Raw genomic sequence first — 62,853 nt, 5'->3', positions numbered from 1 at the left:
CTAGTTTTCGATATTTCGTTTCGTTTTCATTAACTATAATAACCTTGTTCCCTAGCCCCTTACCCTAAGGTAACCATGGTAACCCTAACATAAACCTGATTATAACCTTAACCCTATAACAAAGTCTGAAATCTCAAAAAAGCCTTTAAAGAAGTGAGGACCGGCCGAAATGTCCTCACTTTGCAAAAATGTCCTCACTCTGTTGGTAAAAAAAACGTGTTTCGGTCCTCACTATGTAGGAAGTACAAGAACACACACACACACACACACACACACACACACACACACACACACACATCCTCCATAGCAGCTACATACACACACACTGTTAGACAAACACAGACACATGCTTAATGTTCTCAGTAACTCACTGTAAAAATGACTCACAGCCCTGTATGGCCAACCTGCTACACTTCACCCTCTGATCCCTCTTGTGGTGAGTAATAGCACTGCAGCATCCACATGGTGAAATCATCTTTAGTGTGGGTGGGGTGGGTGGGGGGCTGTTATGGAACATGTGAGGGGAGGTTCATGATTAAATAAACAGAGAAAGAGGCATTTGAAGAAGAGGAAGTCAGTTCTTCTGCAGTGATTCTTCATGACTGTCTGTGTTCACGCCTCAGTCCCACTGTTTGTTAAATAACTGGCCTTCAAATAATACTGAGGAAGTTTCAGGGCACGTGCCATTTGCTGTGGGTATGTCTGTGGATGTGGGGTTTTTTTTTACTGCTGTTCCACAGTCTTACCATGAAACCCGGACACAGTGGCTTAGGTGGGGCTGGTGCCTCCCGTTTATGTTCAGTGAGGCTGAGCATGAGCGGACTGAAAGCGGCAACCTTCAGGTCTGAAAAGGAAGCCGATGCACAATTGCACAAAAACTGCAATTCCTCAACTGGCCACTTGAGGCTGTTAAAAAAGGGAACCAATCGTCATTTCAAATTAAAATGGCAAACTTTAGAGCAGAATAAACATGTTAATATGGAGATAAATTTTGGGCAAAATGTTCAATCTAGGCGGCAACCTCCGGGTCTGAGCAGGGAGGCAAACCAGGAAGTGCCTTAAGCCTGCAATATACCAAAAATTCCAGCAGGGGGCGCTAAGTTTGGCTCCAAAAACATTTATGTCCATTAATTTCTATGCAAAATGAGAAAACTTCTCACTTGATTTATTCCCTCAGAATTTTTTTTAGGACCACACTATGGTCTCAATCACTAATAAAAAATCTTCAGCAAGACAATTTTGTGTTAATTTTTGGAAATAATGGCCCCATTTAGAAGAAAATAGAAGATATAGCATCCTATGATTTGGGACGTGGCTACATTTGATTGACAGGTCACTAACAAGGCGAGCCGTCATCAGGAGAGAAGCAGAACCATACGTATCCACGGCAACGTGTCAATCAAGTTATATATAACGTTATCTTATGAAAATTATCTAAGAAATTCATTGGTAAAAAGCATGCCAGGATATCATATTGGGAAGTTGATATAATACGGTGCAAAGGGAGCCTATTTAAAAAATGGCTGCCACGGCAACCAGGGTCTGAGTTTGTGTCCTATGGCCCAATATCCAGTTTTATAACCAATATATTTATCAACACATCTGTCAAATTTGGTGCTTTTATCACAAAATGAACAATTGGTATGATATATTAAGCTATGTCGCCCCACTATAGATCATTTCTCTGTATGTGGGTGAATTTATGAATAATTCACCTGTTTGATTTCTATTCAGGCTTACAGTTCTACATAATTAAGGGCGTGGCCTCTTTGATTGACAGATGCCCTAACAGGCGGCTTGACATTGGTTTTGTTCCACCTTCCGCCTCTTTATCCCTTTTTTAGATTAGCCAGGAGTTAGGTTGAGACATTCAAAAATTGATCCTGAATTGTCCCATTTCCTCCTAGACAGGTATGTAATATTGATGTACTCTAATGATAATATGCTTTTTTATGTCAGTGGCAATGTTCAGTTGCACTATCACCACATTTAAATACCATCAGTAATATAAAGTGATTTGTTTTCTTCTTTTTTTACAGAGGGGTTTTAGTTAGATAATTCGATTCTACACATATTTCCTTGATACTTTCCAGATTTCCTAAATTCAAAAACATGTGTCGGCACAGGGGATGCATGCACACATTTGTGCAAAAAAAAAAAAAAAATACACAAATGTGTTTGATTATTATGTTTATTTGCAAGCAATACAAATAAATACCATACTTTACAAACCGGCATCATATTGTGTAACAAATAAGAAAAACATAACATCACACTGCATTTAATAAGAAATAATCATCATCAACAATCGTTTCCAGTTGACAAAATAAACATTTTCTGTCATTTGATAATAATCTTTTAATTAAATTAAACCAGCTAAAGAAAACAGAAACAACTCTGAGTAATCCACATGACAAAGACTGATGACACAAGAGATGTTGGTAATACTGTACTGACATTGTGTAATAATGTGACTTTAATTTAATTTAAAACAAGATCAGAGAGCAAAGATTGATCTGCAGGAGAATTTCTATCTTTGTGAGAGCCAATTAAATATTTACCCTCTTTCTGAATGAGGATATTTTTGAACAATGAGGTCATTTTGTCCATTCTTCACTCCCTAAATAGTCCATTTTCAGTCACATGAATCAATTTAGTTAATGACTTTCTGCTAAGTTCTAATTAAGCAAATGTGTGTGTCTGTTCAGTGTGAGAGTTATGGCCGATGATGACGCAAGTTGGAAGAATTCATTAATAAACGAAACGAACTAATTTTACCAATGCTGCTGTAATTTACTCATTGTGTCAGACACTGTCACAAAGTAAAATTAACACAAAAAATAGACAAAGATCAACAACATGAAAAAGAAAAACAAAGAAGTAAAACGAGAATGCCCAAAAATGGAATAGCATCTTGTCTATAAAAACAATCAACAGCAATGGTTTAAAGTGATTGTGTGCCACTGTGGAATTTGCTAAAGGTGAAAATAGCAAGAAAGGTGTTTTTTAAAATGTAGTTATAATTAACTGTCATGTCCCTTTGTCTTTCTAACCCTGCTGCTTGATAGTCAGACTTTTTTTTTTAGTTTAGAAGCTCAAAATGAAGAAAAAAACAATCCTACATGCAATGGATGAAGCATAATGTTTGAGTGAATTTGTGTCTAAAATGATTTTGGGGGTATTTGCATGGTTAGTGGCTTCAAGACTTCAAAGATCAAGTCTGTCTGTTCACACATGCATTTAACATTGTTCACAAATTATGTATACAGTCATGGAAAAATGATTAGACCACCCTTGTTTTCTTCAATTTCTTGTTAATGATAATCCCTGGTACAACTAAAGGTTCATTTGTTTGGATGAATATAATGATAACAACATAAATAGCTCATAAGAGTTTGATTTAAGAGCTGATGTCTAGACATTTTCCATGGTTTTCTTGATAATAACCAAAATCATTATGATGAAAACCATGGAAAATGTCTAGATATCAGCTCTTAAATCAAACTATTATCAGATATTTATGTTGTTATCATTATATTTGTCCAAACATATGTATCCTTAGTTGTACCAGGCATTAAAATGAACAAGAAATTGAAGAAAACAATGGTGGCCTAATCATTTTTTCCATGTTGTAATGTCACTCTAGCTATCACCAGCTTTTGGCTAACATTTTATCAAAATTTCCCGTTAACTACAAATATAAATGATTATGTTATGTTTCTAATTCATTAAGTGGTGTGAAACTAGAGTCTAACTTGTTATCTTTCAAACTGTATGTTGTTTTAATCGTGTACGTTGGCCTTGGGTTTACCAGAGGCGGCTAAAGGAAGCTAACGCCTGTGAATTAGCCTAGCGCTAGCTTTGTCACAAGTCATACTTTTCCATCTCCTCGCTGTAAAACAATGGGTGCTGCTGTTTTTTTCCGAGGGAATTCAATGTTTCTGGGTAAGCCAAATAAATATCACCATTATCAACACACCCGGACCCTACTTCTGTCCTTCACAATAAAATACAGTACAGTGAAAATAAAGACACTTTTAAAAGCTAAAAGATGTGTCGCTTAAGCGTTCTTGCAGCTTTCTCTCATCAATGTTACATTTGTATTGTAGTTAAACATGTCAATCTCCATGTACATGAATTACATTTCATAGATTGTTAAATATGTATAAATCAATTCTACACACACTGGTGGTGGTGATCTTTGAGAAATGGCCGCAAAACACAGAAGAGTTTGTCATTGTCCGTATAGGTTCAAAAGTACCGTATGTACCAGAGTCCGGCTGGTGGAATAATTACTATATTTGCTGCTAAAAGTCAGGAGAGATGGGTTAGAGTGCTGAATTTCTGAATTGAAGTGAGCAATATGCAAGTATCAGAGCTGTTTCTGATACAAAAAAGCTTGGTATGGGTCTCCTGAAAAGACAATTTGGGCAAGGAAAATGACTGAAATCACTTTACTGTTGGGTAAATTATGCATGCTCAGTGTCAGGGTGTTTTCAGGCATCGAATCACTTCAGAATTCAGTGGTTTTTTTGCACAGGGACAAACATTTTGGGTGAAAAGTTCCCAGGTTAGCAGTCAGCAACATTCGTGCTCAGTGTGATTTGATGCATCCGCTCTAGTATCCAATGTGTACTGCTGAAGCTGGGCCTATCCGATGGGTGTGTGCTCCAACAGAGCCTCATCAGGTTATAAAGTACCGTATGGAGTCCGATTGGTGAAATAGTTACTGTATATGTGCTGCTAAATGTCAGGAGAGATGGGTTAGAGTCCTGTATTCTTGAATTTGAATTGAACTGAGCAATATGCAAGTATCAGAGCTGTTTCTGATACAAAAAAGTTTGGTATGGGTCTCCTGAAAAGACAATTTGGGCAAGGAAAACGGCTGAAATCACTTTACTGTTTGGGTAATCTATGCATGCTCAGTGCCAGGGTGTTTTCAGGCATCGAATCACTTCAGAATTCAGTGGGGTTTTTTGCACAGGGACATACATTTTGGGTGAAAAGTTCCCAGGTTAGCAGTCAGCAACATTCGTGCTGAGTGCGCTTTGATGCATCCGCTCTAGTATCCAATGTATACTACTGAAGCTGGGCCGATCTGATGGGTGTGTGCTCCAACAGAGCCTCATCAGGTTATAAAGTACCGTATGGAGTCCGACTGGTGAAGTAGTTACTGTGTATGTGCTGCTAAATGTCAGGAGAGATAGGTTAGAGTCTTGTATTCTTGAAATGAATTGAACTGAGCAATATGCAAGTATCAGAGCTGTTTCTGATACAAAAAAGTTTGGTATGGGTCTCCTGAAAAGACAATTTGGGCAAGGAAAATGACTGAAATCACTTTACTGTTTGGGTAATCTATGCATGCTCAGTGTCAGGGTGTTTTCAGGCATCAAATCACTTCAGAATTCAGTGTTTTTGGGTGAAAAGTTCCCAGGTTAGCAGTCAGCCTCAGGCTCAGCCTCAACATTCGTGCTCAGTGCGCTTTGATGCATCCGCTCTAGTATCCGATGTATACTACTGAAGCTGGGCCTATCTGATGGGTGTGTGCTCCAACAGAGCCTCATCAGGTTGTACAGCTCCAGAGGACAGTTCTCAGGACATGAGAGGATGTGACCGTCCCTCACATAGTAAATAACCTCCTCATGACCCATACCGTAGTACGGCTGCATCCCATTGGAGAAAATCTCCCACAACACCACGCCATAAGCCCAAACGTCTGATTCAGTGGTGTAGCGGTTATAGAAGATAGACTCGGGGGGCATCCAGCGAATGGGGATGGCGTCGTTCTCGTTGGCTTTGTAGTAATCAGCTGAGTAGATGTTTCTGGAGAGGCCGAAGTCTGCGATCTTCACCACCATTTCCTCGCCAACCAGGCAGTTTCGGGTCGCGAGGTCACGATGGACGAACTTTCGCTCGGACAGGTACGCCATCCCGGCCGCGATCTGCTTGGAGATTGACAGCTGCTCGGCGCAGGAGAGAAGTCCCGCCTCCAGCTCGGAGGAAAAACTGCGACCTGATAGGCTGGCTCGGCTGAGGGTCCGCACCGATTGGGAAGGGGAGCGGCGGCGCAGGAACTCGTTGAGGTCACCATGGGCCATGTACTCGAACATCAGACACATGGGTTTACCCACCGCACACACACCTGGGAGAGAAAGCAGACAGGAGATTTCATTTCATGATCTATGACAGGGGTCGCTGGAGGCAGTATCAAAATGACAGAAAAAAGACACAAAATTAAAAAAAAAAAAAGACACGAAATGACCAAAAAGACACAAAATTACTAAAAAAAAAAGAAACAAAATGACAGAAAAAAACTAAATTACTTTAAAAAGTCACAGAATTACCAAAAAAAGACAAAAAATACACAGAATTACCAAAAAAAAAACACAAAATTATTTTAAAAAGATACAAATTGACCAAAAAAACCCACAAAATGATAGAAAAAAAATAAATTACTTAAAACAGAAACAAAATGACCAAAAAAGTCACAAAATTATTTAAAAAAGACACAAAATTATTTTTAAAAAACCCACAAAATTACCAAAAAGGACACAGAAATACCAAAAAAGACACAAAATTATAAAAAAAAAGACACAAAATTATTTTAAAAAACCCCCACAAAAATGACCAAAAAAAGACACAAAATTACCAAAAAAAGTAATTAAAGGGACCTTCCACACACAACACGGTAAAGTGCCATTCACATAAAACTCACATTAAACTTTCATATCAATGTGGGCGACACAAAATATCATCACGAGGGCCACAATTGGCCCGCGGGCCACGAGTTTGAGACCCCTGATCTATGACATACAGATTTAATAAGGAGGCTTGTGAGTTTTTTTCCCACCACAGAGGTTTTGAGAGTTCAAACACAAATACTGGACCACATAAAACTGTGACATCATTAAACCACGCTGTTTTTCTTCTACAGTATCTTACAAGAGTTGATTCACTGTAAAAGGTAAACAAATATTCCTTCTAGACATAAACACAGACGCACACAAATAGACTCGCACGCATAGAGGATGTACAGTCTTACATTATAGCCCAGTCATGTAAACACAGTGTGTCTCTAAATTAACCTTGTGTTCTTCTGAGCCTGTCTGTGCTTTGGGGAAATACGGCCAGTTAAAAAGAACTTCTAAAATTGGGAGTGGTTTGATTGTGGCTGTACTTGTGAAGCTAAAATGTGATTAAGATACAAATAACTTAATTTAGGTTTCTGTAAACTTGGAATGGTGTGTGTATTTGGCAATGAGGGCTTCCACAACTGAACTTGTTTTCATTCCTGATGTGGAAAGAAAGTGTTTGGATGGATCATTCCTGAGCAAATGGATTTCCATCAAATATGGAGGGCATACAATCCATCTTAGCTATCACAATGAGAATTGATTGATTGATTGAGAATTTATTTGAACACAAAATAAAAGATGCACAATTAAAAACAAACGAACAACAATAAATTCAAGACAACAACACAAAATGTGTTTATTTGTGTATATTTAGACTTATTTGTGTTCAGAAGCCAAAGCTTATTAAATCCCAAACCTTCTCCCTATGTTAATTTACTATATTCAGTTATATAACATCAATAATTTGTATATATATGTATGTATAACACATAGTAATGAATCACTAAACAATAACTTGAACTGACAGCTCCTAAAGGTGCTTTTGCATGATCAAGAAATCAATTTAACTTGGGCCTATAAAGATCTGAAAGTTGTCTTTTTGTTCTCAGAGGTTGTAGCAAACAGGTTTTAATGTGAAAAAATGAGGTGAAGATATTGGGATCATAAAACACTAGATCAGGGGTCTCAAACTCAAATTACCTGGTGGCCACTGGAGGCAGTATCAAAACGACCAAAAAAAGACACAAAATTACTAAAAAAGACACAAAATGACAGAAAAAAATAAATTACTAAAAAAAGACACAAAATTACTTAAAAAAAGACACAAAATTACTAAAAAAGACACAAAATGACAGAAAAAAAACTAACTTACTTAAAAAAGACACAAAATTACCAAAAAAGACACAAAATTATTAAAAAAAGACACAAAATTATTTAAAAAAGACACAAAATGACAGAAAAAAATGGAATTACTTAAAAAAGACACAACATTACAAAAAAAAAGACACAAAATGACAGAAAAAAACTAAATGACCTAAAAAAGACACAAAATTACCGATTATTTCAACAGTGTGACGAAATGTGTTACAAATGATAATCACCCCAAAATTGCTGCAACAACTTATGACACAAAGTGCACTACGAGAATGACCATCATATACTCCCATGATAATGTTCTAAGACCTTTTACTGCAGTCTCAAATGTATCTTTCAGACATGTATACCACTTCTATGTGGCGTTTCTGTTGACCTTTTATCCCCCCCTAAATACCCCCGGTCCCCCACCCCTACCACTCTAAAAAAAAAAAAAAGGGGGACCCATTGGCAAGGGGTTAAAATAGTATAAAGGACAGAAATGCAGTCTTAAGTTGTAGTAGCTCACTGGAGAATATAGCAGGGGTTTGCCTCACAAAATCCATTCAACTTTTTTTTACTACTTATTTACTCTACCTCTATAAAAGAGTGGCTGTCTGCTGGTTTATTTATGCATTCCTGTAAATGCGTTTTGCTTCGAGCACACAGAGTTAAGACTGTGCAGAGTCCCAACAGCCCTGCAGGAGTTGTAGATGTGCCATTCATGTGACCTGGCACTCACAACACTGACTCCAGATTTCGAGTGCTTAATTCCTCGGCGGCAAAAAGTCATAACAAGCCACCAGGTTTGGCAACAAGAAAAGAAAAAATACCCCCCTGGAATCAGACAGGAGTTTCAGTTTCTCTTCCCATACCCAGTTTTAGTTTGAGGCCTTGCAGATCCAGTCTGTGTTCTTTCCAGTCTGGCCTGTGATTAGTGCACTTTATGTGGTGAGTGCACTGAGTCATATTGGCCACAATCATAATTTTGATTTAAAGCACTTCACTGCTTCTGTTTCTGTGTGAAACATGAATTGAACCTCGCTGACTCATTTAAAACTCTTTCAAGCTTTCACAGAACCAAACAAAGTTCTTTGTAAATTTAATAATGACATGTTAAATAATTTAAGGTAACACTTTACAATAACCAACTAACTTATGTTTATAGATGGTTAATAAATCAATTATTAACCATTTACAAAATGACCAAAAAAGACACAAAATGACAAAAAAAAAGACACAAAATGACCAAAACAGACACAAAATGACAAAAAAGACAAAATGACAAAAAAAGACACAAAATGAGAAGACAGAATAACAAAAAACCCCCACAAAAGACACAAAATGATAAAAAAGACACTAAAAAGACACAAATGACCAAAAAAGACAAAGACACTAAAAAGACATGAAAAGGATTCAGAAATGGACAAAATAGCCCAGACTCCATAGAGTTAATAAACCATCTATTTGTCATTTATAAATGATTCAGTTAGTTAAATATTAATAAATGATGTATTTACCGTTCTAAATGGCCTATATACGGTTTATAAATGACGATTAAACATTAATAAACTGTAAATCTGTTTACCATTTATAGATGATGGTTATTGTAAAGTGTTACCTAATTAAATAAAGCTTAAGTTTTTCAAATTACATTAAAAAAATCAAACAAAAGACAAAAAACATGTGGAAGTTTTGGCATAGAAGAGCAGCAGACTTGGAGGTCATGCTCAGTTAGTTCATGTCCTGTGGGTCACCGAGTGGGACAGTTCCCCAGAGAATGAGCTCTGATTACTGCTCCCTAGAGAGTGTGTGTGTGTGTGTGTGTGTGTTCTTGTACTTCCTACATAGTGAGTACCACAACACATTTTTAACCAACAGAGTGAGGACATTTTTGCAAAGTGAGGACATTTCAGCCGCTCCTCACTTCTTTAAAGGCTTTTTTGAGATTTCAGACTTTGTTTTAAGGGTTAAAGGTTACATGATAATGATAATTAACTGAAACTGTATCGTGTGGTTACAAAACTAACTAAATCATAGTGAAAATGTCCTTCATTTCCGTCTTTGTCAACTTTTTTCATGCATAATGAAGATGGATAAGACAAAGGAAATAAAGGCAAAATTTACTGTGACCTCTTTTAATCTCCCACCCAACAAATACCCCATTACAAAAAACTACAATTCACTCTAAAAACTCATTAAAACTAACTGAATCTGAAAACAAAAATTCACAACAAAATTAAAACTAAAACTAATGAAAAATCCAAAACTATTATAACCTTGCAAGGGAATTCACTGTTCCAATGAGGGTCCTCACAAAGATAGAAGTACAAGAATGTGTATGTGTGTGTGTGTGTGTGTGTGTGTGTGTGTGTGTGTGTGTGTGTGTGTGTGTGTGTGGACTGTCACTTCAACAGTAGCAGTCTCAGCTGAAGGTCAGTAGCTGGATCAAAATGTTTCACTCCATCGCTAAATATACAGAACACAGAGGCCCCGTCCCACACACACACACACACACACACACACACACACACACACACACACACACACTTGACAGAATAATAACATGCAGACATATGGCATCTCTAATCCTGACACATGCATGTCATGGATGATGCATGTATTTTTGCACATGATTTGCAGTGTATTATTAGTCCAGCGGGTAATTAGAGGTTAACTAAATAATTAAATCAACTCTGGTTTCATGTGCACCGGAGACTTCAGCGTTAGTGTGTCACTCTCCAGATGAGTCATGCCAAATGAATGTCACTCAAAATTAAACAGAAAACATATGATACAGTTTGATATAATCTCTTTCTTTCTGCAGTGGTGAATGTTGATTTAAAACTATTCCACAACCACCGGAGCTGTAAAACGGACCAAAGTAAACAAACTTCCTCCAGCTCAGCCAATGACCGATGGGCCTGTTTACTCACTGACAGTGCCAAATAGAGTGTATTGTATCACTAAACGTCTTCCTGGAAGTATATTTGGATGCGAGCAGTTTGTATTAGATTAGATATTAGAGTAGATAAACTTTAATAGAGGACATTTGTTTTACTCAGGCCAACAAAGGCACATTAGTTGTCAAGCAGCACTTGTTTACTTGCAGACAGTCTCATTCGTGTCTCCAGAGGGTTTAATAGCACTGCAAAGAGTTCATTCAGAAGAAAACAGTGTGTGAGCAAAAAAAGGGCCTGAACTTAAAAAAACAGGGCTTTTAACCCTTTGATGCACAATATATTGACCCCCTTCTAATGCACAACATGGGTCAAAAATGACCCGCATTCATTCCCCATGTTATTTAATGCTGCTGAGTGTTTCTGTGCTCTATCTTTTGATATGAACTTATTTTAGGATTGAATACTCCAAGTATTCTTTAAATATGTTGTTTTTGATAACAACAGATCATTATTTCCATTTCCCCTCTCATACTTTATGAAGAAAAAACGTTTTTGTGTTATTACATAGCTAACTTCTTGGCTAAGTAGCAAGAAACTTAGCCAAGAAGTTAGCTAAGTAGTTAGCTTAGCAAGCTTCTTAGCTAAATACTTAGCCAAGAAGTTAGCTAAGTATTTAGCTTAGCAAGCTACTTAGCTAAATACGTAGCCAAGAAGTTAGCTAAGTAGTTAGCTTAGCAAGCTACTTAGCTAAATACTTAGCCAAGAAGTTAGCTAAGTAGTTAGCTTAGCAAACTACTTAGCCAAGAAGTTAGCAAGTAGCTTGCTTAGCTAACTACTAGCTTAGCAAGCTACTTAGCTAAAAATGGATATTGGTCATTTTTGACCCACGTTGTGCATTAGAAGACTAGTGACACAAAAAGGGATTTTTATTTAAAATAATAATAATAAAGGAAAACATAAAATTAGGATGTATGATGATCAAAAACAAACTAATTGAGGAAAACCTGGAATGCTGAATGATGAAAATAATTTATTGCAAAGATATAGAACATAAAAACTCTGTCAGGTCACTTTAGACCCATGTTGTGCATCAAAGGGTTAAGTATAATATTGATGATGTTTGACTTTGGTCAAATGTTTTTGATATAGACTGATTCATTGTCCTTTTCCTTGGCTGTTGATTTGTTTAGAGCTGCTGTGCAGCGAAGGAGCCAATCACAGTGCAGGTTTAAAGTGGATCACATGATGGTGCAGAGAACAGCAGCAACACAGGTGTCACAGATGACGGCTTGATTACTGAATGATGCAATTATCCAATAGGAAGCCTTGAACATGTTGCCTGGAAATGTATAAAGCTGGTTGGAAACAGCTGCTTCTGTTTGGCTCCTGATGAAGATGTGAGCCAGAACATTGGGTTTTCATTCAGTAAAATGTTGTTTGGGGGAAGAAGATTGCAAAAAAAGTAACTCATTTAAAACCACATGGGTTTTAGTTGCCTAACCTTCACTATACCTTAAATGGTGATGGCCAGATGAAGCCTTGAAGCTTTCCATGCAGTTGGTTGAAAAAAAGATTAATTTCTCGAGGCTTCATGTGCACAGAATAAAAACCCTGCTGGTCAAAACCTTTTTTGTCATTTCAACTATTTGTGATGGCCTATTGGCAACAGTGTCAGCATGAAAATAATCACTGCCAAGAACAATTTTATTTGATTTTGTGTGATTCATTCATTCATTTAATCTGTTTTTGATTAATGTGTGAGAAATGCATTCTGATCAACAACCCCTCTATGCAGCATATATGTTAGCAAGAGGGTCAAAGTTGAAGACACAACAATATGTAAGTAGCATGTCCAAAAGATATGCATACTGCATGCAACAGTACATACTTTAAAGGGCAGCTGCAAAAAGTAAAGTAAAAATAAAAAGCAGGGTTTGGAATGCAGCAATCAAACTTTTTTCTTCTTTGTTGAAATCTGGTACTTAGATTACACACAATGCACAATGACATCAGTTGAGGCAGTTTTTCATATTTTGTGCAGCTCCTTCTGGAGCCACAAAAGGCTTTATGCAACTATTTTCACATATGCTGCTGTACTCCCAAGACCTAAAAACAGACTTTAACTTGTTTAATATAAGGAGTTCTTCTTTAACCCTTTGATGCACAACATGGGTCTAAAGTGACCAGACTAAGTTGTTATATTCTATATCTTTGCAATAATTAAATTTCATCATTCAGTAGTCCAGCTTTTCCTTGATTAACTTGTTTTTGATCATCATACATCCTAATTTTTTGCTTTCATGTCCTACTTTCTGAATAAAAACCCTTTTTTAATCACTACGCTTCTAATGCAAAAGGTCATTTTTGACCCATGTTGTGCATTAGAAGGTGTTTATATGTTGTCATCAATTTACAAAGAAGAACTATCCTATTTTGTTAAATTGGTGTTTTTCCAATGGAAATTATTATTTGGTGGCTCTAATAAGTCTCAAATGTAAAAAATATGTGATTTTCCGTGTAAACTTGATGTAATAATACAAAAACTATTTTTCTTCATAAAGTATGAAAGGAAAAATGGATATAATTATCTGTTGTAATGAAAAAAACACAGCCAGCATGAAATAACATGGGAAATGAATGCGGGTCATTTTGGACCCATGTTGTGCATTAGAAGGTGCTTATATGTTGTGCATCAAAGGGTTAACCAAATGCATCTATAGCGTTCTGGTCAAAGCCCTGGAATTGAACATGATGGATGCTTTTGTGTGTTTCTGGTTGATTTAATGTGCAGAAGAGGCGATGTCCATTGCACATTACCTCTGTCTGTGTTTCTATATATGTTTTTCCACTCTCCTTATCTATAAAGTACCGATCCAGCAATGGACAATGTAAAATCCAGCTGTGGGTGCAGCCTCTGGCCTTTGGGAATCTGGTTTTGGCCTTCACACACACACACACACACACACACACACACACATACAAACAGACTAACCTAAGAGGCGTACGATGTTGGGATGGTCGAACTGAGCCATTAGTGCTGCTTCTCTCTGGAAGTCGTTCTGCATGTCAGCTGAGGCTTCCTCCTTCAGCATCTTCACAGCCACCATGGTGAACGACTCCATCGGCAGCAGGCTTGGTGCTCTGCAACAACACAAATACAGATTTCAACTTCATTTGATTTTTAATGTCCAGCTTGGTGCTGATCCACAGCTTCTGCTTCTCGGTTTACCTCATATTAAAGGGACTCATCAAAAAAGGCTGCTCAGTATTCTCACATTTGCTGCTCAAAAGAATATATATTGCTCCGATGGATTGATAATGCACCTCCAACAATTGGGGGCTTACACAAAGTGATATTTGACTTATTACCAATGGAATATCTAACACACAGAGTTAAATGTAAGATGGATGATTGTTTTTAAAGATCTGGGCACCCTTCTTTAAATAAATAAATAAAAAACTGCTTTCAATTTCTCTTTGCTGCATCTACAGGAACATCTGGAACATCTTACAACATTCACTCAAACTCAACACAGACATACATTACACATTATAACTATGGGCCAGTTTAAAACTATGATAACCAATAACGCTGCATTTCACTGTAACTGTTTTTAATGTTTTTGCATGTGTTCTGTCTGTGCTGTTTTGTGTTTTCTCTGTACTCTTGACATTGTAAATGAGGGGTCGCCCTCAATGATTCCTCGAGTAAATTAATAAAGGATGAATGAAAAAATGAAAATGAAAAAGACTCACAACTATTATATTAAAAGGGATGATAGATGGCAAAGAGGGAAACTAACTGATGTTTTTTAATTTTCCTTTAAAGAAACAGCATTTTCTCTCAAAATGGAAATTGAGATTATTGTAAAAATCGTTGTTTTTTTTACTACTCTTCTTTCTTCCCAGATGTGTATTTGCTAATGGAACGGAGCATTTTCATTGTATTGTCTGTGTTACATAATAAGTAGTTGGATATTTGTTTCTTTGTGGTCACAGTGTGTTGTTGTTTGCTGTTTTTGTCTATTTTGGAAAATGCAATAAAAATATTATATTATATAAGTACAGATTCATGTAACTATGCATTTGAATATGTGGACAGAATATGCAGACAGAGTGCCTATATTAGTGCAGAACTTAAAATGTCACTTGGAGGAAACATGCATTCAACACACAGACACACACTTCCTGTGTTGGCTAACTAGAGGGGCAAACCAAAGTCAACATGTTGTTTCTCAGTGTAGATTTATATATAGTTTGCACACACACACACACACACACACACACACTCACTCACTAACACACAGACACTCACACATACATTGGGAAACGACAGATTGAAGCCCATCTGTCAGTTTATTAACTCCTCAAGTCTATTTAGGTCCCTGTGTCTTTTGCTTGCATGTGTGTGCATGCATGTCAGTGTGTGTATGTGTTTTGTGTGTGTGTGTGTGTGTGTGTGTGTGTGTGTGTGTGTTCTGGTACGTCCTACATAGTGAGGACCATTTTGCAAAGTGAAGACATTTCGGCCGGTCCTCACTTCTTTAAAGGCTTTTTTGAGATTTCAGGCTTTGTTTTAAGGGTTAAAGGTTACATGATAATGATAACTAACTGAAACTGTATTGTGTGGTTACAAAACTAACTAAAATTATAGTGAAAATGTCCTTTCTTCTCATCTTTGTCAACTTTTTTCATCCATAATGAAGATGGATAAGACAAAGGAAATAAAGGCAAAATTTACTGTGACCTCTTTTAATCTCCCACCCAACAAATACCCCATTACAAAAAACTACAACTAATAAAAACTAAACTAAAACTAAAGTATTTCAAAAAAATAAATACTAAACTAAAACAAGCAAACTCACTCTAAAAACTCATTAAAAGTAACTGAATTTGAGAACAAAAAATCACAACAAAATTAAAACTAAAACTAATGACAAATCCAAAACTATTATAACCTTGCAAGGGAATTCACTGTTCCAATGAGGGCCCTCACAAAGATAGAAGTACAAGTGTGTGTGTGTGTGTGTGTGTGTGTGTGTGTGCGTGTGTGATGACCCAATGCATGCTCCGCCTGCGCAGTTTTTAGAGTTTATTTATTAGTCTTCACCTCCTGCAGGAGATGTAAAAAGGCTTAGTTTTAGGTTAAATTGGGTTTGTAGGTTAAGGTTGAGTATCTCGTTAAGGTTACAGATGTTGACTAAGGAATACATTACACCAATGTTCTCACATGTATAGTTATACAAATGTGTGTATGAGAGAGTAGTGTGTTCTCAGGGGTGTCCGTATACTGCACCATTCCAGTTTTCATTAAACTGGGATTACCAGCTAGCCTGAAGGACGTCTCCCAGATCTGCACAGCTACATGCAGCGCTACTGTGAAACGTCACCAACTACTAGAACACTGTAATGTTCTATAAAGCTCTAAGTCACAATTCTTAACCGCAGCTAGCGGCATGATGGACCATAATGAAGTGTGGTCTGTCTGCACTGTGTTTCAGCAGTCTAGTATTAAATTCTGAAGGGTCTCTTTATCATCACATAAAGCTTTAACAATAACATTTTCATTCTACTTTTCATGTTAACAAGTGCACTGGGGAAACTGCACTGGTGTATTTTATCCCTTTTTATTCTGCTACCTTTTATTGACAATTGAGGGTTGTGGGTAGTAGAAGTCATAGAAGTGGTGTGCAACGTATTCAAATCTTATGACATATGTTATGAGATATTTAGAGCTGGAAAAAATCTGATTCTTACTGAAAAGTCAGGAAACAAAGTTTTATAGAATCTGGCAAACCATTCATTGATTTTAACCAGAACACACAGTCTGAGGGCAAGTTATAGAAGTGCTCTTAATAGATGGAAATAACTTTTTTTTTGTTTATTATTATTATTTCTTTAATTCCTGTCTGTTTTTTTTTTTTTACTTTTGAAGAGTGTATACACTTAAATTACCTTTTTTATGTAAATGTGTACTTGTAAATGTGTATGCTGTCTGTAGTATCTGAGATGTTTTATGTTCAAAATGAGGAAAATCAATAAAAAAAGAGTTAGAAAAAGAAGTGGTGTACATCATCTGAAAGTTGGGGATCTGTGATTAATTTGAGTTTCAGCTCAGCGCTGTTTGACACAAATCTATCACCGGCCAGCAAGGAGATTTCATCAAATGCTCTCTAATCTGTCCCGACACAGTCTAATGTGCTGCGCTGACGTCACATTTCAAGCTACTGAAAGTTTTTTTACATGTTCTAGATCAGGGATGGGCAACTTAAATGCTGAAGGGGGGCACAGTTTTTCATGGACACTACCACAGGGCCACATATAGGACCGTGCACTTAACCAGATATGATAAAACTGCAATTTTAAATATGTTTACAGTGCAGTAACTTAACATATTTCATGCTCAAATGCATGTATAACAGTATCAATAGGAATACAAAAGGTTTGAAGCAAATAAAAATAACCACTTACTGTGATTTATTTCTTTTCAGTGCAAGAACAGCAGACCAACATTAATTGCAAGAAGTCATTTTCTGCATTTTTACACTGCACTTTTAAGATTTCATGCTCAAATGAATGTAGTTGTACTGAGGGCCACTTCAAGAGAGGGTGCGGGCCGTATGTGGCCCCCAGGCCTCCAGTTGCCCATCCCTGATCTATAATATAAAGTTATTTTGCGTTGTGTCATCAACCTGTCCGGGCGGTCAGAGGTCCAAATGCACTGTTGCATATGCCGTTCGTTAGCCGCAAGCTAACATTAGCTAACAGTTAAAGTTGTTTTAATCACACTAAACTGTGACTTACTGTTTTGAATAACTTCCTGTCGCTAAACACATGCAGCTTTCAAAATAAGAGCGCAGTGTGTTAACAGAATCGACCACAGAATTTAAGATGTATATTTTATTTAAGGCATCTTATTTTGTGTATTTACAAGAACCTTTATTCTCCTTTAAAATAATTCTTAAAGTATGCCATGATTAAGATGAGTGTATATGATGGAATAGTTGCATTAGAATGTGAGAGAGGCACCAAATTTGGGCTTTTATGGAAAAAAATTCTAGCCTGCTATTTTGTCCATGTCCTAGTGGAAAGCATGTTGACAGCAATTAAAAATGACACAGTATAGGATAACAAAGATTCAATAATACGGTATCTCCCGACTGTGAAAAATGTTCTGTGAGGTGTTTGCTCTCATTTAGCTCTCAAAGAGCACCAGATTTATGCATTTTACTTTACAAGGAGATGTTTCTTTACCTGTTTGACAGTTTCATCCGAGACTCCAATCTTCCTTTTTTATTTGTATTTAATTTAAATTTTAAATTAACGTAACATTTTTAACAGACTCATGACATTTTAGAAATGCAACTACTGTCTGACCCGGGTCTGGTATTTAGTCTGATCCTGGGGATCAGTTTGATATATGTGTCTTGCTGTGAACAGCGTCAGTGTGCACTGAAAGTGACACCTGTAGCTGCTCTCCTTGTGACTTTGTGAATGACGCAGCAGTTCTCAGAATGAGCGGTGGCCTTGTTTAGTCCCCCTCTCTACCCCCGCCCACACCTTTCTCTGAATCCTTCACCCCTTCCCTCTTCCACTGTCTGAGAAATATCCACCTCATCATCATGTTGGCCCCTGGCAGTGATTATGATGATGACATGGTAATATTAAATATTAGTCTGAGTAATGCAATATTAAAAACAAATGTCCATCTTTGTGCAGTCTCTCTCCCATTTAGAATCAGAAGGCCCTTCAACCTCTTTTTCTCTCCCCTCAACATTTTTCTAAACCTACTTCTCTTAATTTGACAGATGTATAAGTACAACAAGTTCTACGACCTAAACGAAATAAAAGGTTGTGTTTTAATACCATCTATTACGACATGTAGGTAGGTATCGCAGTAAATAAATGTACGTAAATGCCGGAAATTAAGTAGTTACAAGGGTCACGTGACTACCGCAAGTTACGTTAAAAAAAACCTTACATGTTACGTTCAAAAACGTGATTCACGTAACTTAAGTCAAAAATTGTTTACTTTTGTTTTCACACGGGATGCGAACCCCGCTCTCCTGGGTGGGTTTCTTCGACCCATCCACCACCCCAACCTCACTGCAAAAAAGGGTGTCTAAAAACAAGATAAAAACACTAAGTATGAGGGAAATTATCTTGCTGCATGGACAGATGATTTCCATTGACAAGATTTCTTGAATTAAGATTGTTAAATCTAGAAATAAGCATGTTGAACACTTAAAATGAGAAATTAACTCTTAAAACAAGATAAATTGTCTAACACTTTCTCTAATGAAATGATAAATTATAAGTGTATACAATTAATATTGACACCATAGACATCTGAATTAATGATTTTTACAGTATAACATTAAATATGAATGTACACATTTTTAACAGTATAGCGCGTATGTATTAATCATGTTTGTTATTGTTTTTCTTGTATGTACTGTTTTTGTTTATGTTGTTTTGTATGTCATGTTTTATGTCTTTTTAGGGACCCCAGGAAGACTAGCAGTCGCCAAGGCGTCAGCTAATGGGGATCCATTCAATAAACAATAAACAATAAACTTCTAAATCTAAGTTTTATTTTATTCGTGGTAAGACACAAATAATTTGCAGTGCACGTGGAAATATGCCATTTTAACTTTGCTTCGCTTTCAATTGCTACTACGTTAGCAAGATGGCGGCGGACGCATTACATCAGTTGGTAAAATACGTCAATATCGCTTGTTTTTTGCTGCCTGTACACACAACCTATATTGACGTTTTTGACGGGAGAACAGGCTGTATATAAATTAAACATTTTCCTCCCCTTTCTAGCCTCTTACCTGGCTTGGAAAACTCGTCCAAAGGCCCCTTCTCCGATATCTCTAACATATTGGATGTTGTTCCGGGGGTACTCGAGGGCCAGCAGCTTGGAGTTGAGCAGCAGGGGGACCCTCTGGTACATGGGGTTGGGGTGCAGTCGATCCAGCAGGAGCTCTGATGGCAGAGCGCTCAGTGTTGGGGTCTCCATCGCCCTGCGGACAGAAAGAGGGATCTAGAAGTTGTAAAGGTTGACACATAGATAAATAAAGAACTCTATATCTTGTCTTTATGTCACCTCTTCCGGTTTCTCCACTGCTTCCTCCGTCTGCGACAGGCGAGGATGCTGATGATGACGAAGACTGCAGCGGCGAGTGTAGTCAGGATGATGACGATGACGGACATGGAGTAAGCCGGGGATGATACTGTGGTGGTGGGAGGGAGACGAGTGATCTGACGAGGGCCTGTCGACTCTGGCTTCATCACTAACAGACACAAAGACAAAAAATTAAGGTAAAACCAATGTGTTAGGCTGCTCTTTTAACAGTACTGGGAAGTCTTTTGTTCAGTGAGAGTGAGCATGAGAGGACTGAAAGCAGCAACCTTCAGGGCTGTAAAGGAAGCCGATGCTGCTAAAAAAGGGAATCAATCGTCATATATTAACATGAAATAAACATGTTTATATGGAGATAGATTTTGGCCAAAATGTTCAATCTAGGCGGCAACATCTGAGCAGGGAGGCAATCCAGGAAGTGCCTTAAGCTGCATTCTACCGGAAATTCCAGCAGGGGGTGCTAAGTTTGGCTGCAAAAACATTTCTGCCCATCCATTTTAATGCAAAATGAGAAAACTTCTCACTTGATTTATTACCTCAGAAAGTTTTTTTAAGGACAACACTATGGTCTCAATCACTAGTAAAAAATCTTCTTCAAGACAAGTTGATGTTAATAGTTCTAATAATGACCCCATTTAGAAGAAAATAGAAGATAAAGAATCGTATGATTTGGGGCGTGGCTACCTTTGATTGACAGGTCACTAACAAGGTGAGCCGTCATCAGGAGAGAAGCAGAACAATGCGTATCCACGGCAACATGTCAATAAAGTTATATGTAACGTTGTATAGATATAAAAAAGGACGTTTTGCGTTTTTTTCTCATAACTTTGACCCTTTCACTGTATTTTCACTCAACAATGTCTTGTTCAGCGTTTGGTTGGACTAACAGACACTCCAAGGAGTCGTTGTTCATATTTCTTAGGTAAGTAACGAACATTTTGGCTAGCAAAAAACAAAAACAAAATGTAACATCCCAGTTAATGCTCATATATGTCCATGTATGGTCTGCTCCGCGTATCGGAAACAAGATGGCGATGAGAGTAACGCTGAATTCGATGGCAGTCCACAAACCAATGGGTGACGTCACGGTCTGTGTCCATTATCTATACAGTCTATGTGCTAACCATTGAAAATCAGAACAGAAGAAGAACAGCAGAAGGAACTACCTGATGTTTCAATTATCTCGCCACAGTGCGGCACAGCACAGTACTCCCAGCGAATGTTGGGATTTGAGGTGTAACACCAGGGCTTGTCACTGATTCCGCCTGGGTTCCTGCAGTAGTTGTTGGAGTTCTTCAACTCTGGAATCACATCCATAGACAGACGGTGCTGGTGGGGAACCTACAGAACGTGACAGAGGAGAGAAACATGGAGAAAATCTATGAGCTGAAGAGCTATGAAGCAGGGATATTCAACTTGCTTCGCTCAGGGCACACTTTTGTAAAGTTTTCGTTTGAAATTCTTTAACTCTATGGACTCTTGGGCTATTTTGTCCATTTTTTAATCCTTTGCATGTCTTTTTGTGTCTTTTTTGGTCATTTTGTGTCTTTTTTTGGTCATTTTGTGTCTTTTTTAGTCCTTTAGTCCAATATAAAATGTGATTTTGAATCTTTTTTTAACTTTCAAAACACTATCATGCTCATTAAAGAATTGTAAATGTTGCAAATGTGAACAAAGTTTGCAAATATAACATAGAACTGGATGTTACCCTCTTATATCATTTTATACTAAATATATTTGAGCTTGTCTCCAGTTTTACTTGGTATATCATCATCAAATTGAAACTGGCCTCGTGGAGTTTACAGCCAGAACTTTAGAGGTAAATTTACAGTAGAGCTCCACGCTGCTTTGGTGCTCTTGTGGACTCCAGAGGGTTAAGTTAAGAAGTCAGTTAAATTAAAAATAAAGTCCATGTTGTAAAGTATATAAAACATCTTGATTAATATCTTATTCAACATGGTTTTGCCACAGAAAAAGTCAAGAAAAAACTCTCACAAGGGCACTGGAAGCACATCTAAGAAATTCTGGATCTGGCCACCAGCGATGCTTGCGTGATAGGTTGACCCGTGAAAGAGCAGTGCGATCTGATCACCAAGCTCCATCGCACTTGGCCTGCAGTGTGCTGTGGTCATGTCCACATCTGGTCTATTTTCACCATTAGATAAAACATTGGTCAGCCTTCAGACTCTGGTGAGGATTGTGGTCAGCATCTTTTAGCTTGTTTATGTTGTTTGTTAGCTTGTTAGCTTGTAACTAGCAGTGGCTAATGCAGCATTAGTAGCTTATGTTACAGTGTGTTTTCAGTCTCTGTGCTGACAAGCCTGCTCTGCATTGGAGGTTCCAGGTTTCTTTTACAGCTTTTGATTGGCTTTTCAAAGTAGTGAGCCAACTGAGATTGTAGGGAAGTACACAGATAACCCGTCCTTTAGTAGAGGAAAGTGAAAAATCTCTCAAGTGACGAACTTTACAAGTACAGAAACCAGTTTGGTCAGGACATAATAAAACATAAATGTTCAAGAGCTGTTCCAGCCAGTATTTTTTACTTTTCCAATACATTTCTCACTCTACATCAAAACTAAGATGACCCTTCAAATAATTGTAATAGATTTCTCAAGGCCCTGTTTAGGGTCTACGGTAAGGTTACACTTTAATAGCTGCAGAGGGTGTAAAATGTACCGGAGTGAGGGACATTAGGGGTTGCATTGTTGTTTCTGCAATCTAAGAGTGCCAACTCAAATACGGAACATCTGGTGTCTTCGTGTGTCATGAGCTTTAGTCATCAAAAGAGCAATGGTCCGGCCTATCCCCAGAGATATGAAGCTATGAGCTGAAACGGCTGGCTTCGACACATGTGCTGCTGTAGCTCAATGTGTAAAGCAAACTGCTCACAGGGTTGGCTTCCCACTGGTGCCAGGAATGTTAGAAACAACAAGTCTTCACCCCTAAACAACAAGATAGGTAATTTGTCATCGCCCTTTCAAAACAATCCATTTGAGCATTTCCTGATCCGGCACACCTGTTGGCTGGATAGCATCTTTCATCACTGCAGCCAAAAACTGCTTGGTTAACTTGGTTCCTTTTCCAAAGGAAAGACTGCTCATTTGCAAATGGCATTCATTTTGGAAAAGGTGTGACAGGGTGCATTTATGCAAAAGAAACTGATATTCAACCCATTTAAGCCAGGAAAGCATTTCTACCATTAAAACCGGAAGCGCTGTTGCCTTATTACCATTAATGCGGGGAAACGGATACGTCATTTTGTAGTATTTGGAGTTTTTTCAACCTATTTTCGGTCTCTTGGCCAATGAAACGCATCAAAATACATGTGGGAGTGTCGCAATGCAACATGGGACCAAAACTTTGAAATCATCACCAAAAAAAGATGACCAAAGAGACAAAATGACAAAAAAAAGACACAAAAAAACACAAAATCACAAAAAAAAGGCACAAAATAACTAAAACAAGACACAAACTGACCAAAAAAGACACAAACTGACTAAAAAAACACAAAATTACCAAAAAAAAAACACAAAATGAGAATACATGTGGGAGTGTCGCAATGCATCATGGGACTTTTCCAGAACTTTGAAATCATGGCGGAAGACGACTATAGCGGAGGGAGCTCAGATATAACAGCTATAAGCTCTGAAAAATCTATAATTTAGTAGGAAGCGTTGACACTTCTGGTGAATTTCCAGAAAAACTTCAGGTTTTAGGGGGTCATTTTAAAATCAGAGATTTAACCCACAACCCTCTTGCTGTGAGGCAAACGTGCTGTAACCAGGTCATGGTTTCTAGAAAGAAACGTTGCATTTGAGTTTCTTAAATGTGCTTTTGTACAAGTAAAATGCAATTTACTTCCATGATATTCGAGAGAAGGAAGACGTTTCTAGTGCCACAGCAGCTCACACCAAAAAAGTCTGGAAAAATATATATTTTAGGGTGAAATGTTCCCTTTAAAATGATGATGAATAAAACCCTAACAGTGACTCAAGTTGCATATCTTGCAAAAAGACTGAATCAAAGTTTGGCTGCAGTATTTCCCTATGACTCAGCGAAAAATAGGACACCACTACACTACAGCACATACATATGTGTTGAGTATGTGCTGACCGTAAATGTGATTCTTCTATGGAGGGTATCATGTGACATGTGGAACATCAGAGTTACGGGCTCATTTCCTACAGGACTCATATGTGCAGAATATTTTATATCCACTATTAAAAAAATATTTGCTTAGAAACACATGCTCTGCGACGCGTAGAAGGTAAATGATGACTTTGGACCGAGCCATCGCTGAATGATCTCGTGTTGTAGATTTTGGAGAAATGACACTAGCTGTGAGAAGTATTAGGAACAGCTGTGACTCTAATGGAGCAGTAAGGCAGGTGAAAGTTTCAGCTGTAAATCCATCAGTCCAACACATCACATAGTAAAACACTCAAACAGGCCCAGTAAGAGATTAGTGGATATTAACTCAGATTTGGGAATTATTATATTAATATTGAAGAAGTCACACCGTGTAATTTTCCACTATTAATCAGTGTTTGTGAACATATTCTGTAAAAAGAAGCATGTTGTGTGTTTTTTTTTAACAGTATGGGTCAACCTCATTTAGTTAACCCTTTTTTTGCACAACATGGGTCTAAAGTGACCCGACTAAGTTTTTCTGTTCTATATCTTTGCAATTGCGAATTTTCTGTTCTATATCTTTGCAAAAATTTATTTCATCATTAAGTATTCCAGGCTTTCCTCAATTAGTTTGTTTTTTTCTCTTCTAATGCACAATATGGGTCAAAAATTACCCATAGCCTATCCATTTTTAGCTAAGTAGCTTGCTAAGCTAACTACTTTGCTAACTTCTTGGCAAAGTATTTAGCTAAGCAGCTTGCTAAGATAACTACTTAGCTAACTTCTTGGCTAAGTATTTAGCTAAGTAGCTTGGTAAGCTAAATACTTAGCTAACCTCTTGGCTAAGTATTTAGCTAAGTAGCTTGCTAAGCTAAATACTTAGCTAACTTCTTGGATAAGTTTCTACTTAGCCAAGTTGTTAGCTATGTCATAATACAAAACATTTTTTCATCATACATCCTAATTTTTTTGTCTTCATTTCTTACTTTTTGAATAAAACCCCCTTTTTTATCACTATGCTTTTAATGCAAAAGTTCATTTTTGACCCATGTTGTGCATTAGAAGGTGTTTATGTCTTGTCACCAATTTAAAACCTGACAAAGAAGACACAAATATTAACTATCCTATTTTGTTAAATTGGTGTTTTTCCAATGGAAATTATTATTTGGTGGCTCTAACAACTCTTTTAAAGTTAAACCATAAAAAAAGACAAACATAGTTACACATATACTCAAATTGTTAATTTAGTGAATCACTTTTTGTATCACTACGCTTCTAATGCACAAGGTCATTTTTGACCCATGTTGTGCATTAGAATGTGTTTATATGTTGTGCATCAAAGGGTTAAAAAAAAGAGAAAAAAGAAAAGACATATAGGCCGTTTTGTGTTCAGAAAGAAAATGGTGCAATCAGCTTCTTATTGCTCTCTGGGAGAACTGTTCCAGCAGGCATTATCCCAATCATGATACTATTATTCTTACAACAGGAAATGAAGGCTTTGATGCTGGCCAGCAACTTAAGCGTAATCATTAAAATAACCCCATCATGTTCAAAAGCCTACCTTTTAATTTATGTTTGGAATTCTGTGAAATGATGTGCAGGCTGATCATTTCCTGGAAATAACTTTTAAGAAATTGTCTCTCTGAATGGGAACCTTGCACAATTAACTCAGTGTTGTCCTTTTATGTTCCGTTTTTTATGTGTTATCAGTCTTTTCCAGAATTTTGTCCACTGCTTTTAAATTCCATCCATCCATTATCCTTACTTATCCGAACTGGAGTCGCGGGGGGCTGGAGCCGATCCCAGCTGACATTGACCAGACTCTCATTTACTCCTACGGATAATTGAGAGTCACCAGTTAAACCTAAGCTGCATGTTTTTGGACTGTGGGAGGAAGCCGGAGTACACGGTGAGAAGCCACTGCTGTGAGGTGAGAGTGCTAACCACTAGACCACCATGTAGCCCAGGGGTCTCAAACTCAAATTACCTGGGGGCAGGTGGAGGCAGTATCAAAATGACCAAAAAAGACACAAAATTACTAAAAGAAGACACAAAATGACAGAAAAAAACCTAAATTACTTTAAAAAGACACAAAATGACCAAAAAAAGACACAGAATTACCAAAAAAGACACAAAATTACCAAAAAAAGACACAAAATTATTAAAAAAGACAGAAACTTATTAAAAAAGACAGAAACTTATTAAAAAAAGACACAAAATTACCAAAAAGAGACACAAAATTACCAAAAAAAGACACAAAATTATTAAAAAAGACAGAAACTTAATAAAAAAAAGACACAGAATTACCAAAAAAAGTAATTAAAGGGACCTTCCACACACAACACGGTAAAGTGCCATTCATATAAAACTCACATTAAACTTTCATATCAAGGTGGGGGCCACAAAATATCGTCACAAGGGCCACAATTGGCCCACGGGCCGCAAGTTTGAGACCCATGATGTTGCCCCTAAACTATTAAATAATTTAAATTAATTAAGCTAGGGTTGGCTAAATGAATGCTGTCTTTGGCTCCTTTAATGCCAAAGACAGCATCTTGCTGACTCATGAACAGGCTTTTTATAAATATGACCTGTGATCCCGCTGCAGAATTAATTTGCAAAAACAGATAAAAGGTTAGAACGAATGAACCAAAACAAGTTCCTTTGAGTGCATAATAACAACATTTATTAATTCATTATCCTTAACCCATTATCTGCACCCTGGACAGGTCACCAGACTGCCTGTCTGTATGTGTCAGCCCTGTGATAATCACTCTCTCATTCACTCCTACGGGCAATTAAGAGTCACCAGTTAAACTTAAGTGCATGTTTTTGGACTGTGGGAGGAAGCCAGAGAACCCTGAGAGAACCCACAATGACACGGGGAGAACATGCAAAATCCAGAACCACAAGCCGGATTCTAACCCACAACCCTCTTGCTGCGAGGTGAGAGTGCTAACCACTACACCACCCCTAAACGATAAAATAATTTAAATTAATTAAGCTAGGGTTGGCTAAATGAATGCTGTCTTTGGCTCCTTTAATGCCAAAGACAGCATCTTCCTGACGCATGAACAGGCTTTTTATAAATATAACCTGTGATCCCGCTGCAGAATTAATTTACAAAAACAGATAAAAGGTTAGAACGAATGAACCAAAACAAGTTCCTTTGAGTGCATAATAAAAACATGATTTATGAAAATAAAAAACAGAGATATCTTATCAAAACAACACCAGTTTGGCTGATATTTCCTTGCGTGCACGCACAAAAAAAACATGATTTAGGACAATAAATAAAATGAAAATACCTTATTTTGTAGATTAACCCTTTTTACTGAAGGTTGTAAGATGCACACACACACACACACACACACACACATTTCTACACTTTTACTTTATTTTACTTCTTAATATTATTATAATTTGCTTTATTTTTATGGTAATTATTTTTTTCCATTTCATAGTTTTTAATTTAACTTGTGAATTTTTAATATAGGTAGAGGCCTGTATAAGACCTTTTGGGCTTCTTGCTGCTACCTTGCACCCTCCTTTTGTTGTTATTTCTTTATCCTTTTCTTTTTTGTCTTATTATTGTGCAAAATAATATTTTTCAGCATTATATGCTTTGATGTGCACATGGTTTGGTGCATGAGGGAGACAAACACAGTGCAAGCCAACATTGTGTGAGGAAGAAAAGAGAGAAGGGAAAGAGGGAATACGCTAATATTTGTGAATCACATTAGAGAGAAAACGTTCTCTCAGTTTCACATACGTGTGTGTGTGTGTGTGTGTGTCTGTGTGTGTGTGTGTAACATGTTAGAGAGTGTGTTTTAGTGATGGAGTCTGTGCAGCATATGCGTGTGAAAGCTAATTGTTTCCAGAGGCAGGATGTGACATGATGAGCCCCTCCCTCTTTGCTGACCTGGCACACACACACACACACACACACACACACACACACACACACACACACTGCACAGGAGAGTAGTAACAGCTCACCCTAACAGACTCTCTCACTGAGCAAAGCCATAAAAACATAAAGAGGCTTTTGGGCCAAAGGGTGTGTGTGGGTGTGTGTGTGTGTGTGTGTGTGTGTGTGTGTGTGTGTTTGTGTGCTGGTGTTTGCACTTGTAAGCACTTTTGTGTGTTTTTCTGTTTCTGGTTAGAGGTTGGGAATGTTTGATATAAAAGTGAACATCCACACAGAATATCAGTCACACTTTACTGGTTTAAATCTGTAGGAAACTCACACTCTTTATAAATGAAGGCATTAGCTTTGTCATATCAACTCCATCCATCATCCTCCCATATTTTCTTTTTAACCTCCATTAAGAAGGTTATCATTTTGGTGTTTGTTTGCCTGTTTCTCACCAGGACTATGGGCAAAACTTCTGACTTTCACTTTCGGTAAAATTGTGAAATAGGGCGTTTGTGCTGTATTAATATGGTCGGAATAATCTTTTTCAGAGTTTCCAAGTCACAATTTATGGTTAACCTTTTCTTTTACATAAGGCTCCGTTTCCTTTTTGGGATTTTATGCTAAATTGCTGCACTCAAGCTGTTTCTGCAGAACCGAAATTAACAAATGTTTGATGATTTAGCAGATTCTAGCAAAGCTCAGTGCTCGTCATCCTAATCGCTGCAAATACAGAAATCTCCAAAATGACCAAAGTTCATGAACCCAAATCTCAGCATAGATTCTTCTATGTTGTTCCAAAGGTCTTGGTATATTGATGTTATATTCTGGAGGGTCTTTTTGACCATTTTTATCCATTTTGATATGAATAAAACTGCATAATTCAGCAACAACTGTCTGTAAAAAACCTATTCAGGTGTATACGGGGTTCATAACATTAATATAAGTCAATTTATTAGATATTTTTGACCAGAACAACTTGACACGCATCTAATTAATCTTCAGGTTCACAGCTTTCAGATGATGTCACCACTTCTACGTGGCATTTATTGTTGACCTGCTATCTCCCCCTAAACACAACCACCAATTCTCAAAAAAAAAGGACATTGAATGGTAACTGGAGACAAGGATATGAGTTCCACACAGAAACTAACCTGTTGGCTCCATGACTGACACGATATCCCCGACCTCGTCACATTCACGCTGCCTTGGTAGAAACGGCCTCTGTCATTATAACACGTTGCTGTTGATACCATACAGAACGGATATGGGATTAATATGCTATTTCCAACCATTATTATTCTATAAATGAGGAAGTTGTTTAATACAAATTTGTGCTGCATTTAAACACTTTTCCACTCACTCGTAATTTCATCTTTCTTGATGTCTGAAATGTAGAAAAGAGAAGATTAGAAAACAAATCTTAAGAGGAAGCACAGCTGTTATAGTCAGAATTAAAAAAAATATATCATGGAAAAATCAGTGCAGCACTAGAGGTCAGTTCAGTACAGTTTCTATTACAGAACAAACATACACAGTACTACGCCACACACACACACACACACACACACACTCAGGCCTGCAGCTGTATGTTTTGGCCCAGCTATGACCTCATCAGTATCAGCGACCTGCAGTTTAGCAGGCCGCGCTTTATTTGGCTGGAAGCAGCAGCACACAGCCAACTGCTGCTTTTCTTTTACATAACGCTCCATTTCCTTTTGGGATTTTATGCTAAATTGCTGCTCTCAAGCTGTTTCTGCAGAACCGAATTAACAAATGTTTGATGATTTAGCAGATTCTAGCGAAGCAATGACAATAAAAAGCAATGAAAATAAAAAGTAAGAAGGATAAATATTGTATTTCCAGAAAAATGTATAGAAAAAAAATGCATATGAAACCTTTTCTTCTCTTTTTGGATTGTTTTCTTATAACCCTGCTGTTACGTTGCGGGTCAAATTGACCCATTTCCAAGTTAAAAAAAATAAATAAATTTGTTAAAAGTTTTTTTCATAAAAAGAAAACATTTAAAAATGTAAAATAACATTATAAAAATAAAAAAATGTCATATAAAACCATTGTATTTTATATGTAGGTCTTTCCAATGTACTTTTTATCTCATAATTTTGACTTTTTATCTCATAATTTCAACTTTTATCTCAAAAATTGAATATTACAAAAGACCAATTTTAAGTATTTTTAATATGGAAATGTTAGCCTCTAGCCACTTTTATCTCATAATTATGACTTTTAGCCCATAATTATGACCCTTTATCTCATAATTTTGACTTTTTATCTCATAATTTCGACTTTTATCTCAGAATTTTGACCTTTTTATCTCATAATTTCAACTTTTTATCTCATAATTTCAACTTTTTATCTCATAATTTCTACTTTTATCTCATAATTATGACTTTTATCTCATAATTTTGACTTTTTATCTCATAATTTCGACTTTTTTATCTCATAATTTCTATTTTTATCCCATAATTATGACTTTTATCTAAAATTTGAATATTACAAAAGACCAATTTTAAAAGTATGTTTAATATGTAAATGTTGGCCTCTGAAACGTATGTCCATCTATATGACTCAATACTTGGTTGGGGCTGTTTGACTTGAACTCCTGGAAATAGACTTTTCCATCATATTCTAATGTATCGAGATGCTCCTGTACACAGTAATGTGTATCTTACCTACAAAGGGGACATGTGTACAGGCATCAGGGTCTGTACGGAGACTGGGTAAGGACTGACAGTTGGGCAGCAGTGGACTGGGACTGTGGGAACCAGTAACAGAGCTGAGGAAGCCAGGCTGCACTGAGCTGCTGCTCACCAGCACCATCCACTCCTTATGGCAGTACAGCTCCTTCACTGCCAGGCAGTGCTCCCTGTTTAATAAAGGAAAAACATTAATGATCAACCATCCATCCACAATTTATACAGGGTTCGTACACTTTTTCAGTGGTCAAATTCAAGCACTTTTCAAGAACTTTCAAGGTCCATTTTCAAGCTTTTCCAGTACCTTTCAACGGTTGTAAATGACATGTTTTAGATGAGTACTTCAATACTAAAAGGGGTAATTTCACTTAACCATACCACCAGCAATGGTATTACACTTTTAATAACTAAAAGTAGTTTGCTAATCTCATAAAACATACTGGTATGGGAATCTAGGGGCTATAGGAGCAAAAGTTAGCTCATAAAAATCAGCAACTGGCAGCTGGTGGAACTAAACACGACCCAAACTAGGAGGAAAGACCCACAAATAGGCCTTAATAATACTTCAGGAGCCCTCACATCCACTAGGAACTAGAAAAACTCCCTTCAGTGAGAAGATATAGGGTAGAGCAACAAGAAACATCTCAGAAACAAGAAGACACAGGCGGAGCGCTCTGAAAAGGCCAGGGATGGGCAACTTAAATGCTGGAGGGGGCCACAATTTTTCATGTTCACTACCACAGGGCCACATATAGGACCGTACACTTCACCAGATATGATGAAACTGCAATTTTAAACATGTTTACAGTGCAGTAACTTCACATATTTCATGCTCAAATGCATATATAACAGTATAAATAGGAATACAAAAGGTTTGAAGCAAATAAAAAAAATAACCACTTACTGTGATTTCTTTTTTTTCAGTGCAACAACAGCAGACCAACATTAATTGCAAGAAGTAATTTTGTGCATTTTTACGCTGCACTTCTAAGATTTCATGCACAAATGCATGTAGTTGTACTGAGGGCCACTTCAAGTGAGGGTGCGGGCCGTATGCGGCCCCCGGGCCTCCAGTTGCCCATCCCTGAGATAGGCTATAGGCTATTCAGTTTATATATGTTATGTTATCTATAGTCAGATTGCAAGAGAAATACAGTAAGAATTTCAAGCATTTACAAGCACTTAATCCACAATCCAAGCACTTTTCAAACCTTGAAATTCAACATTAAAATTCAAGCATTTTCAAGGATTTCAAGCACCCGTACGAACCCTGAATATAGTTTTAATGACATGCATCTGTTCTTTCATCCAGGTGAAACAAATCTACCTGCAGACAGGTTTAGGGGCCGGTCCTAACCCTGAGGGGTTGCAGTCAGGGAAGGAGGCGTGGCAGAGCAGAGAGCGGACTGCAGGGCTGCACAGCACGCTGAGTCCCTCCAGCTCCGTCCACCAGCTCTGGACCAGGTACTCCTGCATGTCCTCGGGGTCCGAGAGGGACGAGTTAAAGAAGACCAGCGAATCATCTCGCAGGATGGTGCGGCACACGTCTCCACGGTACGCGCTGCAGTAGCCGGCCACGCCTTTGTAGAGTCTGAGGGAAGAAGAAGAGACTGTGAATGAATGAGTAAATATGCATATTATAGGAATGCAAGTTGTTTTTGCAGGGACATGACTCATTATTTTGACTTTTTTATCTCATAATTTTTACTTTTTATCTCATAATTTTTACTTTTATCTCATAATTATGCCTTTTTATCTCATAATTTTGACTTTTTTATCTCATAATTTCAACTTTTATCTAATAATTTTGACTTTTTTATCTCATAATTTCGACTTTTTATCTCATAATTTCGTCTTTTATCTCATAATTATGACTTTTATCTCTTAATTATGACTTTTATCCCATAATTATGACCCTTTATCTCATAATTATGACTTTTATCTCATAATTATGAGTTTTGTCCCATAATTATGACCCTTTATCTCATAATTTGGACTTTTTTATCTCATAATTTCGTCTTTTATCTCATAATTTTGACTTTTATCTCATAATTATGACTTTTATCTCAAATTTTGAATATTACAAAAGACCAATTTAAAACTAAAAGGAACCCTTTGATTCATTTTCTCACTCAAGAGAGGTAGTAATTCCACTACAGTCTACTGACAGGTGTTTGGAGACATTCAGTGAGGAGATGAGGGTTTGCTGGCCTACTGTAAGTGAACCTGTTTGCACTTAAAAAAAAACAGAAAGCAAAAAAGAAGGAAAAGACATTGTCTACGCCTGAAATATCTCCTTTTAAAATCCTCCAGATGTTGATCATGAAACAGGTTGTAGAGGGTTCATATGAAACCACTTCCTGTCCGTCTGCCTGCTGGACTTCTTTTCTGCTTCTAGATTGAACAGATCAGTCTTACAGGGTCGTCACTTTGAGTTGGAAAGTGGTTGAGAACCAAGACTTCAGCATATACAGTCATGGAAAAATGTTTAGACCACCATTATTTTCTTCATTTCTTATTCATTTTAACCCTTTGATGCGCAACATATTGACTCCTCTTCTAAAACACAACATGTGTCAAAAATGACCCTCATTCATGTTATTTAATGCTGCTGTGTGTTTCTGTGCTCTATCTTTTGATATCAACTTATTTTATGATTGAATATTCCAAGTAGTCTTTAAATATCTTGTTTTTGATAACAACAGATCATTATTTCCATTTTGCTTCTAATACTTTATGAAGAAAAAAAGGTTTTTGTATTATTACATAGCTAACTACTCGGTTAAGTAGCTTGCCAAGCTAACTACGTAGCCAAAAAGTTGGCTAAGTAGTTAGCTTAGCAAGCTACTTAGCTAAATACTTAGCCAAAAGTTAGCTAAGTAGTTAGCTTAGCAAGCTACTTATCTAAATACTTAGCCAAAAGTTAGCTAAATAGTTAGCTTAGCAAGCTACTTAGGTCAATACTTAGCCAAGAAGTTAGCTTAGTAGTTAGCTTAACAAGCTGCTTAGCTAAAAAATGGATATGGGTCATTTTTGACCCATATTTTTAGGAGGGTAGTGAAACAAAAAGGGATTTTATTCAAAAATGAACAAAGGAAAACATAAAAATTAGAATGTATGATGATCAAAAACAAACAAATAGAGAAAAACCTGGAATACTGAATAATGAAAATAATTTATTGCAAACATATAGAACATAAAAACTCTGTCAGGTCGCTTTAGACCCATGTTGTGCAACTTAAGGTACATTTGTTTGTATAATAACCCAAATCATTATCAAGAAAACCATGAAAAATGTCTAGATATCAGCTCTTAAATTAAACGGTATGAGCTATTTTTGTTGTTATCATTATATTTGTCCAAACAAATGTCCCTTTAGTTGTACCAGGCATTAAAATGAACAAGAAATTGAAGAAAACAAGAGTGGTTTAATATTTTTTCCATGACTGTATGATTTTAGGCATGGTCAGAGTAGATTAAAGAAAAAAAAAATTTTTAAATTGCATAATGGAGCATCAAGACGGCAAAGTTTAGACTATTAAGAATACATAAATACTCAGCATAAAACCACAACATTGTCTACTGCACAAGTGACATCATCCATATGCGTCCACATCCACAGCTTTTAAAAATACTTAAAAAATAATAATTTATTAGCAATTAGTATTGTTACTTTCTTTGGACAAGGCATATTTCTTTCTCAAAGCATTCTCATTTCTAATTTTCGTTAAAATGTTTTACACTTCTATCAAATTATGCTCTTAAAAAGTGTAAATGACACTGTTTGTATGTAGGTCTAATACCAAGTATTATTGCATACATTTTCCATGGTTTTCTTGATAATAACCAAAATCATTATCAATAAAACCATGAAAAAAATGTTGAGATGTCAGCTCTTAAATTAACCTCTTATGAGCTATTTTTTGTTGTTATCATTATAATTGTCCAAACAAATGTACCTTTAGTTGTTCCAGGCATTAAAATGAACAAGAAATTGAAGAAAACAATAGTGGTCTGATCATTTTTTCCATGACTGTACAGTAATAACCCCGCCTGTCTGTGTATCTTTCCCACTCTGTCTGCCTGTTTTCCTGCTCACATGTCTGTTTGTCCTCCAGCGAGGACACGATCCACATGTCTGCCTCTCATCCACCGTCTGTCTGTCTTCCTGCCTGTCTGTCTGTCTGTCTGTCTGTCTGTTTGTCTGTCTGTCTGTCTGTCTGTCTGTCTGTCTGTCTGACAGCTTCACTGTCTGTCTGTCTACTGCAACACTTACAAACTCCAGATGTGGCCTCTGGGGGAAGTTGGTGCTTCGGCGCAGTCAAACCATCAAACTCAAAGCTGACCTGTAAATCTATCAAACCCGAAACATCCCACTGAGTCCTCCTTCTCTCTAAGATTTTCTACTTCAGGGGTCTCAAACTCGTTGACGATATTTTGTGGCCCCCACCTTGATATGAAAGTTTAATGTGAGTTTTATATGAATGGCACTTTACTGTGTTGTGTGTGGAAGGTCCCTTTAATTACTTTTTTGGTAATTTTGTGTCTTTTTGAATAAATGTAGGTCTTTTTTGAATAATTTTATGTCTTTTTTAAAATAATTTTGTGTCTTTTTGGTAATTTTGAGTCTTTTTTTAAATAATTTTGTGTCTTTTTGGTAATTTTGCGTCTTTTTTGTAATTTTGGGCCTTTTTGGTAATTCTTTGTCTTTTTTTTTGGTCATTTTGTTTCTTCTTTCAGTAATTTAGTTTTTTCCTTTCATTTTGTTTGTTTGTTTTTTAGTCATTTTGTGTCTTTTTTAGTCATTTTGTGTGTTTTTTTGGTAATTCTGTGTATTTTTTTTGGTCTTTTTGTGTCTTTTTAAAGTAATTTAGTGTTTTTTCAGTTATTTTGTGTCTTTTTGGTAATTTTGAGTCTTTTTTTAAATAATTTTGTGTCTTTTTGGTAATTTTGCGTCTTTTTGGTAATTTTGGGCCTTTTTGGTAATTCTTTGTCTTTTTTTTGGTCATTTTGTTTCTTCTTTAAGTAATTTAGTTTTTTCCTTTCATTTTGTTTGTTTGTTTTTTAGTCATTTTGTGTCTTTTTTAGTCATTTTGTGTGTTTTTTTTGGTAATTCTGTGTATTTTTTTGGTCTTTTTGTGTCTTTTTAAAGTAATTTAGTGTTTTTTCAGTTATTTTGTGTCTTTTTTGTAATTTTGTGTCTTTTTTTAGTAATTTTGTGTCTTTTTTTGGTCATTTTGTGTCTTTTTTTGTGATTTTGTGTCTTTTTTTGATCATTTTGATACTGCCTCCAGCGGCCCCCAGGTAATTTGAACTTGAGACCCCTGCTGTACATCTTATACATATATATGGTCCAGATGTGGTCATGAGTTGGCACATCATGTGAGATGTAACCATCAAGCCTGATCCTTCTGCTCTCTGTCGCTGCCTCTTTCTTATTTCTTAAATCAGAAATTCTCATCAAATAGAAGGCCAAACTTTCTCTCTCTATATATCTCTCTCTCTACAGTTACATAGTCCAGATGTGGTGACTGGGGTTGTGTTGTGGTTCAGCAGAGTTCACATTCAGCTCACACCATATGGGTGACTGACAGACCGGCTCCCTCTTGGCTCTGCAGCTTTATTGGCAGATCTAAAATGCATATTGTCTTCAGCAGACCCAAAGGAAGCAACAGCACTTAGTTTCTTCAAACACAGTGAAAACACAGATGCTCATGTTGCCTGCATAAAGAAAAATGTGCAAATGTGCTGTGTCATTTTTACGATTCTAGATGCCTAAAGTGGCCTGAAATGCCTTTTAACCCTCTGGAGTTTTTCATTCTGCCTGTATATGCAACTTAAATAATGATCACCATGCCATGCTGGTATCATCTTTTTTAGCACATGTAACCTCATTATTATTTTGTCATTTTGACTTACTGGATCAACATTTTGAAACACAAAAAATATACAAAAAACACATAAAAATAATAAATAAATACATTTTAAAAAAGTATACAAAATTACAAAAACACTATTTTTTTTTTTACAAAAAACACACAGAAACACACATAAAAAAACACACAAGAAACACCCAAAAAATTACAAAAAAACATAAAAACACCCAGAACACACATAACCACTAAAACACACAAAAAATATACAAAAACACGTTAAAAAAAAGTACACAAAATTACAAAAACACAAAAATGTTTACAAAAAACACAGAAACACACACAAGAACACACATGAAACACACAAAAACACACCAAAAAATAAAATAAAAAAAACCATAAAAACACACACATAAAAACCACAAAACACACAAAAAACACACAAAATTACAAAAAAATGTAAAAATTACAAAAAAAACAGATAAAATCACACAAAAAAGTAAACACAAAACATTGCATTGAAAATGTTGTAGACTGCAAAATCTGAAAAATCTCTGCAAAAAAGTAGTATCATGTTACACTTGGTTGTGGTGATTTTAACCATTGCTGAAAAAGAGTTGACGCACTAAATTGGACATGGAAACTTCTGGAAAAGCCAAAACTTTAGAGTTCAGCTGACAGCAGGGCTCCATGCTGCTTAGTTTCTACGTCATGAAGAAGTCATGCTCCAGCGCTTTTGTGGACTCCAGAGGGTTAACACACTTGTAAATAAGTACAGAAAGAAAAGAAATACATATTTTGCTATATAGAAAAGAGGCAGAAGGCGTTTTTCTTACCTCCACTCTATGGGGAAGTGGCAATATCCAGAAGATGCCGGTTGAAGAAACACAAGGAGGAGGAAAGGGGAGAATAGTGGAAGAGAAAACAGAAAAATCAGTCTCAGTATGAAGAGAAAACCAACCATGGTGCTTCTCCACTTATATGTGAGGAGACTGAGGGACAGCCAGGTGGAGGACAGTGTGTGTGGTCAGGCAGGGAGAGATGTGTGTGTTTTTTTTAGGTGACTGGGGGTCAAGGGGTGTGTGTGGAAGTGTGTTTGAGGTATCAACCAAATGGGGGGAAGACAAACAGCTGAAGCACCAAGAACAACTTCAAACTGACAGCTAACATAACTGAAAAAAGCTGAAATAACCTCCGAACCCTCCATGTAAGAGCTACAAGTATGTATGGTACACTGTAACAGACTGCTGTAAGAAAACAGCCAAATTGTGATAGTAACATACTGTTTTCCATTAAAAAGGTATTATACTGTAGAAAACAATGCATTTTGGGCAATATTTGTAGGTAGCTTGCCGTTTCACATAAAATACATGAGATATATATATGATATTTTCTAATTCTCTTCTTGTCCACATTTTAATGGCTGTATTTTACTTAACCCTTAATAGGGCACTCATTGAAATACTTGCAAATTCCAAATTTCAACCCTAGAGAATATTGGAGGATATTACATACAGCCAGAATGTGTAAAAAAAACAAAAAACATATGGACCCGAGGGAGGGGCGTAATATTTTGAGAAAAAAGTTACACATTTATGACAAAGAAATATCAAATTAACGGTAAAAAAAAGTTACAAATTCATGAGAAAAAAAATCTCAAATTTGTGACAAAGAAAATCTCAAAATTTACGGTAAAAAAAGTTACAAATTTGTGAGAAAAAAATCTTAAATTTGTGACCAAAAAAATCTCAAATTAATGTTAAAAAAGTTTACGAGATAAAAGTGGCAAATGTATGAGAACATTTTTTATGAGATATAAAGTGTTGAATCTGCGAGAAAAAAGTTGTTTTTTCCCCCACTTTTTTCTCGTAAATTTGCAACTTTTTTTGCACAGATTTGCCACTTTAAATCTCTTAAATCAGCTACTTTTTTCTTGAAAGATTTGCCACTTTAATCTAGTAAATTTGCAACTGTTTTCTCGAAATATTACCTCCCCCCCGGTTTGAATTTTTATTTTTATAAATATAAATGACTGCATTGTATACTGCAACAATATTGCAACTATAGCTTCAGCACTATACTGTGTTTTAGTCTACTGTAAAAATCAATGAAATGCAGGATTTTACTGTAATTAAGTATGTGGTTTTATCACAGTAGAGGAACTTTAAAGCCAGTATTTTACTGTTAACTTACAAGACAATTGTTTACAGTGTATTTGTTTTCTAAGTGTTGAATGGACTTTACCTGCTACAGTGACTTTAGCAGTAGCTTTGACGGTGTTGGCTCCAGCGCTGTGTCTGTTGGAGGCCAGACATGTATACAGAGCCGGTTTATTCACCGTCACTTTAAGAACAGACAGGATCACCTCTCCTATCAAAGTCTCCTCCACTGATGCACCTGAGATCTGAAGATTGGAAAGAAAAAGGCAGAAGAAATATGATATTTCATTGTGCATTCATTGTATATTCATCACAAAAATATCTTATTAGATGAAAATTATGCCCCCTTTCATTAATTATAAATATATTTGTTTTGTCCACTAGGGGGCAGCTGAACAGTGAAAACACAACACTAGCATTAGCTATTAAAATTATTAACTTTTGAAAGTTGTTCTGTCAACAGTTGGGAAACAGTTGCCTATTTAAACATACAGAGCAACATTATGATGCATTTATTGTTTTGGGTTTGGTCACCTGATTAAACGTAAATCTAATGGTTTTGGTTTGGTTTCCACCAATCTCTGCTAATGTCTGATGATGATTTAGCCAATGGGTGCAACCCGATATTTATACAGTCAAGGAAAAAATTATTAGACCACCCTTGTTTTCTTCAATTTCTTGTTCATTTTAATGCCTGGAACAACTAAAGGTACATTTGTTTGGACAAATATAATGATAACAACAAAAATAGCTCATAAGAGTTTCATTTAAGAGCTGATATCTAGACATTTAATATGCTTTTCTTGATAATAACCAAAATAATGAATAAGAAAACCATGGAAAATGTCTAGATATCAGCTCGTAAATTAAATTCTTATGAGATTTTTGTTTAAAAAGTATGTTTAATATGTAAATGTTGGCCTCTGAAAAGTATGTCCATCTATATGACTCAATACTGTTTGACTTGAACTACTGGAAATTGACTTTTCCATCATATTCTAATGTATTGAGATGCACCTGTACCTATAGTTAAATATCCCAAAATAACAGCTCAGAAATGGCCATTGTCTTATGTTAGAAAGTAGCATTTTGTCCATGATTTTGGCTATAATCAGATAACAGAGACTCATAACAAAGTTGTACCTGTTGATATCAAACAGCAACAGTCTATTTATTCCACTCCTGACCAGATGGTGGCAGTAATGCAAAACTGAGTGATGAACAGATTATAAAAATAGCAAAACTTGTCCTCCAAAAACTTCCATCATGAAATTAAAAGATGTTCTTGTGAGATTTAATGTGTTTACATACACTGATTATATTACAGTCCCCTGGGTGTTGAGCTGATTAAATGAAGTGCCTACAGTACACTATGTGTCCGGCATTAATAGAACCACTTGTGATCATTTACGGGATTTTAAAAATCCCTGCTATTCACACTGGACCGATGTAACCGGATAAAATGTCTTTGTTGTTTTTAGTTTCTGTATTGGCACACAACTCCCTCATATATCACTTATATATATATATACTGGAGTGTGTGTGTGTGTGTGTGTGTGTGTGGAGGCGACGTGTCTATATTTGAAGTTGTGTCTGACACCGTCTGTTTTTGGGACGAGCTCGATCCAGCCCCGCTGAAATTAATGACCTCAACAAGCTGCCAGAAAAGCAGCTCACACAGTCATTTTAATCAGCACACACACACACATATTATTTACAAGCATTATGGGCCTGTAATCACATTGTAGCTAGCACCCAAGACTATTAAATACCCAGACGTTATGTGGTGTATGTCTGCCCGCAATGGCATGCATAAAAAATGTCTGCTGCCTGGTTGGAAAAAAAAAACCTGTTTACCATTTTTATGGTAGTAAAGTATGTAATTTCATGTCCGGGATTTTTAAAAAAGCCTTTAAAATTATTTTTATGAGGTTTTTTTAGCAGGAACACAGAGGTTCACAGATGAGGAGGGGGAGACTAACCAAACACAAGACATCTTAAAAGAAAAGGAGGTGCAAATTTTTTTTTACAAGATGTTAATTATAGCGCAACAACGACAATTTCAATAGGGCATTGTTCTGTCTTTTGTCTTGAATACAGTCAACAGGAAGTAGACAACTTTTTGTCCTGGTGTTTTAGTTAAATTCTAAAAAGAAAAAAATGTTGTGTGCACTTGGCATGAGTCATTAATAATATCTTCTCCTGCTGTCCTAAGAAACTGTGGTTGTGGTTACAACTACAAGGGGGATTAAAACCAAACCATCACAATGACTCACATGTTAGAGCATAGTCACCAGATTATTAGACTTAGCACGAAGCGTAACAATTGGACACTTGGGATCCTGGGTTCCAAAATCAAAAAGAGTGTTTCCACTACAGCCCAATGAGGCGCGTCTCACTCGCCGAAACACCCCTAAATTGAATACGAGTCATCCTAGTGGTCTTTTGACAGGACTTTTTTCAGCCCTTTGGAAGAGCAGGACTGTTTTTCTCCCCTGAAAAAAGTCTGGTTGCTGATTGGATAGCAACACGCGCCATTTGTAAAAGCCGGCGAAGCAGTTTCGCCAACATAGCGACTTTGTTGATATATTTAGCAACTTTTCAGTCCCCCTTAGCGACTACTTTTTTTTTAAAAAGCGACTGGCTACAAAGAAATCCAGCAACTTTTTCTGGTATTATTGGAGACTTTTGGAGAAAAGTCTCCAATAACAAGAAAAGCTGCTCGTTAAGAAGAGTAACAACGAGTCGAAGCGGCACAGTCCTCCTGCAGCAGTCTCTCCCAGCTGCAGTCACAGAGCCGGAGGGGATGTCAACCCCTTAGCGTCCAGTCTGCAAATTGCTAATAGGCTAACAGTTAGCTCTGTAGCAGTACAGTGTGTATGTGCTGCTGCTGCTGCAGGTGTTCACTTAGCGATCTTTGTTTGTTTACAACAAGCACCGGACACTCTGTGCACAGTTAGCGATGCCGGTTAATTCACCATCATGATGTTTATGATTATCGGAGAAGCTGTGCTTAATTAGCCATGTTGGTTTGTTTATGATCAGCTGCTGATGTTGTGCACAGTTAGCCATGGCGGCCACAGTTGCGTCTCCTGTGTTTAATCCGTCGCGTATGTGATCATTAGCAATTATGCGATGATCGAAAACCATACGTCACCTCCAGAGTCTCTAAAAGCCTCTGGGGCCCTTTTTGTATTGGCCACTCTTCACCCTAAAGGAAACACGGCTAAAATGTTTCAAATTAAAACCAGCAGGTACCCTTATGTCTTTCTCTTTATGATCTTAATATACATCAGGCCTCTGTAACAGCTGTGTGTGGAGACCACCTTACATGGCTGTGGGACCATATAGCAAGTCAGCAGTTAACACAAACCGTGCAAGACCCGAAAAGACTGTAGGGACCTTGCTCACCCCCTTAAAAAAGGCCTCCCAATTAAAGCTGATAACACGGTGTATTATTGGCTAAATGGAAGGCAATCTCTTCAATCCTCTGTCAACATAATGAGAATTCCTCTGCTGTTTATATCGCCGATCACTGGGTGCACCGTCTGTGTCCGTCTGAGCGACAGAAAGAAAGCTAGGACAGATGCAAGGATTGAGAGAAATTGGGCTTTTTATCCAAGTTTATCGCAAATTTTTGCCGAATTTCAGGAAAATCGGCAAAAGAAAACACAAGTGAATGCTTGTTTCCATTCACTGCGGTTTTGCGATTATTATTAGTTGGTTTGTCAAGTTAAGCTTTTTAATTATACCATTGCAGAGAAAGAACTTTTTTGGAACTATTCTACTTCAGCCAAATGTAAAAATGTGAAATGTGAAACATGTCAAGATTGATTAGAATTTTTGGCATTTCGACTCGTTTTTTTTAACACACAAATTCATCCAAATGAAAACAGGTGAATGTGTTTGATTCTGATCTACAGCCATTGCTGCATGTTGATCTCAATAAAGAAAATAATTTATCTTAGTCTGCTTTAAAACCACTGGGGGGAAAAATCCGCCCTGAGATTGTCCTTTGGATTTGACAGTTAATTAGACAAAGTAGACAATGTTTCTTTGTTGTTCCAGATCAAGATTTAGGTTTCATAAATAAAAGTCAATCAGACTGCAATGCATGTTGGCTTTCCTGGTTATTGTCACAGCGATGCCATTATGTAAGGCTCTGCGGCTGACAATGTGTCACAATGTCAGCTACGTGCTAAAATTTCTTTGAAGCTGGCTGTGTTTACTGGCATTACAGCCAAACTCAGCGAAGGAGACAACAATATTCTTGGTCAGATCACAAGCATTTATGAGACATGGATATGAATGAACGGAGTGTCCACCAGAGAGCTTTAGTGTCTTCTTCTTATATGCCATTTAGAAAAGTCAGGTCCAATAGCTTCCAATCTTCTTTGTGCAATAAAAACACATGCATACTGCACTTTAAACAATTAGTGTCTCTGGTCTGTACAGTCTCCCATAAACACAACTATATAAGGTTTTAGATTTATATATTCCTTGCACTGATTTTCTGTCTTTCTTTTTTATTTATTTAACAGTTATTTGGTTTATATTTTACGGTCACTGGTTTTATTTAACCCTCTGGAGTCCAGGAAAGCGCCGGAGCACGACTTCTTCATGACGTCATGACTTAAAAACTAAGCAGCATGGAGCCCTGCTGTCAGCTTTTCTCTAAAGTTTTGGCTTTCCATGTGCAATTTAGTGCGTCAACTCTTTGTCAGCAAAGGCAAATATCCCCACGACCAAGTGTAACATGATTTGAATTTTTTTGCAGAGATTTTTCAAATTTTTGAGTGTACATTACAACATTTTTAATGCAATCTTTTGTGTTTACTGTTTTTGTGTGATTTTTCTTTTTTTAAATGTTGTGTTTTTTGTATTTTTTTCATTTTTTGTGTGTGTTCCTTGTGTGTTTTTTAAGTATGTTTTTTGGGTCTTTTTTATTTGTGTTTTTTTGTCATTTTGAGTGTGTTTTTGTGTGTTTTTTTGTGTTTCAAAATGTTGATCCAGTAAGTCAAAATGACAAAATGATAATCAGGTGAGGTTGTACTGAAAAAGATGATACCAGCATGGCATGGTAATCATTATTTAAGTTGCATATACAGGCAGAATGAAAAAGAGTCAAAAACCAACAAAATAGCCCCAAATTCCAGAGGGTTAACTAAAAATGTAACACTATATACATGGGGGTATAAATAACAAAGTGTATAGTGTTAAAGTTTTGTCTCTTTTTGATGTGACCATATGTATAGTGTTCAAATGTTTTTCTCTTCTCTTGCCATTTCTGTCTGATTTGTCTTTTTGGAGCTGCTGTGACGAACACAATTTCCCTGCGGGGATTAATAAATTATTTCTATTCTATTCTATTATTCTAATAGGAATATATTTATAAAAATACAATGCTTTCAACATAAAAGAATACAAAGGAAAAGGACAACTTGGAACCCAAACACTCACAGTATTCCCATTTTCCAGCCAGGTGATGGTGGGGATGGGGTTTCCTGTGGCGTTACACTCCAGGGAGATCTGGCTGCCGTACGCGACTCTCTTCTCTTTAGGAACCCGCAGGATTCGTGCTGGAGCTGAACACAAACACAAACAACACACAGTGTACAAACATCAACTCACAAACAAACTATACTGCAACCCAGGGCCGGCTCTAGGCATAGGCAACATAGGCGCCATCTGCTGGATAGGCGCCGCCAGTCACCCTCGAGGGAGAAAAAAACAAACAAAAAAAACCCCCAATAATTTTCGATGCACATTGTCGCCCTCGCTTTGTGTTCTGTCTTGAAAATAATAAATATTAACAAAATAAAGAAACAGATAAACAATGACATTTTGTCACTTGTGGTGCTGAGTCACATGACGTGTGGTCATTGCCTTGCCCCCCTTTAGACGGTCAGATCACGTCAAGTGACAGACACGTTATGTTTTGATATATCTTGCAAGATGAAACGGCCGTCAAAGCTCTCTGGTGCGCAGTATCGAAAGATAAAAAACGAGGAGGAGGAGAAGAAGTCCAAATATAAAGGTAATGTTACGTCATCTTTTTTTAAATGCCATTTTGTGTGAAGATGTTTCATTTGTATCATTTAGTGACACAATAGATGCCTTTGCTGCAAGGAAGACCAGGCGTGTACAATTTACTTGAAATGTAGTTCAAACATACGCTGGAAAGAGTGACTTTAAAGGTCATTGTTGTTCAAATAAAACTGTTGTGAGTGTTTACATGGTTGAGATTAGGTCACTCAATGGGCTAGAGCCAGCCCTGCTGCAACCAAACAATCACATTCCACTGGTTCGGATTACAGTTTTTTGAAGTCCGTATGTACATACTGTACTAAGGATAGAAAGTGAAACCATGTTAAAATACATACCCTGCACCTCTATGGTGACAGGCTTTGAAAAGGCCAAACCAAAGCTATTCCTGGCCACACAGCGATACTGTCCTGCATCCTCCTTCTGGATGTTATGGATCTTCAGAGCACCATAGTCAAGAATGGTGACACGCTCAGTGATCTGGCAGAGAGGAATTGAGAGTTAGTTCCCATCTTTTGTCTTTATTTAAGACAATAAATTCTTTATTAAGATTCAATTAATCAAATTCTTATTGTGGGGGCATTTATATGATGGTGTATTAGGGTCATTATAAAAAAATAATACACTGTAAAAAAAAAAAAAAAGTGTTGTTTTTACCGTAAAGCTGTGGTTGCCAGAACTTTGCAACTTTTTGTAATATTACAGTAAAATTATATTAGCACTGTTGATTTCACGTTTAAGATTGCCATTTTATTCCATATTTTGCAGTGAAAAAATAAATAAAAATATATATCTATATATAATATAAGATAATAATATATAGATATAATATATAACAGAATATATAAACAGATATAACAAAAGAAACTCTGTTCTGCCATATAATTGACAAGAAAATACTTCATAAATGCTGCATGAATTAAAGATTTTACCATTAAATATCACAGTATATTTCTGTTAGAGATATGGTGTTTAGTACATTTAACAGTGAGAAAAAGTATTTTTTACAAAATATAAATGCAAAAATCATGGCTTGTATATAAAACAGTATATTTATATATATATATATATATATATATATACTATAACAGTATATTTTTGCTACAAACATGGTGCCAGTGTATTGTATAGTGGAGTAATGTTGTTGTTTCTTTAAACTGTAAAAAATACTGTTATGGTATAAACATTTAAGGTGTTTCATTTCATATTCTGAGATTTTTTTATTTTTTTTATTAATATCATGAATTTATGAGAAAAAAATATTGGATATTCTCTGTGATTAATTCATTTTTTTAAAACTCACAAATTTATGGGAAAAACTCAAATATTCTTACATTATGCAGTCATACATTTGCAAGAAAATAACCCAGAATTTTTCTCAGATTAAAGTGGTAATTTTACGAGAAAAAAATCACATATTTAATGGAAATATACTTAACTTTAACACTTATCTGCTGTACTCTACTGCCCTTACTTTTTAACTATGCAATGTTTGCAATGTTCTTTTTTATTATTTTATCTCTTTTCTTATCCTGCTGTATCTTATTTTATCTTATTTTTATTTTTATTTCTATTTCCCTGTTTTAATTGACTGTTTTTACTGTTCTCAATTGTGTCTTGTTGTTTTTAATGTTCATGTAAAGCACTTTGAATCACGTTGTGTTGAATTGTGCTATACAAATTAACTTCCCTTGCCTTGGATACTTTGCAGTCTGTACCATCAGCCAATGATTATTAAACTAAAGGTAAATCAGTGAAATTTCATAAGTTTCATATGTTTGGACAACTTCCAAACAACCTCCTGTTGTTGGTGTCCTTGTTGAAGTAAAACACAGTGCATACCTTAATAAGCTCATCATCTTTGAGCCAGGTGACATCTGGTTTAGGGTTGCCGAGGGTAACGCAGGGCAACACTGCTTTGGATTCCACCAGCAGGGTTACATTAGTGGGGTGGCGTTTGATCTGTGGCTCTGATGGAGAGACAGACAAGATACAATGTTTCAGCCTTTTGTCTGGACTAGATAGGATCTGCAGCCATGTTGGAAAGAATAACTGACGTACTCATCTTTAGCTGCAGAGCTCCGCAGCTCTTGGCTGCCTCTCCGATGCCGTTACTGGCCAGGCAGCAGTACTCGCCATTATCTGTCTCTCTGACGTGAGGGACGATTAGCATCTGTCCCCGCTCCTTAGTGATGTAGCGGTGGTCATAGTACCTGGTGGGACACAATGTTAAGAGTCTTCAAAAGCTCCAAATCCAGACTTCTTCATGACATCCAGACTAGAAAACAAAGCAGCGTGGAGCCCTACTGTAAATTTACCTCTAAAGTTCTGGCTGTAAACTCCATGAGGCCAGTTTCAGTTTGATGATGATATACCAAGTAAAACTGGAGACAAGCTCAAATATATTTAGTATAAAATGATAGAACTGGATGTAACCCTCTTTTATTTTATATTTGACATCTTTTGTTCTCATTTGCAACATTTAAAATTCTTTATTGAGCATGATAGTGTTTTGAAAGTTAAAAAAAGATTCAAAATCACATTTTATGTTGAACTAAAGGACTACAAAAGACACAAAAAGACTAAAAAAACGACACAAAAAGACCCAAAATGACAAGAAAAGACACAAAATGACCCAAAAAAGACACAAAATGACCAAAAAAGACACAAAATGAGAAGATAAAATTACCCAAAAACAACAACACAGAAGACACAAAATGACAAAAAAAAAGAAAATCCAATAATAATCAAATAGTTTCTAGCCAATATCAATGTTTAGTGTGTATGTGCTGGATGGTGTGCGTACCATATGAAAAGTAAGTGTTTTATGGAGTTGCAGATGTTGTAGTGTGGCATGTAATGTACTCATACATACTTCCTACGGGCACTGCACTAGTTTTGTCAACTCAAAACTCAGCAACAACAACAACAAAACAGAGTAGTCTATAACCCACAAAGGTTGATTGACAAGTTTTGGAAGTATGTGACAGAACCAGCCTGAGTGGAAAAGTGCTTGCAAAGCGACAAGAAAAGCGCTATATAAGTGCAGGTCCATTTACGATTATTTGATGCATAAGGCAAATATTTCACAATAAATTCAGTCACTACATGCTGAATGCAGTTAAAGGAGTTTTAGGTGTAACCTTACATTATTGGGTGGTTATTCTTGGTCCAAGTGATCTCAGCAGCTGGACGGGACTCCACCTCACAGATGAAGGTGGCGTTGTGATCCAGTAGTACATCCACTGTCTCCAATAGGGTGATGATACGGGGTGCTGGGCAGGGGAACATAGAAAGTTAAACATCAGGAGTTTAGTTACAGAACAAGAAATCCATATACACCATGGGTCTCAAACTCGCGGCCCTCATGATGATATTTTGTGGCCCCCATCTTGATATGAAAGTTTAATGTGAGTTTTATATGAATGGCACTTTACCGTGTTGTGTGTGGAAGGTCCCTTTAATTACTTTTTTTTGTAATTTTGTGTCTTTTTTTAAGAATTCAGTGTCTTTTTTTATTAATTGTGTGTCTTTTTTTAACATTTTGTTTCTTTCGTGGGTAATTTAGTGTTTTTCTGTCATTTTGTGTCTTTTTTTGTAATTTTGTGTCCTTTTGGGTCATTTTGTATCTTTTTAAGTAATTTAGTAGGGGTGTGACGAGATCTCGCGAGATTAAACTCAACGATATTTCTCGTCGCTTTAAAAATCAGTCTCGCGAGATTTGTGAGTTATCCAAACTTCTATTTGTTACCTGTGGGAAGAGTAAAATGAAAAGAAGAGGAGGAGCAGAAGGAGAAGGAGAGCAAGCAGCAAGCGGCCAGAATGACGTCGCAGGGGCTCGTTAAGAAGAGTATGAACCTATTTTATACAGTCTATGGTAAGAACGAATCTAAGCGGCACAGTCCTGCTAACAGTTAGCTCTGTAGCAGTACAGTGTGTATGTGCTGCTGCTGCAGGAGGTGTTCACTTAGCGATCTCTGTTTACAACAAGCAGCGGACACTCTGTACACAGTTAGTGATGCCGGTTAATTCAAGATTGCTATGTTTATGATAATTAGCCATGCTGCTTTGTTTTGATCAGCTGCTGATGTTGTGCAGTTAGCGATGACGGCCACAGTTGCGTCTTGCGTCTGTTTAATTTGTCGTGCATGTGATCACGGTCGAAACTGTTGCTAAGCAATTAGCATACTTCACCTCTGGAGTCTCATTAATCCCTCTGGGGGATTTTATTTTTTTATTTTTATTTATCTTATTTTAACTTTTATGAATTTTAGTTTTAGTTTCAAGTTGTGGAAGAAGAAGTTTATTAAAAGCTCATGCTTACATCATGCATGTAAAGAGTTATAATAAGACATTTCAAAATGCATGTGCAATTCGGTTAAATAAAAGTCTGTTGGTCCAGTCATATATTTTGTCATTGTAGTTTTCTTAAAATCTCGTCTCGTTCTCGTGAACCCAATATCGTGTCTTGTCTCGTCTCTTGAGCTGAGAGTATCGTAACACCCCTATAATTTAGTTTTTTTCTGTCATTTTGTGTCTTTTTTTGTCATTGTGTGTCTTTTTTTTAAATAATTTTGATACTGCCTCCAGCGGCCCCCAGGTAATTTGAGTTTGAGACCCCTAATATACAGTATTTAGAATCAGGACATGTGGAATAGAATGTAACAAGTCTATTATTTTGTCGATCCTGGACAAAGACGCTGGCCTTTTTGATTGTTCTGTAAACTACAGTTCGTCATACTTTGGATGAATGTCCCATTCAGCTGAATCACAGCTGCTTCTTTTCAGCCATATTATTGGACATTCTTGGCATTCCTATTTGAGATTGAGTCATCTGCTTCAGTCACTCTGTGTCCAGCTATGACTGTCGACTAATGGGACCAGATCTGAGGTTTTGAGGTTTGTTACAGCGCTGACCTAAGTAGAACAAGAGAGGGTTGACATGCGGTTAAAGAGAAGTCATCGAAAGCATTTGGGAATTTCCAACTTTGTATAACGTGAGGAGAAAAAGGAGAAGGAAGAAGCGGATTACGGGAAAACAGGGTGACAGAGGAGGAAAAAGACTTATTGTTGAACTCTGAACATTTTATTTTTGTATTCCAGTAGAAGTTGAAGCAAGGACAACATTTTAATTTAAGGTTCAAGGATAGGCTCCATCTCAAGTGCACGCACTGTTCTCCACTATCTCATCTCCACAGATGGTCTTTGTTAAAAGTAAAGTGGGTAAATGACCAGTTCTGTGTACACTGAGAATAAGTTATTGGAGCCACGTGTTCTGTTCTCTGATATAAACCAGGTGAATCCAGAGTAAAGATCAATATTTATTTCATCCATAAAGTCAATCACGAAAAGGGAGTTGTAGGAAAAAGGGTTATTTTCAGAAGAGTAAGACAAGAGGAAAACAACTACGTATTAGTGAAATGTGGTCTTATATTTCTGTATTTATTACTTTGGGTGAATATGTTGAGGGGGAGAAAAGGAGAGAGGGTGTAAAAACAAAGAAAAAGACATGTTCAAAGAGTAAAAGGGATGGAGGAAGATAGTAGCCGCGCAGGAGTAAAGCAGCAAATGTTTAATGTGGATTCAGATCAGAGACATCAGGGTTGCTTTAAACTTTGTGTGAACTAAGCAGAGGAAGAGGGAAAATAGAGCAGAAGAGAGAAGAAAAGAAGAAAGGAATGGAGAATAAAGGAAAGGATTGGGGTTTAGAGGACACTGTGCTTGTTTTGTCTCTTGTGGAACAAAGATTTCACAATAACATAGCTGGCAAGCCCACATCCCCACCCCCACAGAGCCAGGTTGGTTGATGGGGGGTGATGGAAAGAAAGCTACTGTAAATCAAACTGAGCCACTGACACGAGGTTAAACCTCCATTTTAAACACTTATTTTTAGTCATGGCCAATGGCTCTTTGGGCGACACCATTGGTCTGTTCATCACCTTGGTTACCACTTTACTGAAATGTCTCCACAATGGATGGATTGGTATAAAATTTTGCAAAGACCTTTTTGTTACCCAATGATTGAATCCCAATGGCTTTGGTGATCTCCTGACTTTGGTGCCACCAGTTGACAGTTTTGCCTTTAGTGAACTATCTTGAGAAGTACAGGATGGATTGCAATGGCATTTGCTAGAAATGCATGGTTCCCAGAGGATAAAGCCCCTGAATTGATTTTATCTAGTGGCACCATGAGGTTCGGACGTTTTTTGTGTGTGAAATGTCTCAAAAACTTTGGATTGTTATGGACTTTTGCACATTCATGGGTTAATCCAGACAAAATTGGTGATCCCAGGACTTTAAAAGCCAAACATGTCAATCTGCTGGCGGCACTAGTGGTATATCATGAAAACTACTTGATGGATTGCTATAAAACTTGCTAAAGATAGGCTACATGGTTCTCAGGGTATACATTTTAACTTTGGTGATCCCTTGACTTTTCCTCTAGTGCAAGCGCAACTAAACTGTTACATGAATTTCAATTTTTTAATTTTATTTATTAATTAATTTATTTTGTTTTATGAACAAGTACCTGCAAAGCTATGATATAATTACATTAACCTCTGCTGTTCTTAGTGTTGAGTCCCAATAAGCTAATAAGCAAGCTAACATGCTAAAACTAAGATTCAGTTAGGTTGTTTTTTGACTGGGTTTTCTGTAAAACACATGCTTTCCCTCCTCACCATGTAACTCTTGCTATTGCCAGTATTATGTCTGAACAGATGGACAACATCTGAAGGGCGAAGGTTCCACTGTGGTTCATGTTTAGCCACATGACTCATTATTTAGAGCAAACAGGAGCCTCGCCGGATCTGACCTTGTGAGAGGTTCATGTTGTGAAATGCTGTTTGGACACCAGAAGTGATAGATTGCTGGTAAGGCTGGTGTAGGTCTTGGAATATATCAAAGAAGTAGACATATCCATTATGACATTACGCCTTAGTTTATGGGCAAACCTAGAACCTCATTTCTCAAACTTCTTTACAATCAGACGGTTTTTGCCAACCGTTCAACCACATATGTTGTGTGTTCATATCCACGAATACAACCAACAGAAATTCTTCCTAAATTAAAGCCCCAACAGGTGGCCTCATGCCTTAACATAATTTGCTTAAGTGTAGGGGGAAAGTACATGAAGTTAAGTTAAAAAAAAGTTAAATGGATGCAGTCATGTAGGTTATGAAAATAAAGTTTACTTTTGGTTTCACACAGGAAATGAAAACCAGTCTCCTGGTTAAAAGCCCTCCCAGCCATCCGTGGACATTGTCGTTCTTTACACTATATATTTTCACTTTTGCTCCTCTGTTATGCCACTTCTGCTTTGGAATCCTTTGTCATTTTAAGCTGCTGTACAAATGACCCAAGGAGTCGTTTCACGGGGGGAGGAGAATCTCAAGAATGCAGTTTCAAGGCATTAAGGCTGTTTCCACTATGGGGAATGAGGCGGGTCTCACTCGCCGAAACGCCCCTAATTTGAATACAAGAGCTGGCTTTTGTCGGGACTTTTTTCGTCCCTGTCGAAGAGCGGGGCCGTTTTTCTCCCCTGAAAAAAGCCTGGTTACTGGTTGGAGGCGACGTAGTACTCGACACCACAACAACACGCGTCATTTGTAAAAGCCAGCGAAGCAGTGTTGCCAACTTAGCGACTTTGTTGATATAATTTGCAACTTTTCAGCTCTTCTTAACAAGCTGAGGGGCGGCGGCTAGTTAAGAGGAGTAAGAACGAATCCAAGCGGCACAGTCCTCCTGCAGCAGTCTCTCCCAGCTGCAGTCACAGTGCCGGCTAACAGTTAGCTCTGTAGCAGTACAGTGTGTATGTGCTAACAGGCTAACAGTTAGCTCTGTAGCAGTACAGTGTGTATGTGCTGCTGCTGCAGGAGGTGTTCACTTGGTGATCTCTGTTTGTTTACGCTTTATGCTTTTTACGCTTTTGTTTATGCTGGTTAATTCACTATCACTATGTTTATGATCAGTGGAGAAGCTGTGCATAATTAGCCATGCTGGTTTGTTTATGATCAGCTGCTGACATTGTGCACAGTTAGCGACGGCGGCCACAGTTGCGTCTCCCGTGTTTAATCCGTCGAAAACCATACGTGTATGCCTCGTAAATCCCTCTGGGGGCCTTTTTGTAATGGAAATACGCAGAGTGAGCGTACATTTGAGAGGGTGCGACCTGATACTTCCCCCTAAAGGAAAAAAGGCTACTGAAACAATGCATTGAATCCCAACTGGCTTGGTTGCTACACAGTAAAAGTCTAAAAATAAATGTCCTTGTAAAATTCTCAGGTATTATAGCCATCAAGTCAACCATCTGAGATTTGTTTCATGGTATCATTTTGCACCTTATTACCTATTAGCTCTGCCAGTCTTGCTTGTGCAAGTGTCTTGTACAACATGTGCCATGCATGTCTTCATTGTTGACGTCTTTCTCTGCAATGGCCACTCCAGCAGCATCTTCTCTGTTTTTTATTTCCTCCAGTATTCATTAGGGCTATGTCAACCTTTCCTTTCTCGTTATACAGGCCTTTTGTACGGCCTGTAACTTATAACATTCTTTGGTTCCTTTGGTGTTTTCTTTGATTTGTAGTTTATCCTCTAGGTTTTTTCCATACTTTCATCAAATTGTAAACAGCATTCTTTCTGATTCTATCATGCAGACCAGATAGTCGACATGTTTTTTTACTTGATTCTCTCGTGGTAAAACAAGAACAAACAAAATAGTATTGTTTTCGTGGCATGTCAGGGCTCAGATGTCTGCAGGGGAGCCGTCCATTGTTAGTAGTGGTTGAGATGACACAGGCTCCCTCTTTAACCCAACATGCTAAATGCATATCTGGTCTCAATTCATCCTGCTTGGGCACATTTTACCATAATGCATAATAACACGGTTGCCCATAAAGTTGGAATAATTCTGTTTTCAGACACAATCCTCTGTTTATTGTGATTTAATTTCCATTGTGATATGTTTGGAAGAGATTGATTAATACAGTTTTGTGAAGATATACACTTTATCTGTCAATAATAAATCACATTGTCAACTTCAAACTTCCAACTTCATGAGCAACTGTGTGTGTGTCATTTTGGCTTATGCTGTATGGAGTCTTGGGCTATTTTGTCCATTTTTGAATCCTTTTCTGTCTTTTGGTGTCTTTGTAAGTCTTTTTGTGTGTTTTTTGGTAATTTTGTGTCTGTTGTTGTGTCTTTTTTAGTTATTCTGTGTCTTTTTGTGTCTTTTTTGGTCATTTTGTGTCTTTTAGTCCTTTAGTCCAACATAAAATGTGATTTTGAAAATGTGAAAAAGAAATTGGATTTTCTATTTTTTGTCATTTTGTGTCTTCTGTGGGTTATTATATGGGTCATTCTGTCTTCTCATTTTGTGTCTTTTTTGGTAATTTTATGTCTTTTTTAGTCTTTTTGTGTCTTTTTGGGTCATTTTGTGTCTTTTTGTGTCTCTTTTTGGTCATTTTGTGTCTTTTTTGTCATTTTGTGTCACTTTTTAGTCCTTTAGTCCAACATAAAATGTGATTTTGTATCTTTTTTTACTTTCAAAACACTATCATGCTCAATAAAGAATTTTAAATGTTGCAAATGTGAACAAAGGTTGCAAATATAACATATGAGAGGGTTCCATCCAGTTCTATCATTTTATACTAAATCTATTTGAGCTTGTCTCCAGTTTTACTTGGTATATCATCATCAAACTGAAACTGGCCTCATGGAGTTTACAGCCAGAACTTTAGAGGTAAATTTACAGTAGGGCTCCACGCTGCTTTGTTTTCTAGTCTGGATGTGATGAAGAAGTCTGGATTTGGAAGATTTAAAGCTAAAACTTGAAAGCTCTCACATTCATAAAACCACTGTGACTTGAGGAGGTCTTAAAAAAAATCTAATTCGTTTAGGGGTCACATTAATAATGATCAACATCCACTTTGTTTGTGAGCTCACACTTGTTTTAAATTGAAATCAAACGCAGCTAATGAAAGACAGACGAACACATGAAAGTGAATCCTTCATCTTGGCTTTGCCCAACTGACCCACGCCTTGAAGCCACAACAAAGAGCCAATAATAATAGCAATATAATGATAATCCGGTTTTACAGCACTCGTCAATCTAGAGTTGGTAAATATTTATTTGCAGCCACAGCTTGTAAAACTGTCCCCAATTATGTCATGGATGATTACACTTGTTTGGTTGCTTCATTAAGTTCTGTCAAACAGATATTTCAAAGTATTTTTTACTAAATGTAAAGTGTCAGCTGAGACTTTTATGCATTGTTTTGGGGAGTGCTCTTAGATTAGTTCTGCTCATGCATAGGAAAAGTTAAGTACAATTCTTTAATGTAATATGTCATATATATTTCCTGTTTGTATTGGGAGGAAAAGCGAAGCAGAAGTCTTTGACCCTAGAAGATCTCAGGCCCTGTTTCGATGGAGATGATCTAAAAATCTAACAGTAGTGGATGGAAGAAGATTTTTACTTTTGCAGTTTTTCTCGAAATACGGTTCAGATTTAGGATACATTTGGGTTTTTTTTGTTTTTGATTTTTTGACTTGTGGAACTCTAAAGAAAAATTTGAAAAGTTTTTTTTTCCGGGATGAAACTTCTTCTGCTTGGCTTAATAAGTGTAATCAACATATAAAATGAAAATGACCCGGCCCCAGATAAGCGGAAGAGAATGGATGGATGGACGATCTGGACAGAAAATGCAAAAGTGGCGTTGTGTTCTCTCTTTTTATTCCGCGTTTAGACGAGCGTCTTTAGGGGTAAATCTGCATGCATATGGTGGAGCAAAAGTCTGTGAAATTCAATGTAGTATGACGCCAGATGGCTAGGTGGTACGGTGGAGCACTGCCACACAACACCACCAAGAGCTCATGCATGCATAGACACTTCTCTTCTCTCCTACTTCTCTTCCTGGTTCTACCGGGTCGTGTCCAAAGCTGTCTGTTTCGCCTCCGCCGAATTTGGTGCATCAGAAAATTGCCCTAGGTAATGTTCCTTCTCTGTTCTGTCATATTATCTATAATAATTCTGTTTAACTGCTGAAATGACTCCTGGATAGTTATCAGAGCTGCTAGGGCAACTTGAATGTCTGATTGAAATAGTGGAAAAACTGGAAATATTCCGACATGTGTTGTTCACTGCAAAAAGGTGTGTCTAAAAACAAGATAAAAACACTAAATCTGAGGGAAATGATCTTGCTGCATGGACAGATAATTTCACTTGACAAGATTTCATAAATTAAGATTATTAAATCTAGAAATAAGCATGTTGAATTATTAAAATAAGAAATTAACTCTAAAAAACTTTAGATTTACAAGTGTTAGATAATTTATCTTGTTTTATCTTGGTAAGAAACAATGGATTTGCAGGTCACTCTGCTCGGGCCAGTTCATCACTGCTTGCAGCTTTAATTTATCTTGTTTTAAGAGTTAATTTCTTATTTTAAGCGTTCAACATGCTTATTTCTAGATTTAATAATCTTGATTTAAGAAATCTTGTCAAGTGAAACTATCTGTCCATGCAGCAAGATCATTTCCCTCAGATTAAGTGTTTTATCTTGTTTTTAGACACAGCTTTTTTGCAGTGTTGTCGTTTGCCTGGACTGAACAAAGACGTTACGTAAAACGTGTACGTGATGAGAGCCAGCGTGAGTTGATAAGAGACACTTTTGCGTTTTCAACCCTTTAGACGGAAAACGTGGAGCGATTTTAAGATTTTTAACATGCCCTTGTTAAATAAACTTTTTTTCCTAGCAAGAAAATGCATACGGTTTGAATTGGATCCATTGGTAACACATGGTGTAAATAAATGATCAGAGTGCTTCCCATGGACAGATTCAGTGCCGAAATAAAATAAAACCAGCAGTTTTAATCTTGTGTGATGAAAGTGGTAAATCAAGACAAAATCCCATTGGTTCTGACATTGTCATGAGATAATAAAACATCCCCTAAATTTACTTTTTTCCTATTTGCAAAACCAGGAGCTGCTTCTTTTTAACCCTCTGGAGTCCATCTATTTATTGAAAATACACATGTTTTATTTACAGTAATAACTTTATTTATATATGATATGTAGGCAAGCTGAGAAAGTCTGTTTAAAGTGCAATCATAGGAGCTTTCACAGTGTGACATTTATGTTTCTAGACCGTTTTAAAATGTCAATTTTCTTTCTACAATGAAAAATATTACTATTTTTGATTTACGTGCAAATAGACTGGTTTGTAGCTTTATTCTTCAAATTTTTTCTGCTGTTTTTGTGTGTATAAATGGTAAAAAAAAAATAAAAAAAAAAGTACATTTCCACATTACATTTCCATAGATACCTGTATCTTTTCCTGGCAGCTTTATACTTTGTTAATTAAAATGAAATGAAAAATCTGACTGATAGCCAAGTTTGTGTGGAGAAAAGGGAGCCATGCATGTGATGCAAGGACAGACTGAAAATGCAAATTTGAACCAAAATCTCCTGGACTTCAGGGGTTTAAATGATATGATATGAGTGTTTTTGGAAGCACTATTGAGCAGTAAATCATTTTTCTCTCTCCTATGTACAAGTTATTGCTGACAGGATGCCTGAAGTGATTTGGACCCACTAGAAAGATGCCATGCACATTGGTTTCAGCCTTCCAATCACTGACACATTACGCCAAGCGGCGGCCGTCTGCCAAGCCCAGCCCTGCACCATGGCAACCCAACCCAGCTACATTATCTCCCCTGGCAGAATGTGCCAGCATCTCCACCACCTGTTTCTCTGAGCCAGTCTGCAGCATGTACTCTGCATCTGAACTTATAAAACATGTATTGTATGTCAATGGTGTGCTCTGCAGGCCTGTGCATGTGACACTAAAATCATGCCAGAATCTGATATGGTGCCCATCTCACATGTCCTGAGGCCATGGCCGGACTTTCCGCGGTCAAAAGTCTTTAGCAGCTAAGAAGATGTCTGTTTTTTATTATATCTGGACCTGTTTTCTTTTTTAACAATACTTAAAGTAAAATAGATGACAGCCACTGAAGTTTATTTACCCTCCTGTTAGGTTCGTTTCTCAGGAACAGCATAATGTTTAATTATTAACTGTTAGAAACAAAAAAAAATCTCAATGAACATTGTTTATATTTCATCATTAACTCCATTACTAACCATCTCAATCAATATTTAGTGCAGTGGTGTTCTTTACCTGTCACAGATCATGGTTCAAGGAGGATAATTCACTTGTTTTTCATTTAAAAAATGCACGTTAAAACTTTTTTTTATGTAAATTGGAAAGACTTTCATATTAAATACTGTAGTTTTATATGACATTGAGTTTTTGAAAATTTTATTTTATTTTTTCTTTTATGGAGTGATGTTGATAAAGTAACATGATTCACCTCCGTATCGATGTAATTTAAACATGCAAATATGTGAAATGAACCATTCATTTTATATGTTGATTACACTTATTAAGCCAAGCAGAAGAAGTTGCATCCCGGAAAAATACTTTGAACTATATTTTTTTAGATTTTTAAACTTTGAAATGGGTTAATTTTCCACGAGTTCCACGAGTAAAAAAAAAAAAAAAAAATACAAAATGTATCCTAAATCTGAACCGTATTTCTAGAAAAACTGCAAAAGTAAAAATCTTCTTCCATCCACTACTGTTAGATGTTGAGAAGTTGGTTCATTGATAAATGCAGTACGAGACACTTATTCTCTATTTAGAAAACCATTATTCCATTTCAAAAGAAGAGATTGTTACAATGACATAATTAAAAGCGCGCCAGTTAGGCCTCAAATGGTAAAAATCAATGGAGAAGATTTGATGGAAATATGACATTGCTGTCTGTCTCCTCTCCTCTGTCTCTGTTTATCAGACCACAAATGAGTCAAGAATTAGCGAGCTGGCACACCCTGCGGCCCTTCCGCCTCACTCGTGGGCAGCTAACCTTCAGTTAGTGGCTGTAACAACTCAAATTCAATCAGAGATCAGACCCACACTGCAAAAAAGTGGATTTTGGATCACTGCAGAAAATAACACGTTTCTGATGCTTAGGAATTTTCTTCAGCAGGATAATATTCACAAATGAGCAGCACTTTTATCATGTTTGAAGTGTCAATGCAGCTGACAGAAGTAAAAAGCTACGTTATGCTATAGCAAACTTCACCACACTGCAAAAAAGGTGTGTCTAAAAACAAGATTAAAAAAAACACATCTGAGGGAAATGATCTTGCTGCACGGACAGATAATTTCACTTGACAAGATTACTTAAATTAAGATTATTAAATCTAGAAATAAGCATGTTGAACGCTTAAAATAAGAAATTAACTCTTAAAACAATAATAAAAATAATAATACATTTTATTTGTAAACCACTTTTCATACAGAAATCTCAAAGTGCTATAAAACAAGATAAATTAAAGCTGCAAGCAGCGATGAACTGGCCCGAGCAGAGTGACCTGATGATTATTTGGTTCTTACCAAGATAAAAGACACAGAATTACCAAAAAGGACACAAAATTATTTTAAAAAATGACACAAGATTACCAAAAAAAGACACAAAATTACCCAAAAAAAGTAATTAAAGGGACCTTCCACACACAACACGGTAAAGTGCCATTCATATAAAACTCACATTAAACTTTCATATCAAGGTGGGGGCCACAAAATATCGTCACGAGGGCCACAATTGGCCACAATTAGTTTGGGACCCATGCTTTAGACTCATGTTGTGCATCAAAGGGTTAAGTAAGTGATATGAATACTTCTTCCACCACTGTCTAATACACTCAAACACCAGTGGGACAGACATTGGGTGCAATTATTCCACATGCTCTAACAACGACACGGCACATGTCTCATATATGTCATCATGTATTTCCTGAATCTGTTTTGCATCTACACGGTTTTCTGCAATATTTCAAGACTCTTTTTTTTTTAAACGACGGGGCTTCAACTCAGGTTTGAGAAGCACCTCGTGGTATTGTGCCCACTTTACTCCAAAGGTTCTCTTCAGAGGTGAATCGGTTCCCAACCACCTTTCCACCAGCCTTCAGAGAGGATATGGCGGAGTGTAGGAAGGATATAGATTTAGTCACATTTACACTATGGAGGCCTATAAACACCTTCTCCTTTTCCCAGCAGGATGTGGTGTAAAACAGGTGATCTCAGAGCCAAACTGTACGTCTGTAGGGAAACTCCACATGCATTCTCTCTGGAGAAATCCTTTACAGAAGAGAGAATACAGACGCTATGATTGAAAGCATGGGTCTCAAACTCAAGGCCAGCGAGCCAATTGCGGCCCTCGTGATGATATTTTGTGGCCCCCACCTTGATATGGAAGTTTAATGTGAGTTTTATATGAAAGGCACTTTACTGCGTTGTGTGTGGAAGGTCCCTTTAATTACTTTTTTTGGTAAATTTGTGTCTTTTTTAAATAATTTTGTGTCTTTTTTGGTAATTCTGTGTCTTTTTTGGTAATTTTGTGTCTTTTTTAAATAATTTTGTGTCTTTTTTAGTAATTTTGTGTATTGTTTTTGTCATATTGTGTCTTTTTTGGGTCATTTTGTGTCTATTTTGGTAATTCTGTGTCCTTTTTTTGGACATTTCGTTTCTTTTTTAAGTAATTTAGTCTTTTTAAAATAATTTTGTGTCTTTTTAAAATAATTTTGTGTCTTTTTTGGGTAATTCTGTGCATTTTTGGTCATTCTGTGTCTTTTTTTTTGGTTATTTTGTGTCTTTTTTTAAGTAATTTTGTGTTTTTTCAGTCATTTTGTGTCTTTTTTGTAATTTTGTGTCTTCTTTTGGTCATTTTGTATCTTTTTTAAGTCATTTTGTATCTTTTTTAAGTCATTTTGTGTCTTTTTTTCGTCATTTTGATACTGCCTCCAGCGGCCCCCAGGTTATTTGAGTTTGAGATCCCTGATTTAAAGGATGCTCTAATCTCTCTTTTTCCTCACCTATCCACTGTTGACTGTGTTGATCTTTAGCCTACTGAAACACACGTGCACACATTTTGTTTTTTATCCTTGTCCTGTTTCCTTCTTTTCTTTTAGCATATTTTATTTACATTTTAGAGTACAAAACACTGTCTATGAATAATTAAAGCAACACAGAATGCACAGTTTTTATGTGTACAACCACCTGAATGTGCTTGAGACACTTTTGCCAACTTTTTAAAGGTAAAAAAAAAGACATTTTAAAAAGCCCCGTGTAAACATACGGTATGGAAACCTTACGTACCTCTCTGTATTCCATAACTTGAAGTGACCAGAACCAGCAGAAAGAAAACCTCAAAGGCTGAAATGGTTTCCACAACCTTCATCTCGGCTCTAGAATGATCCTTGTTGACAGGTAAACAGAACGAGCCGGTTGTTTAGATTCCCATGTCAGGTAAGGAGACCTTCTTGTTGGTGTGTTTCTTCACTGTGTGTGTCTGCGTGTGCCTTCGCCACTGACAGCCATGAGCTCTGAGCTCAACAAGGACCAGCTCAGTCACTGGGTGAGTGTGTGTGTGTGTGTGTGTGTGTGTGTGTGTGTGTTTGTGATGGACAGTGGCAGCTGCTAGCTGTCCTCATGTACAGTCACTCAGGTTTTGTAGCTTTGCTTAAAGCTCCAGAGGCTCCAGTGCTGGAGAGTTATCCTCATCCACAGAAAGCAACAACAGCCACATGGAACCACAAAACAAGCTGCAGGCAAAGGTTTTTAATCTTTAACCCTCTGGGGTCTATGATCACGTGAAGATTAACAAAAAAACATTCAACATTGACATTCCCAGGCCATGTAAAACCAAAGATATGATAATAAGATAATAATGATAATATGTAATTTTGCACATAGTTTGTTTTTGAAGAGTTGCAGCTAAAAAGGGGGAAAAAGCCTATAAATATACATGTTTTTATAGGACATTTGGTAACGCTTTATATCAAGGTCCTTGTAATAACCATGAATTAACAAGTAATAAGGCCCTTGTAAGTCCTTACAAGATGCTTATTAACATTATTGTGTGTTTATAAGCTTATATAAGTGTTAATAATGGCATTACAAACACCCATTAACCACCCATTATGTCTTTGCCATGCCTTTATTAATCTTATTTTGTTTGCTTATTGATATTAAAATATACTTTATTGCATTTACATTTACATTTAGTCATTTAGCAGATGCTTTTATCCAAAGCGACTTACAGGAAGAGTAAAAGCAAACAATCAAGGTTTACTTTATTATTGCTTTGTTGCTCATCTATTATAAGTTAACTATAAGTTAACTATGCTTTTTGCAACTAAATCTACGATCTAAAGCGAGAACAATGCCTTATTACTTGTTAATGGTTATTAAGGACCTTATTATAAAGCGTTACCGGACATTTTTGTATATAGTTTTATTATATTTAAATGTTTACCTTTTTATATGTTCATATTTGTATCCTATGTTTATATTTTCACATTCCAAAACAGTTCATTGAGCATATTTGTGGTTTTTATTGTAGTAAATAGTATAATTTCCAACTCAGATTTCATGATTTTTGGGCTCATTATGTCGATCATGTAGGTTAAATGGATACCAAATATGGGTATAGTAAACATTTTTTTATGTGGTACATTAAGGGCAAAACAGCCAAAATAGGCTCAAATAAGTCACATTTGTGTCAGTGAAGCTACTTAAGAAATAACAAACGTTGCTGAATATATAATACGACACAAATCCACTTCTATTTTATGTTGAAAAACAGTCGCAGTAGTAAATGTTGTACTTGGTTTGGTTTAGAAAAAGAGATTATAGTTTGGGTTCAAATAAGAACTCCTGTGATGTGGTGAAGACATAGATATGTCTGGAAGTTAACTTAACCCTCTGAAATCTTTATATGGCTATTATGTCCTTTAAAAAAATCTGTTAAAAAATATTTACTATGCCATGTTGGTATCAGTTTTTTCAGTGTTACCTCACCTATATGTCCTGATAATTCATTTTTAACTTTGACTTACTTGATCAAAAT

The 62,853-nt window shown here is 36.7% G+C and overlaps 1 protein-coding gene across 1 annotated transcript; it reads right to left on the bottom strand.

Annotated features, from left to right (window-relative positions):
• Positions 1–5,236: 5,236 nt before the first annotated feature.
• On the bottom strand, positions 5,237–61,182 carry musk (muscle, skeletal, receptor tyrosine kinase). Its single transcript, XM_059358616.1, has 17 exons — positions 61,101–61,182; positions 48,029–48,155; positions 46,942–47,093; positions 46,723–46,850; positions 45,219–45,360; positions 44,296–44,420; positions 38,921–39,080; positions 37,513–37,519; positions 32,131–32,394; positions 30,780–30,973; positions 29,450–29,473; positions 29,241–29,329; positions 21,206–21,380; positions 20,004–20,190; positions 19,729–19,920; positions 13,884–14,032; positions 5,237–6,142 (listed from the first exon to the last, which is right to left on the bottom strand). The coding sequence occupies exons 1-17, from the start codon at positions 61,180–61,182 to the stop codon at positions 5,436–5,438; spliced, it is 2,904 nt and encodes a 967-aa protein (XP_059214599.1). The 3' UTR covers positions 5,237–5,435.
• Between the last annotated feature and the right edge of the window lie 1,671 nt (positions 61,183–62,853).

Source organism: Centropristis striata, chromosome 19, assembly GCF_030273125.1.
Source record: "Centropristis striata isolate RG_2023a ecotype Rhode Island chromosome 19, C.striata_1.0, whole genome shotgun sequence".
Taxonomy (NCBI): Eukaryota; Metazoa; Chordata; class Actinopteri; order Perciformes; family Serranidae; genus Centropristis; species Centropristis striata.
Note: the sequence above shows the minus strand (reverse complement) of the source record. Positions and strands in the feature narration are given on the sequence as shown.

Coding starts and splice junctions, on each gene's coding strand:
- musk (XM_059358616.1), bottom strand. CDS start 61,182: ATGAAGGTTGTGGAAACCATTTCAGCCTTTGAGGTTTTCTTTCTGCTG. Junction 29,330..29,449: donor CAAGAAAGATGAAATTACGA/GTGAGTGGAAAA, acceptor TGGTATCAACAG/CAACGTGTTATAATGACAGA. Junction 14,033..19,728: donor GGACGAGTTTTCCAAGCCAG/GTAAGAGGCTAG, acceptor GTGTTGTTGCAG/AGCACCAAGCCTGCTGCCGA.